The sequence below is a fragment of the Oryctolagus cuniculus genome, chromosome 20 (assembly GCF_051225735.1).
Source record: "Oryctolagus cuniculus isolate XC-2025 breed Fujian yellow rabbit chromosome 20, ASM5122573v1, whole genome shotgun sequence".
Lineage (NCBI taxonomy): Eukaryota > Metazoa > Chordata > Mammalia > Lagomorpha > Leporidae > Oryctolagus > Oryctolagus cuniculus.
The window spans coordinates 41921663-41991370 of NC_142886.1; the positions used below are offsets into that span (position 1 = coordinate 41921663).

General features: G+C 48.2%; 1 protein-coding gene, 3 long non-coding RNA genes, 1 other non-coding gene and 1 pseudogene across 14 annotated transcripts; 2 read left to right on the top strand and 4 right to left on the bottom strand.

Annotated features, from left to right (window-relative positions):
- Window positions 1-391: 391 nt before the first annotated feature.
- LOC103351664 (NADH dehydrogenase [ubiquinone] 1 beta subcomplex subunit 1) lies at window positions 392-7595 on the bottom strand. 9 transcript variants are annotated; one of them, XR_016226867.1, is made up of 5 exons: window positions 7286-7370; window positions 4091-4243; window positions 3776-3812; window positions 1358-1499; window positions 392-499 (listed from the first exon to the last, which is right to left on the bottom strand). It is a non-coding gene; the product is annotated as an NADH dehydrogenase [ubiquinone] 1 beta subcomplex subunit 1 (long non-coding RNA). The 9 variants fall into 9 exon arrangements; XR_007911832.3 differs by lacking the exon at window positions 3776-3812 and adding an exon at window positions 4471-4669; XR_011385018.2 differs by lacking the exon at window positions 3776-3812 and adding an exon at window positions 4471-5044.
- Window positions 7596-7636: 41 nt separating this feature from the next.
- On the top strand, window positions 7637-41586 carry CPSF2 (cleavage and polyadenylation specific factor 2). The gene is made up of 16 exons (XM_017349356.4): window positions 7637-7777; window positions 11624-11682; window positions 15554-15736; window positions 17047-17206; window positions 17288-17393; window positions 18921-19050; window positions 21429-21544; window positions 22704-22891; window positions 23517-23807; window positions 31134-31234; window positions 31532-31732; window positions 33513-33665; window positions 34992-35217; window positions 35833-36132; window positions 37507-37641; window positions 38374-41586. The coding sequence occupies exons 3-16, from the start codon at window positions 15588-15590 to the stop codon at window positions 38464-38466; spliced, it is 2349 nt and encodes a 782-aa protein (XP_017204845.1). The 5' UTR covers window positions 7637-7777; window positions 11624-11682; window positions 15554-15587; the 3' UTR covers window positions 38467-41586.
- Window positions 24486-25178, bottom strand: LOC149120153 (large ribosomal subunit protein uL16-like; annotated as a pseudogene).
- Window positions 25101-25234, bottom strand: LOC127484685 (small nucleolar RNA SNORA70). The gene has a single exon (XR_007911850.1). It is a non-coding gene; the product is annotated as a small nucleolar RNA SNORA70 (small nucleolar RNA).
- Window positions 41587-61452: 19866 nt separating the features above from the next.
- Window positions 61453-65576, top strand: LOC149120154 (uncharacterized). The gene is made up of 3 exons (XR_016226870.1): window positions 61453-61950; window positions 62283-62407; window positions 64606-65576. It is a non-coding gene; the product is annotated as an uncharacterized LOC149120154 (long non-coding RNA).
- A 142-nt stretch (window positions 65577-65718) lies between these two features.
- On the bottom strand, window positions 65719-68580 carry LOC149120155 (uncharacterized). Of its 2 annotated transcripts, none has more exons than XR_016226868.1 (3): window positions 67738-68580; window positions 67412-67520; window positions 65719-66034 (listed from the first exon to the last, which is right to left on the bottom strand). It is a non-coding gene; the product is annotated as an uncharacterized LOC149120155 (long non-coding RNA). The 2 variants fall into 2 exon arrangements; XR_016226869.1 differs by having other exon boundaries at window positions 67306-67520; window positions 67738-67877.
- Window positions 68581-69708: the final 1128 nt, after the last annotated feature.

Genomic DNA, 69708 nt, shown 5'->3' on the forward strand with positions numbered 1-69708 from the left:
CAGCATAGCGCTGGCTGTAGCAGCCATTTGGGGGGGTGAACCAACGGAAGGAAGACCTTTCTTTCTCTCTCACTGTCTAATTCTATGTGTGAAATAAATAAAATTAAAAAAAAATTAAAAAAAGAAAAAGTTCCCTTGAAACATGTGGTTTGAAAATGCTTCTTCTCTGAAAAATATATGAGGAAAACTCTGGCTATTTAACAGTACTGTTGTCCAAAATGAAAAATACAATCAAATGCCACTTACAAATGTAACACCACGGTATACAATCAGGTAGTTAATACCTTTGAGTATGCTTGATACATGATGATTATCTCAGCAAACATAAAAAGCATAAAAACGTTTACCTCAGTAAGAAGTTTAAAAAGAACCACACTTCAGATTCTTCACATCAAATAGTAAACATGTTTTTATTTCTCCTGCATCTCGTAAAACGCCAGCACTCCATAACTCAGTGCAGCCTCACTTCCAGGTAACTTCTTCATTAGGCCTCAATTCCCTGTGTGGAAAGACAGGAAACACTGCAAATAACACCTTTTGGACAGGATGGAAGCGAGTCAGAACATCTTACACTTTACTAAACTATTTTTTAAAAAACATTTGGAAGAGATTTATCATCCTCATCCTAGTCTTGTGATTTTACGTTTTACATGTTCATCACATCATTTCACTCCATCTTCCCCAACTTGAGTAACTTTTAGCCATTTTTCACTCTGTCCTCTCAACAAATCAATCTAGATTTTCTAGATGCCTGCGGCCTCAGTGGATGCTTCTCGCAACCTGACTAGTAAGCCCCGTGCTACGTGGTGACTGTGCAATCTGCTCCATCCTCTTGCCCCTTGAGCCTCCTGCAGCCCAGATGGACAACCCCGGGCAGATAACCTGCACCGCTAACTGCGACTGCTGCCACAGGAGCCATCTCGAGGGACACGACCGGACCGGCGGCTGCCGGCTGCCAGCACTCAGCCAGGCAGTGCTGGTGAGAAGACAGCACTAGGCCACGGGTACGAGCATTTATTTCAGTCGCATCACAGCTCAATAAGACAGTGTGTGGTATGTGTGAGAGCTTTATACAGGCCAGGCTTTGGTCAGCTGGCTTAAAACTTGATGAATTTTTAGAAAATCAGACTTTCAAGTGCTGGAACTGGCCTGTTCATCAACCGGAGACTGCTTATACTCCAGGGGTGTTCATACGGTTTTATCCAAGGATTAATAACAAACTAAAAACTAGTATCACTTGACTCTGAGAACTCAGGGGGGCACAGGCACCCCTTCTGCTTATTTTTGGCACATAGGATATTAAGAATATTCCCCAAAGGTGACCAACTGCTGGTTTACAAAAAATGCACAAACTAACCTTTTAAATAACATACTCTTGTTCCGGAAGGCTGTTAGCTTTTCATCATTCTTTCTGTCTAGATAACATCCAAAGACAAAGCCCACAGGGACAAGTATGTGAACCCAGTGGTCACGCACAATCTGAAGCAAGTTTGCCATGACTGCTTAAAAAAAAAAAAAGAAAAGAAAAAAAGATTGTCAGAACTACCACTGAAAGGCGGAGTTACAGAGATAGAGAGGGGAACACACAGATCTTCCATCTGCTGGTTCACTCCCAAAACAGCCGCAACCACCAGAGCTAGACCAGGACAATTCATCCTGGTTTCCCACATGGGTGCAGGGGCCCCCGGACTTGGGCCATTTCCTGCTACTTTCCCAGGCGCACTAGCAGGGAACAGGATTGAAAGAGAGCAACCAGACTCCAATCGGCACTCATACAAGACGTTGGCATTGCAGGCAGCAGTTCAACACCAGCCCCAAAATACCTTTTATATTGTATTGGGAACAAGAAGATCACCATGCAAGGAGCAGATATTAAAACCATAAAAAGCCTCTTTAAATCAGTTTGGCATCAGAATGTAGTACAGTCCATGAAACCTGCCTGAAGCTCATACAGGCAGCAGTGATTAGTATAAAAATTACACTGCACTAATTTTTTTTAAGATTTATTTTCCACTTTTTAAAAAAGATTTATTTATTTATTTGAAAGGCAGAGTTACAGAGGCAGAGAGAAAGAAAGGTGTCTTCCAGCTGCTGGTTCACTCCCCAAATGGCTGCAACAGCCAGAGTTGCACCAATCCGAAGCCAGGAGCCTGGAGCTTCTTCCAGGTCTCCCATGTAGGTATAGGGGTCCAAGGACTTGGGCCATCTTCTACTGCTTTCCCAGGCCATAGCAGAGAGCTGGATCCGAAGTGGAGCAGTCAGGACTCGAACCAGCATCCATATAGGATGCTGGGACTGCAAGCTGGCAGCTTTACCTACTATGCCACAGTGCCAGCCCCTTATTTATCCATTTGAAGGACAGAATGACACACAGAGACAGAGAGAGAGAAAGGGAAAGATCTTCTATCCACTGGTTCACTCCCCGAATGTTCTCAATAGCCAGAGCTGAACCAGCACCACGCCAGTAGTCCTGGCAAGTAGGTGGTAGGGGCTCAAAGCACTTGGGCCATCATCCTTTGCCTTCCCCGGAGCTTTAGCAGGAACCAGGATGGAAGGCAAAGTAGCTGAGACTGGAACCAGCACTCTGGTTCGGGACGGTATTGTTGCAAGTAGTGGCTTAACTCAAGTACTACGACGTCAGTTCCTAAAGTCTACTTACTAAATTTTATTTATAGCTTACCAATAATTTGATATGATATAGAACAGAGATGTGGAGAGACCATAAAAAACACCACATGGGCTGGTGTTGGGGTGTAGCTGGTAAAGCCACTACCTGCAAATGCTGGCATCCCATTTGGCCATTGGTTCATGTCCTGGCTGCTCTACTTCCGAACCAGCTCCCTGCTAATGGTCTGGGAAAAGCAGTAGAAGAAGGCCCAAGTACTTGGTCCCCTGCCACCCATGTGGGAGACCCAGATAAAGCTCCTGGCTTCAGCCTGGTCCAGCACTGGCCACTGGGTCCATCTGGGGAATGAACCTGTGGATAGATCTCTCTGTCTTTCCCTCTAACTCTTTCAAATAAATTAAACTTAAAAGAATCTTTCCAAATGCAAAAACAAATGCAATGCTATTTTGCCAGAAGTGTAATTCTTTCAGTAAAGCTGTAGTTATTGGAAACTACCTTTTGAAAGGAAACTCAGAGATGTGAGAGGGAGTTTAAAAAGAATCATATCCAGGGCCGGCGCCGTGGCTCAATAGGCTAATCCTCCACCTTGCGGCGCCGGCACACCGGGTTCTAGTCCCGGTCGGGGCGCCGGATTCTGTCCCGGTTGCCCCTCTTCCAGGCCAGCTCTCTGCTGTGGCCAGGGAGTGCAGTGGAGGATGGCCCAGGTGCTTGGGCCCTGCACCCCATGGGAGACCAGGAAAAGCACCTGGCTCCTGGCTCCTGCCATCGGATCAGCGCGGTGCGCCGGCTGCAGCGGCGGCCATTGGAGGGTGAACCAACGGCAAAGGAAGACCTTTCTCTCTCTGTCTCTCTCTCTCACTGTCCACTCTGCCTGTCAAAAAAAAAAAAAAAAAAAGAATCATATCCAGTAACTTCACATTAGCTCTTACATTCAATTAAATGCCTTCACAAAAGATAAGGGAACTTTTACAAAATGCCCACTGGGGACTAAGGCCATAATACCTTTTTTTGATAAGTGAAATAACTAGTATTATCCTCATTTTACACAGGAGAAAACAGCGTAATCCAAGTGGCTACTAAGTGCAGAACGGGAATTCAGATTTGCCCCCAAGCTCTGGCTCCTGGTATTCTATCATGTATTGAACATACATGCGTGGTACTCCAGAGCTTTGCAGTGTACGAGTTTCTAAAAGGCAGAGGAAGAGAACAGAACTAGTGATCAGCATGTGGAAAATCATGTATTTGTGTTCATGCCATGAAAGCAGCTAACTGCCAATTCTCTGTATAAATCTGTAATATACAGAGTAACCAAAAATACACCCCGTGCACGTGAACCTAAGCGAATACTTCACGTCCACTGGCTAAGGAGACCTGACACCCTGAAAACACAGTACTTGGCACCAAACTGTGCCAGGACGGCCCAGGCTGAATTCCTGCCCCTCTGACCCTGCCTCGAACACTTACATGATTCTGAATTCTGGTTTCTCACACTTTGGTCCAACACCCTCGAGGCCAAGTCACTGGGTTAGGAAAGGGCGGTGCAGTCACAGTGACTCTCCTGTATTTCAGAGGTGCAGTATCACACACACCAGGCTCCGGTCCTGCAGTCTCACTGACCTAGAAAACGATGATGTAACTAGGATGTGCTGTTTAAACAGATCACTTACGAGGCAGTCGCTCTGGCGCGCGGTCTCCTGAGGGCAGGAGCTCTCATCTGGCAGCCTTTCCCTTCAGACTGCGCGGCCTCACCACCAGGCAGGCTGGACAGCACCGGAGTTGAACGAATATCCCAGCTAATTTTGACACAAGTGGCTCTTGACATACAAACTGTAAGTGTGACCAACCTTTATTTCTTAGAAGATGGAGGTTCCTTTAGCCTAGCGCCTTTGGTAAGAGATGATAATTGCCCTGAGATCTTTAAGCATGGTTTGTGATTGGTCAAGTGTCAGTGTCCGTTGCTTACTTCTTTTGTAAACTCGGGCCAGTCAGGTAGGGGCTAGCAAGGAATGCTTTCAGTAACAATGTTGCTTTGAAACAGCTCAACTGCAAAATACAAGACAATACAGGCGTCTGTGTTCAGGCGACTTCCGACGAACTTACTGGTCATCCGTTGTCACCTGTCCCTCCTAGGCTTCTCTTTGTGGAGAGGTGTCGAGCCTACCCTCAGCACAGCTGTTAAGATATTGCTTCGTATTTAAGCGACTTGCAGATTCACAGCCCAGGATGGTCTTAAATGAGCCCATGGCTACCTGTGGGCCGTACACCATCACTCCTGGTATTCTTCACACAGGGCCAGAAGCTAAGCAATTGACTATGTCCAGCTCGGCTCTGAGCAGGAGTTGCGACAAGCCCCTGTGGCGTTTGCTCCAGCTAGCTTCTCAGACTCCAGAAGACAGTGGGGGCCACAGATACAGGATTCTGTAAGGTCAGATACCACATGAGCTGGACCCAACGACATGAAGGAAACATGACTCCACCCCGAAGAAGTAAAGGACAAACCCTATGCCCAGAGGCAGGCATTTCTCATCACAACCGTACCAGCAGTATCCAATGGACTTTGGGAACAGTGCACTGAACACCATTTGTCCTCAAAGTTTTACTCCAAGTGGATAACCAGGGTTCAAAGCTTTATGGACGGAAGTGAGCTGGAAGGATCCTATGGAAAATTCCATGGAGGGTAGCGCTCTCCATCCTGGGCCCAGGAGCTTAAGAAAGGGGCAGTGAGCACTGGGGCCAGGCTTCACTGAGGCAAACCTAGGTTTTGGATGACAGAAGAATTGTTGGCAGGAGGGAAAAAGAACCAACTGCTTTAGGGTGTGACAGCCACAGGACTGCTCACAAGAGCTTAGTGCCTGCTTGGCTTGCAGGCATAGCTCCAGTATTCCTGAAAAACGAATCGGGTTTTACCTTGGGGACTTAGAGATCACGGATCCTTTAACGCAAGCATGACCCTGGGTTTTTGCTTTTTGTTTTGCTCACCTCTACTAGGGCTGTCTCTTGCAGCAGTCAGGCACGGTTCTTGTTGCCTCCCATAATCACTTCATTTAATCCTCACAGAGCGCCACACACGTGTTAACTAGTATGTCCCCAGTGCAGTAGGCATTTTTGTTCCAGATGCTTAAATCCAATCTCTTGCCCACTCACAGATGCAGTAAGAAGGTGCAGAGCTGGGACTGGCACCTAAGCAGCCTGGCTCCTTGTCCAAGCTCTCCGCTTCTGCTCTGGTGTCCAACATAGTAAGTACAGACGTGGGGCCGGGGTTGTGGCCGAGCAGATACAGCCATGACCTCCAAGACCAGCATCCAGTTCAAATCCCTACACAGCTCCCCTTCTGATCCAGCTCCTTGCTGGTGCGCCTGGCAAAACAGCAGATGATGGCTCGAGTGCTTGGGCCCCTGCACCCTCGTAGGGGAGCCATGGATGAAGCTCCTGACTCCTGGCTTCTGCCCAGTCCAGCCATGGCCATTGCAACCATTTGATGAGTGAACCAGAAAATGAAGACATTGCTCTCTCTCCCTCTATCTCTGCCTTTCAAATAAATAAATAAATCTTAAAAAAAAAAAAAAAGTATAGAGGCAGATGTTTATCTTAACCTCATTGGTTACCTTTTAAGTTTTTAATCTTATTTTCCTAAAAATTTTTTTAACCCAGTTTTTTTGGCCCTGCTTTTAAAAGAAAACCATCTTGGGGTCCCAGCGCTGTGGCACACTAGGTTAATCCTCCGCCTGCGGCGCCAGCATCCCATATGGGCGCCGGTTCCCGTCCTGGCTGCCCCTCTTCCAGCCCAGCTCTCTGCTGTGGCCCGGGAGGGCAGTGGAGGATGGCCCAAGTGCTTGGGCCTCTGCACCCGTGTGGGAGACCAGGAGAAGCACCTGGCTCCTAATCAGCACAGCTCCGGCTGTAGTGGCCATTTGGGGGGTGAACCAGCAGATGGAAGACCTCTTTCTGTCTCTCCCTTGCACTGTCTTAACTCTACCTCTCAAATAAATACATAAAATCTTAAAAAAAAAAAAAAAAAAAAAAAAACCACCTGGCATCGTTGTCTCTTGTTTTTTAAATCACTTCAAACTCTTGATGCACACATATATATACAAATATACATATACATACAAATATATATATATATATATATATATACACCCTGTGTTTTGCCCAGAAAGTTTCAATTTACCAATGCAAAGTGCTGAGTGCATGGAGGAACTGAGCTCCTGGGGCACGGAAGGACACGCACCTTAGCAACCGAGCACGAACGTGACACACCTAAGGCTTTAAGAAGCAGAAGGGAGCGAGGCAGGCGAGCAGACGGAGCGCTGAGCCTCGGCCGCCCGGGACACACAGGCCAAGCGGCCGTCACGCACTTCCGCGGGCCCCCGCATGCGGTCCCGCCGGTGTCCCCGCGTCCAGCAGCGGGGCGGCCACCGGGCCCCCGCTAAAGACATTTCCCAGTCACGACAGCCGCGGACGAAGCCTGTCGTCCCCTCAAAAGCCCTATCCCCTCTCCTTTTCCGTCACCTTGGCTCGGAGGCGCCGGGAAGGCCCAGGCCACCCGACCGCGAGCACGGACCACCGCCGAGGCTTTCCTAGAACCCGCCGCACCCGCTCCACCCGGCTCGGCGGAACCGCGCCCCCCGGGACCCCCGCACCCGCACCCGCACCCACCTGCGGCGCCGGCGCCCAGCACGACCCACCGCCAAGGGCAGCGACCCGCACAGCCAGCGGCGCCGGCGGAAGCTGCGACCTCGGGACGTGCCATTCGCCGCGCGCGGACGGAGGAGAGGGGTGGCGGCCGGCGACACATACCTCGCCTTCCTTTCTGGGCGTGATTCTTTGTTACTTTTCTAAAGCTTTCGGACACCAACCATAATTTCTGACGGAACTTCGGCCCGAGGTGACGTGATCTGTCGGCGTCGGCGCCACCGCCTTCCCACGGCTTCGACTCCCCCCCTCCCCGGCCCGGGTGGTATCACCCTGGATCTTCCCCCTCGGCTCCGCGCCTCCGGTTTCAAAATGGCGGCCGCCACTGCGGGGCTCTTGCTGGCCGGGCGTCGGGGTTGCAGCTGAGCGAACGTCTGCTTTTGTCCCTCTTGAGCCTGGATCCGACTAGGGGTTGGGCAGGGCCCTAGTGGACGCCGTTGGGGGAGGCCTGACGAGGCAAGTGAGGGCGGGAGAAAGGCATGAGTCTTTGGATGGGGGAGGAGGCGTCCTAAGCGCGCCGGGGCAACAGGGCTGCAGCTAGGACCCGGCTCCTCCGAGGACGAGCTCCCGCGGCTTCCGATGCGGCTGTCCGGTGGTTCCCGGCACAAGGACGGAGGAGCAGCAGCGCCTTGCCTACGGCTGTAGCGCTCCCGGGTCTTCCGCGCCGGCCTGTCGGGTCCGCCGCCGTCCCGCTCGGCTTCCCTCGGTCCTTGGGGCCTCTCGGCGCCGGAGGAGTTCGCCTGACGCCAGCTTTGGCTCCTGGGCCTCGGGGCTCGGGCGCGCGCCGTTCGCAGCCCCTCGGCTCAGGGCCTTCCCGCGGCGTTGGGCCGAAGGGCCACGAGGCCGCCGAGCCTAGGGCGCAGAGCAGGTGTGCTCGCAGACGGCGGTGGCGCGCGGCTCGCCCCGGGCGCCTGCACCTTCGCTGCCGCCTTTCCCGGGACCTCTTTCTCTCTGTTGACAAGGCCCTCAGAAAACGAGGCGTCCGAGGGGCTGTGGCCCCCGCACGTCTGGGCTCCTGTGACCAGGCGACCCTGAGCCAGCCCTCACTTGTGTTCGAGTCCTGTCCCCTGGGATGAAGCCGCCGCTCGCCCTGCACTGACCAGGAAGAGGCGTTGCACTCCATGGCTTACTGTCTCGTTTCTTTCTTTTCTTCTCTCTCTCTCTCTCTCTTTTTTTTTTTTTTTTTTTTTTAAGATTTATTATTTGAGAGAGAGGGAAAGACAGAGGTCTTCCATCCTCTGGTTCACCACCAAATGGCTTTAACAACCGGAGCTGGACCGATCTGAGGCCAGGAGCTTCTTCCGGGTCTCCCACGTGGGTGCAGAGGCCCAAGGACTTGGGCATCTTCCACTGCTTTCCCAGGCCATAGCAGAGAGCTGGATTGGAAGTGGAGCAGCCAGGACACAAACTGGTGCCCTGATGGGCTGCCCCCACTGCAGGAGGAGACTTTACCGTCTGTGCTGCAGCTTCGGCCCCATCTCCGTTTTCTCTTGGATCCTGCACACATCCATAGCCGCCACCAACCTGCCTGGTCCCTACTGAGAGCCCACATAACAGTGATAGAGACCCAGAGTCGCTGTCAGGTCCCCGCCCTGGGGGAGCTTCCAAGTGTGAGGGTTCATCCCTCTCTCAGGACACATTTGTATTTGCTTTGAGCACTGTGCCTGGCATTGGAAATACAAAGGTGATGCCTTTATGCATTCAACAATAGTCCCTTTGTCTCAAAGTAACAATAACCAAGCTCCATGAATTACTCATTGTTTGAACTTGGCCACAAAAGAGTAAAAGAAATTTGCTAAGCTCAGAAGGTCATTTCTGGATTTAGCTCAGGGATGCAGACTTGAGAATATTTGGCGTATTTAGGGAGTGTGTGTGTGCTGTGCCAGGTGGCTGGCAAAGCAAGAGGCAGGTTGAGATCAGCTTGTGCAGGGCCTTGATTTCCAACCAAGGAGTTTAGATTTTTTTCAGCAGTTAGCAGGAAGCCAGTGAGTGCCTCGCACCAGGAGTGGAAGTGAGGTTATTTGCTTTTTAGGATGGTCTCTGGCAGCTATGGAGGTTCAGCCTGGAACAGGAAAACGGGCGAGTAAGTTACAGTCTTCCAGGTAAGGCAATGAGGGCCTCTGTTGAGGTAGGACATTAAAGGATGTCGGACTAGGGTCAAGTGGGATTCAGCTGGTGACCGCCAGCTTCCGCAAGGAGGGACTCGGGGTTTCAGTGTGGGAGACTGACTGGTTGGTGATGCCAGCAAAACACAGCAAAACATGCCCAGGAAACTAGAGTGGGCCCACCCTGCCCCCGAGAAGAGGCAGGAGCCCAGTGGTTACTGCTCAAGCACCCATTGTGGAGGGTAGGCCTGCGCTACTACAGTAGCTGCCTGTAGCTGTTGGGCTTGAGATGTAGTTAGTTCTTGTTGATTTGTTTGAAAGAGTTACAGAGCTGTCTTCCACCTGCTGGTTCACTTCCTGGTTCACTTCCTGGATGACCGTACCAGCCAGGGTTGAACTGGGCTAGAGCCAGGGGTTTCTGAGAGTCTACATGGGTGCAGGGGCCCAAGCTCTTGGGTTGTTAGCAGGGAGCTAGATTGGAAGTGGAGCAGCTGTAAATCAAACCGGAGTCCATATAGGAGGCCAGTGTCACAGGTGGTGGCTTTACCCGCTGTGCCACAATGGCAACCCCAAGATGGTTCCAATGGAGATGTGCCATAAATGTAAAATACACACTAGATTTTGAAGACTTGATATAAAAAACAGAAGAGCAAAATAGCACTAATTTTTAATAATGGATACATGTTAAAATGGTAACATTTTGGTTAAATGGGCTAAATAAAAGACTGAGACTTCATGTTTAACTTCTCAATGTGGCTGTGAAAAAATGTTTAGTTACACTTGTGACGTGCATTGTATTTCTGTGGATGGAGTCTTCTGGTCCAGACTCAACGGTGGGGGATCAGAGGAAGCTGCATTTCAGCTGGAGCGTGAGAGGTGATGGGAGCCGTGGTGTCAGGGCGGCTGCCCAGCAGCCTCCATTGCCCGCTGAGGTGTTTAGGTATTTGTTTTGAAGCAGTAGGAAGTCGGCGGAGTTTTCTGAGCAAGGAGAAATGGGTGTATAGGGCTGGTTCTGAAGACTGATCTGGCAGCAGCATGTGGGTAGGGAGGAAAGACTGGAGGCGAAGACAGCAAGAAGCCCAGATGTGCAGCGGGGAGGCCCTGTGTCGGGATCGTGGTGTTGGGATGGATGGGGGATGATGCGGGAAAACAAGCGGCAGTGGGTCACAGGCCTTACAAGGAGAAGTAAAGGGAAAAATTAAACATGGAGTTTACGGCCTTGGTTACTTATAGCAGTTAATGAGTTGATATCACAGAATAATCAAATGCGTGGGAGCTAAAGAAATTCAGCCCTAAAATAAAATGAGCAAAGTCGAGGGCGCGAAGTGGTCAGATACACAGGGTCCTTTTTTATTGCCCTGTTTGCAGTTTCTTGCTTGTTTGAAAGGCAGGGAGAGAGAGAATTCTGCCTTCTGCTGCTTCCCTCTAATGCCCACAACAGCTGGCTTGGGCCAGGCCGAAGCCAGAAGGAAACTCAGTCCAGATCTCCCATGAGAGTGGCAGGACCCAGACACTTGAGCCATCACCTGATGCCTCCCGAGGTGTGCATTAGCAGGAAGCTGGAACTGGGCACAGGGCCAGGACCCAGGCCCAGGCATTCTGATAGGGAATGTGGTACTCTAATCAGGGTGTTAATTGCTGTGCCAAATGCCTGCCCCTGTAGTGTGTTCTTTCCTGTTCAGTCGTCCACGTCAGAGCTAGAATCACCTGTAGCTGGCATCCTAAGTAAGGGACTTTAAACTGTTTCTTTTTTGCCTGTGGGTCTGGGCCCACAGTCCATCAGTATTTGGCGGCTTTGTGTTTATTAGGGCCTTTCACTCATTTCTGCCCCTCAAAGTGGGCCACGTGGCTCTGTCGCTGGTGCTCTGCCTTTGTATCTTGTGCCTCTGCTCGTGTTACTCCTCTGTTTTGAAGACTTTGCTTCTTCTATCCACGTTCTAAAAGTCAGTATTGAACAATCTTTGGTCCCATTTTGTCTGTGATTCTTAATAGCTTAAAATACTGTTAATTTTAAAATCTTATATCCTAAACTGCATATTTAAGTCCCAAAAAGTATGACAGATTTCTCAAAAGAAACCATGTATTCTATTACTTGCTGCTGCTGGTACTTTAGGGCAGGGCATACTCGTTAGCAATAATAATTATAAACAGAAGTAAATCATACCACATTCATGAGACTTCTTTGTTTATTTTTTAGATTTATTAAGAGCTCTTCTGAATTCATGGTGTTTCATTATAAATCCGACTGAGATATCAGTAAGTAGAGTCTAATGAAGATATTTTGCTATTATGTTATCGGCACTTGTAATAAAATTATCTTTCATCTGTTGAATTCAGTCTACCAAAAAAGTTTAACACAAATTCATTGAGTTCTGTATGCAAGATATTTAGTCTGTAGATCTGAATAGAGAAGCCATTGATATAATTGTGGTACAGGAAATCCTTTGGCAGTTAGAAATTCCCAGGTCCATTCTAAAATTGTATTTCCAAAAAATTTTTCATCAACTGTGAGAGTACTTCAGAAAGTTCATGGAGACTTTGTGGACAAGTGGCCTAGATTTCAAAAATTTTCATGCTGAAACCATCTTCTCTTTGAATTCCATTTTCATGAACTTTCTGATGTACCTTCACAGATTATTAATAATGTCTTTATACTTCTCATGCCTCAACTGAGAAGTCAGTCCGTCTATTTTAAGTTTTAATTTGTTGACGTTATTGAACAGCCGTGGCGTGCAGGGCATGTGCTGGTGTTCTGAATGGCTGAGCCCAGCTCTGTACTGAGCGTGCCTTGTCAAGAGAGGGAGTGCAGGCACTGCTCGTGGTGTGGTGAGGGCACTAAGCTCTAGTGCTCACCTTGCCTCGAGCGTTCGAAAGGCGTCTGCTGACCACCGCTCTGTGGAGGCAGCAGGATATGACTGGTCACAGGAGACTTACGGAGCCCATTCTAGCGCTGGAATCAAAAGCGAAGGGAACAGGCCAGGCAAGTAAATGAATAGCAGTTACAGAGGACATCAGGGTTTTGAAGTGAATACAGTGGTGCTGCAGAGTGTGGAGGGAAGAGGACTTTAGGGTGATCAGAATAACTGAGACAGTGAACCGTGGACAGGGAAAATACACAACCTAGTAGAGATCTTGGTGCAATGTAGACAGAGGAAATTTGAGAAATAGCGCCAGGAGGTACCAAACCTAGTGCTCTCATAGAGGTCATTGACAAACCCCCGCACAACCTAGGAAGTGGGTGTTTCTGTGGCTTCTCAGATTTGGTTGTGCAGAGGGGGGAGGTGAGGAAGTGGAGACAATCGGTGGACAAATACTCATTTTGCTGGGAAGAGGAAACAATGCGGTGATTCTGGGGGGAGGAGGTTTCTCATAAACTGGGAAATTCTAGATGATCTTGGTGTGCTCATTGGCAGTAGGTGACTGGTTCATTTATGATGCAAGGGAAAGGGGCTGGCTGAAGAAACTGAGTCTTTAGAAGGTGAGAGAATGGGACCGGGAGCCCACAGAGGGATTGGCCTTGGCTGGGAACAGGGCCGATTATTCCATGTAGTAGGAGACATGGCAATGATGGAGATGCCGCTAGGATAATAGACGTGGGGTCTGGGAAATGAGGCGTTGTGGTCTGATTCCTTTTATCTTCTGGTAAAAAAATGAGGTGGGATTATTAGCTGACAGCAGGCTGGAGGGATAGTGGGTGATAACTTGAGCAGGGAAGAGAAAGTAGGAGATAGTCTCAAAGATGCAAAGTCAACTACTAAGAAAAGACCCGTGGTAGCTAGTGCCTGCTGGAGATGTCAGCCATGAATTTTAAGAGCAAACGGCATAGCTGCGCAATTTCTGTTTTTCTCCTCTGGCAGCACTCAGTTGCTGGAATAGGCAAAGGGAATGACTGCAGTTAGTGGGGGCTGGATTTTGCCCGGCCAGTGCGCAGAGGAATAGGGGACCAAGGTGTTTGCAGAATGATCCTAAGAGACCTGGGATTGAAGCAAGGCCCTGAGTGGAGGCAGGGAAGGGTCGTGAAGGGTGAAAACGGGCTCAGAGGGTCAGGGATCCCGGGGACGTCAAGGGAGTTTTGCAGTGGGAAAACACAGGAAAAGCAGGGTGGTAGTGAAGACTCGCAGGGGAAATTTCAGAAGTTGTGCAGGCGCTGGTAGTGATGAGTCCAGGAAGTCAGGGACTAAAGGGCCACGGTCAAGTTAATGAGAGGGGCACTGAGCAGCCGCCATGGGCGTGAGTGAGGTCAGGTCAGATCTTCCAGACGTGGAAGGCTAATAGAGAACCCCTGGGTGCCGCGAGCGTTCCTGGGACTGGAATCTTTGAAACAGGAAGTAGCGCAATTGGTTTGAAGCTGCTCGGAGCAAGGAACACTTACTTCCTGCTTTTGAGGTCCAGCGGCTGTAATATTTAAAAAGAAGAAGAAGAAACTACCGCTAGGGAACACCAGGGTCAGTGGAGACAAACAGGTAAACAGAGTTCAAGGGGTTGAAGTTACAAGTGAGTGAAGTGATAGCTCTGGAGAACATACCAGAAGAACTTGGTCGGGGGAGAAGAGGTAGGGGATAGGACCCAGCCAGGAGATGCTATCACTGATAACCGTGTCTGTGATACTGAATGATCTAGGCGTTGTAGACTTGGGGCTGCAACTCAGGTAACAATAATTGGAGATGTGGTTGGTGGGATTATCCCTAGCCCCCACCCCCTGCCACTGTCAGACACCTGTTAAGAAAGGTAATAGTTTAACTCAGTTTGTCAGTGACCTTGGGTAGATAGTGAGACATCAGGTAATTCAGGGAGCGCCTTTCAGGGAACGTTAATTTATTCTGAGGAGCTAAAATCTGAAATGTTGCTATGGAGTTCAACTTTATTAATGAATATTTTTCCTAACATCTGTTTAATAGTGTATAGTTCTAGGTCCTAAATCCTTTTTTTAAAAAGATTTATTTATTTATTTGAAAATGAGAGTTAAAGAGTAAGTGGAGAGAGAGAGAGAGAGAGCGAGCAAGCGAGCGAGAGAGTGCGATCTTCTATCCTCTGGTGTACTTCCCAGATGGCCACAATGGCCAGAGCTGGGCCAAGCTGAAGCTGGGCACCAGGAGCTTCACCCAGGTCTCCCCTGTGGGTAGCAGGGGCCCAAACACTAGGGCCATCATCCACTGCTTTCTCAGGGACAATCGCAGGGAGCTGGATCCAAAGTGGAGCAGCCAAGTCTCAAACTGCTATCCATATGGGATGCCTGTGCTGTAGGTTGCAGCTTTACCCATGTCACAGCGCCAGCCCCGTAAATTCTTTTTTTTCAAGATTTATTTATGTATTTGAAGGGCAGAGTTAAACAGAGGGAGAAAGAGACAGAGAGAGAGAGAGAGATCTTCCATCTGCTGGATCACTACCCAAATAGCTGCAGTAGGCCAGAGCTGGGCCAGGCCAAAGCCAGGAGCTCTTCCAGACCTCCAGTGTAGCTGCAGGGGCCCAAGCACTTGGGCCATCTTCCACTCTCTCCCAGGCACAGGGAGTTGGATCAGAAATGGAGCAGCCAGGTCTGGAACTGGTATCCATATGGGATGCCGGGGTCACAGGTGGTGGGTTTACCCACTCACTGTGCCACAACACCAGCCCCTCCTTCCCCCATAAATCTTTTTTAAAAAAGAAAGATACCAGTTCATTTTGAAGCTGAATTCATTAATTCAGTAAACAGGCATTAAGGAACTTAAATGTGGTAATTTCCGTTCTGGGTCATTTAGACATTATTTAAAATCCTCCAACATTGTCTTTATACACAAATTAAGACTAATGTTTTCGTATAGGCTTTTATAGGTAAGGAAAGGGTAATTGACTTGCCCCAGATTGTATAGGAGTAGATTTAAATGTGTGTTCATGACTCCAAGGCTACTACTTTCCATCAACCACCTCTACACCCCGGGAACCACTGAGGTGCTCATTGTGAACAAGAAGAGCGTACATTCTGCTTGTACCTTTGAGGGTGGCGATGACGCAAATGGCTCTTCAAAATGTGTGCTTTGCGTATTTATAGAATTTCTGTAAACTTATAGCTTGAAATAATTTGTTAATTTGTCTTTAACAGACGTTTGACTGTGCTTTTATGTTTCATCATGTTTTAATTATTTTCAAGGAACCTCTTAGATTATTTTTACTGGACCAGAAGAATGACATCTATTATCAAATTAACTACCCTCTCTGGGGTCCAAGAAGAGTCTGCTCTTTGCTATCTTCTCCAAGTTGATGAGTTCAGATTTTTGCTGGACTGTGGCTGGGATGAACACTTCTCGATGGATATTATAGATTCCTTGAGGAAGTAAGTGACACTGAGGTTTCCAGCCTTGTTTTAAGTCAGCTTCTTTTTTCTACCGTGTACTACCATTTTGATGTTACGGATTTTTGCTTTTTTGCCTAAATTTAGTTTGTTGTAAAAGACAAAATTTTACTTGTACCAAAAAGCTAAACTAGATTTTTAACTTAAAAAGTCTTGATTGACTTACAAGCTTTGTTGAAATTAAACAATCTTCAAGTTAATTATTACTTCATTAATCAGTAGAAATCTTGCTTGCAAATTTTAGGAAAGAGCAAGAGTCCCTAAGAATTTGAGGAGAGGAAAATACCTGCCGCATGGAAGCTTAGCTTGCTTTCAGTGTCTTTTGATGCCAAACTTTGAGACCTTGTTCTCAGAGCAATGACTACGGTGCACACAAGGATCTGAATCTATCAAAAAGAATTGATGGTTCAGTGTTAAGTTTATTGTTAGGGGAAGAGGACTTAAATATTTTCTGAAATGTAGATCTTCAAACAAACAGAAAAACCCAACCCAAACTATCCTCTTTTGTCAATAAGAACATGTTCCCTTGATTAATTGATGTTTTGCTTTAATGAGTATGCTATTGGGCATCATGCTAAAAAGCGGAGGTAAAAATTCATAATTTGTGGTCATTCAGATATCCTTCCATTAACAGTTTCTGAAATTTCAAGCTGAGTTCTAGAACTTAAATTGCTAACAAAGGCAGCCCTTCAAAATGAGCTTCCTTGTGGTGTCTTCTGGTGTTTTTTCCCTTTTTTTCTTTTTTAAATGTGTCTACACATTGTATTTTTCTTTTTAAGATTTATTTATTTATTTGAAAGGCAGTGTTACAGAAAGAGGTAGAGATGGAGGGATCTTCCATCTGCTAGTTCAGTCCCCAAACGGCTGCACCGACCTAGGCTGGGCCAGGCCAAAGCCAGGAACCAGGAGATTCATCTGGGTCTCCCATGTGGGTGCAGGCGCCCAAGCACTCAGGCCATCCTCCACTGCTTTCCCAGGCACAATAGCAGGGACCTGGATTGGAAGTGGAGCAGCCAGTACATGAACTGGCAGCCCTTGTGGGATGCCAGCATTGCACCGCTGCACCACAATGCCAGCCCCCCAAACACTGTATTTTTAGGTGCAACTTACACCGTAATTTTGATAGCTGTGCAAACAGTAGACATTCACAGATTTCATAATTTAAGCTCTTAGTTTTGCTCTTCTACCCCAGTGTAATTTTCCATCCAGAATTAATAAATAATTGTGAGTATCTCCCCTTTCCCCCAAAAACAAGAGCTGAGAAAGTGGTCATTTGGCTTGTACTCTCCTAGGCACGTTCACCAGATCGACGCGGTGCTGCTGTCCCACCCGGATCCTCTGCATCTCGGGGCCCTCCCATATGCTGTGGGCAAGCTGGGGCTGAACTGCGCCATCTACGCCACCATCCCTGTGTATAAAATGGGACAGATGTTCATGTATGATCTCTACCAGGTAACTGGAGCTGCGAAAACGCCGTTTCTTTACACTTCCTTAGTGATCGTTCTTAACCTTTCATTTGTGTTGTTCTTCTAGTCTCGGCACAATACCGAAGATTTTACGCTTTTTACGTTAGATGATGTGGATGCAGCCTTTGACAAAATACAGCAGCTAAAATTCTCTCAGATTGTGAATTTGAAAGGTAAAAGTGTTCTTAGTAGGAAATAATTGAACTAAAGAGGCTTTACCCACAGAAAAACACTGAAGAGAATTCATAGTAAAAGCTGTAGGCGCTATGGTCTGAAGAATTGAACAATTAGCATTTTCTGTCTTGGTATGGAACTCCGAACGTCCCTGTGAATTTTAAAATATTTAAGACTGAATTCTGGTAAAATGTTGACAAGTCTGGCCTTTCATATGTAACTTAGAACTGTCTACTGTGTGGAATGAACAAAAATAACATGGCTACATCCTTCTCACGGAGCTATGATTAGACTTAGGAGACAGCAGTTCAGATGGCTAAATGTAATGATTAAAGTTAGTGTACTAGGGAGGCCCACTAGAAATTACCAAATTCTAGAATTGGGCATTAAAAACTTGTCACTTACTTAGGGGAGTCACATAGTAAGTAGTGGGAATTTTCATAAAAATATCGGCATTAAACAATGGTGCAGTAATGGGTTCTGAAGACTGAGCTTGTGACTTAAGAGGGATCCTCAATAGCTTTGCTTAAACGTGATTTTCTGTGGGGTAAATTCGTTACCATAATGACATTTGAGGTTAGCATATCTCAGATGAAGTTTGAGTGTTGGTTTAATTGTCTGTATGAAATAAATAGTAAAGTGTGTTCATGCCAAATTATTTAATAGTGTACTGATGTCTAGTCCAGTCTCTAGCCTTCTATTTATAAGCACCAATATCTCTACAAGAATATGAAGGGCCTTTAAAAGGTTCATAGACAAATGCAACCACAAGTTTATTTTGGTGCAAAAATATTTTGAAATTGCATATAAAAGGGGTTTTCAAAACATTCATAGAGAATGTGTATTATAAAGAAAACCATGCGTGAATTTCAAATTTGTTTACAACAGAAAAAATTTAATTTTTTAATTCCAATTGTCCATCAGCCTTTGGAAGTACCTTTATATGTAATAAAATGATGAGAGTGTTTGCCCACAGTGAGGGGAGGGCGTAGTCAGGGGATAGGAGAGAGACTTGTTGCCGGCACCGCGGCTCAATAGGCTAATCCTCTGCCTGCGGCGCCGGCACCCTGGGTTCTAGTCCCGGTCGGGGCGCCGGATTCTGTCCCAGCTGCCCCTTCCAGGCCAGCTCTCTGCTGTGGCCCGGGAGTGCAGTGGAGGATGGCCCAGGTGCTTGGGCCCTGCACCCGCATGGGAGACCAGGAGAAGCACCTGGCTCCTGGCTTCAGATCAGCGCGATGTGCCGGCCGCGGTGGCCATTGGAGGGTGAACCAACGGCAAAAAGGAAGACCTTTCTCTCTGTCTCTCTCTCTCACTGTCCACTCTGCCTGTCAAAAAAAAAAAAAAAAAAAAAAAAGATAATAATAATAAAAAATTAAAAAAAAGGAGAGAGACTTGTTTTCAATCTGTTTTTGCTTCTGAATAGTGAGTCTCTGCAAATATTACCCTACTAAGATAGCTTGGGAATGAATAACCTTTCTTCAGAGTTGTGACAGGAAACTGAATATGTCATTATCTTGTTGACACAGGTAAAGGACATGGTTTGTCTATCACACCTCTGCCAGCCGGTCATATGATAGGTGGAACAATATGGAAAATAGTCAAAGATGGAGAGGAGGAGATTGTGTATGCTGTTGACTTCAACCACAAGAGGGAGATGTAGGTATACGAAGGGAAAGGCGATTGGTGTTTCATTCTGGGGGCCAGATTAGAAACAAAGTTGTTTTTATTTTGAAACCAGAAGTTAACAATTGAAAAGCATGGAATAGTGAATGTTCTCGAAATTACTTAGTTGTTTGCCGTGTAAGGGAAAGTTTGGTGTAAGACATAAGTACGATTTACAGAATTTGTGGGTAAGTATCTACTCTGTAAAACAGAGGTCTCCCTGGAGATTATCCCAAGGAGATGAATTTTCATACATCAAATATGCTCTTGACCTGGTACTTAACAGAGCTTTATGTGTTTTGCTGTTGACTTTGTTTTATAAAGTCAGTAATTATAACTAGTTCAAGTCTGTTCCCTTTAAAAGGGGATAGTGATAATTTTACATATTTTATTTGGCACAGCATTACCGTAAAATTTTTTGGGTTCGAGTCTCATACAGGCTTCTGTTAACATCTGTTAATATATTAACTTCATAGCTATGGTCTTGAGATGTTTACATTAAGAAATTTTTGAGACCAATGAATTGAATTTAGACTCTTATGATCATAGATTAATGAGGAAAGCATGGATATTAGAGTAATTAGTGTTAGGTAATTCAGTCATTTTGGGGAAAAATCAATTTGTGTTTTTTTAACCATGTAACAAAATATATTTTAGATAATTAGAATTAAATAGAAAGTGAAGCAAAACTGGTGAGTCTGATCTCTACTTTGGAAAAGATTTTATAATCATAAAAATAATTGTCCAACTTAGAAAGGAAAAGTCTGATAGATTCGATTACATACAGGTTCAACATGTCTGAAACAAATTTAAAACCCAATAATGCAATAATGTAGGGAAAATATGTTCAGCACATTGTCCAAAGACATACATATATAAAACCAGGTGTTAATCAACTAATCAAAAATATACTGTTGTAAATGGTCAGAAGTCAAACTCAAGAAAGAAAAAATTATAATTTTTTTTAACTAGAGACATTAAAATTATTTTTAAATGGTGCTAGCCTTCATGGTGGTATTTAGTGACTTGGTCAGTCTCTCTGGTTGAACCTTTCTGGACAACCATTTAGCTGCACTGTGAATTGCAGCAGATAGATTTCTAGAATGTATTCTGAAGATGCAGCCAGAAATGCAATTGAAGCTTTTTGTAGAAACAGCCTTTGAGAGGTAATTCATAATGGCAAAAAAATCATAAATATCAACAAAGGGAAACAATCAAACAGTACAGACATGATGGAAAGTTTTTAATGATTTAAAATTAGGTTTAGAAAAAACATTTTAACGTCAAGAGGAAAAATCAGGAAATAGAATGGCGCATGTAGGAGCATACATGGGCTATCAACTTTGTAAAATACACGTATGTGAAACGACTTCAGGGAACTCGTGGAAGGGCAGGCACTTGCCTCTCAGTTGTGTCGGCAGTTCTGATGCCACATCCCGGGTCCGAGAGCCTGGGCTGGATTCCTGCTTCCTGCTGACGGCACAGCCTGGGGCAGCACGCTTCCCACATGGAAGACCTAGGTTGTGTTCCACCTGCCTGGCCACAGCCTCACATGCTACCCACATGGAAGACCTAGGTTGTGTTCCACCTCCTGGCTTCGGAGGCCCCGCCCGGCCGCAGCCTCGAAGGCGTTTGGGAAGTGAGCAGTAGATGGGAGCTCGCTCTTTTTGTCTGTCTCTGTTTCAAATAAGTAAAATTAAAAAGCTTCGTGGAAAATGGAATTCAAAGACAATGTACATTTTTCCATGAATTTTTTGCAGACCCCTATCATATGCATAGAAATATTTATATTCTTAGAAAGATAAACACCAATTATTAGTTATCTCTGAGTGATGGTACTCTGGAAGATTTTTATTTTTCTCTATATGCTTTTTTGAAATAAGATATTTCTTGTCAATGAGCAATTATACTTTTGTGGCTAATGGGAGAAAAACCTTATAAAAGAAGTTGTTTATAGATTCTAGCTGCTTAAAGATTCTGCAGCTCCATTTCCTGAGAGCGATCTGTTTTCTTTTCTTATGTAGTAATTTAATTTATTTAGTTGAGAGACAGAGAGCTCTCATGCCCAAATGCCCATAATAGCAGAGCTGGGTTGGACCGAAGCTGGGAGCTAGAACTCAGTCCAGGCCCCTCCCAAGGTCCCAGGTACCTGAGTCATCACTGCTGCCCCCCTGGGTGTGCGTTAGCAGGAAGCTGGGATTGCGCGTGGAGCCCAGACTCCGGCCCTGGAGCTCTGTCTGACACGGGTGTGAGTATTCCAAGTGGCGCCTTTACTGCTATGCCAAATGCCCACCCCTGCTTGTTTGTTAAGTCAGGAGCTATTGTTTATTTGAAATGATATAAAATATTTGTCTTCTTAAACTTTGTTATAGCCACTTAAATGGATGCTCCCTGGAAATGCTAAGCAGACCCTCCCTACTTATCACAGATTCGTTTAATGCTACGTATGTGCAGCCCAGAAGAAAACAGAGAGATGAGCAGCTTCTGAGTACGTGTTACCTAATGTCCTGGTAAAGAGCTGGGGAGGGGTGTGGTGGTGCGGCTAACTGTTCTTCTATGTCACACTTTTGGTTTTAAGAGATTAGGTATTTCTATAGTAGTTTTCAAGAACTAGTATGTGGCCATATCAGTATTTTATAAGGATATTCTTTAACTGGTTTAACTTAACTTTTGTGGGATAGATGTCAAGATCGCTTCTCACTGCCGTTCAGCACATTGCTAGCTCTCAGAGGCACTCACTGGTGTGGGTCTTTATGTAAAGACCTCATAAAAATCTGCTAAAGAAAAGCGAACAGAAGTGAGGGTGCAGCAGTCCGCTAATGCCGAAATCGGGTTTTTACACTCTGTCTGTCTGGGTTCTTGTTGGCACTCCCAGCCCTCACTGCTTGCTTCTGCGTTGACTTGGGCTGCCTGCTTTATGTTCCTTTTTGAGCTGTGGAGATTTTAACAAGGAAAGTGGGGTTTCACTTTGAAACATGTTTGCAGCCCCTGCCCTAATCTACTTCAAAAGTGTAGCTTGTATACCATGTAACTTTAATTTTAAGAAACCTTTTTAATTCTTTGGGTTTTTTTGGTTTGTTTTTGCTAGTTTCATTATACCAAAGATGTTCAAGTAGACTTTTTTTTAGAGCAAGGAATTATATTTATAAAGAATGCTTTTGTTGGAAGGGAGTGTGATCTATACTTTATTCTACAGGTGAAGATACATGTAAAATATTTATTATATGAGTTTGGGTGTGTGTATGTGTAAGTTTTGGAATTAATCATAACCGAGTTTCTTGGGGATGGACAGGTGAGGCTGGGGTGGCCTGGAAATCTCTGCTAGTTACATTTGGCCTTGTCATTTAATTTTCCTGGTGATACAAATGAAACTTTCTACATATATGTGAAAAGGTTAGAAACTACTGATGTATAATTTTTAATGGAAAAAAATTGAATCAATAACGTTTTTTTATTCCTATGGGGGTATATTTAACAGAGGGAAATGTAATTATAATAACCTCAACAAAATTCTTTATTCTGTAGCTGGCCTAGTAATTGCTTATTTATAAATTGTGGTTTTTATAGTATGAAGTGGGAGATAAAGTTGTCTTTAATTCTTTAGCCAAGTGTTGTGTTCCATAGGATTTTACCATCTTCTTTTGTAGCGAATGTCCTGGAAACGCTGCGAGGTGATGGAAATGTGTTAATAGCAGTGGATACTGCAGGCCGGGTTTTGGAGCTTGCTCAGCTCCTTGATCAGATTTGGAGAACTAAAGACGCAGGCTTGGGTGTTTACTCACTGGCACTCCTAAATAATGTCAGTTATAACGTGGTGGAGTTTTCTAAGTCCCAGGTTTGTCTTCATGTTATCATTTGCTATAAACAAGTTTGCTACAGTGATTGGGCTTATGGAGTATGGTATCTTAGTTCAGATTTTTTTTTCTACTGGAGAGACCGATAATGATAGTAATAATAATAATAATAACAATGGTAACTAAACATTAGCCATGTACTGTCTCATGTACTTTATATGTATTATTTCATGTAATCTGTATGTACCCTATGAAGTGGTTAGATTGGGCAAGTTGCTTTTCTTCCTAATGTCTCAGTTTGTAAATGGGAACAAAAATAGAACCTACTCACAGGATAAAATGTTAGAATGTGTTGTTCACTTTGTTTTGAGTAAGGCAGCTATCCCTAGGGGTAGCAATCATTTAGAATGTATACACTGCCTTCTTAAAAGATTTAAGGTGACTTCTAAGTGAAATGTGTAAAACTGGATTTATTGGGATGGGAACTTGAGTGGGCGAACTGACAGAGAGAAGCCGAGAAGGTACGTGTCAGAACGGCACAAAGGTAAGGAGCTAGGTGGGGAAGGACTAAAGCGGGTGCAGCCTGGATTCCTTGACTGTTGCATAATACACTGGGGTGTCCTTGTGCTGTTTTCTAATTATTGTCATCTTTTCTCCTCATATTAGGTAGAATGGATGAGTGACAAATTGATGAGATGTTTTGAAGACAAAAGAAATAATCCATTTCAGTTTCGCCATCTTTCTTTATGCCATGGTCTTTCTGACTTGGCGCGAGTTCCTAGCCCCAAAGTTGTGCTTGCCAGCCAGCCCGACTTGGAGTGTGGATTCTCAAGGGATCTCTTTATTCAGTGGTGTCAGGACCCTAAGAACTCAATCATTCTAACTTACAGAACCACTCCTGGCACCTTAGCGCGTTTCCTAATTGACAATCCTTCTGAAAAAGTTACAGAAATAGAGGTAAGCACTTGTACGCAGACTTTATCCTGAGATTATTTTGGGGATACATTACTTAACAGAGTAAATTAAACCTGAACTTGTTTTGAACTTTTATTGGGAAACAGTAGGGAGCCTCCAAGGAACAGATTTCAGAGCAGCTTTACCAGGAATTTTCATCCTTGACCTTCTCCGTGGTACCTCCGGGTGCCATCCAGAGGCCCTGTATGCACACTGTATTCCCAGTCTTCCCTTGGAGGATTCTGTATGAGCTCTTTGCCTAGTTGAAATCTGTCTGCCAGCAGCCCGCGCGATTAGGTGCCCTTCTTCCCTTTTCACGTCCGATGTCCTTTGGGGTGCAGTGGGAGGGGTGACCTTGGGCATTGCAGCTTCCTTGCTGTTTCCCTTCCTTTGCAGTTCACGATGTCAAACTTGACCAGGTGCTAAGCTCTCCCTTTTTCTTTTTTAAAGATTTTATTTGTTTATTTGAGAGGTAGACTTACAGAGGGAGAGACAGAGAAAAAGGTCTTCCATCGGTGGTTCACTCCTCAAATGGCTGCAACAGCCAGAACTGGGCTGATCTGAAGCTAGGAGCCTCTTCCAGGTCTCCCACAAGGGTGCAGGGGCCCAAGCACTTGGTCCATCTTGTACTGCTTTCCCAGGCCATAGCAGGGAGCTGGATGGGAAGTGGAGCAGCTGAGACTTGAACCAGCGTCCTTAAGGGATGCTGGCACTGCTTCCCACTGCGTCACAGCACCAGTATTCCTCCCTCCCTCCCTCCCTCCCTCCTTTCCTTCCTTCTTTCTTCTTTCTTTTTTTAAACAGCAATCAGGGTTTATTATTGATGATTAAAGAGAGGTTGGGATAGTGGAAACCCTTCTGAGTGAAGGGTTTGCCACCTGTCTAAGGGACCACAGTTGGGGATGTATTTGACTCCATAGTTGTCAGGGAACAACCACTCTCAGCCACCCTGTCTTCAAATTCATCCACATTAAACTTGGTAAAGCCCCACTTCTTTGAGATTGTGGATCTGAGGACATGGACAGAACTGTTGAGTCAGAATGCCTGGGGCAGGAGTAGAAGAACGAAGAGGCCGCAGCACTGTTTGCCTTCTGGTGGCCAGGAAACATGAACTTGGCCCTGCCCAGGGCCTCAACCACATGTTGCTTGTTCTGCAGCTTGGTGCGGATGGACGTGATGACTGGGCCGTGTGAACTCTAGTCACTGTGCCTCGGGGCTTTCCAGAAGCACCGCACATACCTGTCTGCATCCTAGATTAGGGACAGCGCAGGATCAGGCAGGAATGTCCACTGAGAGGGCTGTGTTCAAGGTCCCTCAGAGCAGCCTAAACAAGCAGTAGGCTGCACACGCTGCCAAGGAGCCTGCTGTTTGCAGCCACTGCACACCAGGCCCCCTTCAAGTTGTTTGTCTGGTTTTTTCTTAAGATTTATTCATTTGAAAGAGTTATGGAGAGAGAGGGAGAGACAGAGAGAGAAAGATCTCTATCTGCTGGTTCACGTCCCAGATGGCTGCAGCAGCCAGCGCTGCAGCAGGTGGAAGCCAGGAGCTTCATCCAGGTCTCCCACGTGGGTGCAGGGGGCCAAACACGTGGACCATCTTCCGCTGCTTTCCCAGGCCAACAGCAGGGACCTGGATCAGAAGTGGAGCAGCTGGGAGCACCCACATGGGTAGCCAGCATTGTAGGCAACAGCTAACACCACAACGCCAGCCCCCACATCTTGTTTCTTAATCTTTCTTTCTGCTGCACCGTAGGCATGCATTCCCACTACCATGCTGTCCACACCTGTTGTCCTTCCCTGACCCTTGTTAGGATTGAACAGTCTCCAGACCTCTGGCCAGGCGTCCCGTTCTGATCTCATGGCTGACTTTCTCTGTTACCCCCGGGCCAGAAGTCTTTGATGCCGTCATGACTTTGAGTTCATGATCCTCACTTTTTACTGTCCAGCATTCTTCTGGCTTATAGTCAGTAACATTATAATTATCATCCTAAGTGTAACTTTGCAAACATCTTTAGCCTTCTTTCTATTTATTATACTGACCCAGCAAAGCATTTGTTTATCTGTGCCTGTATCAAGCAGCTTTATGTTACTGGAGTAACAGAGTGGACAGGTTTCCTTCACATTCATGGCCTGGCATCTCGGCACTAGCACTCAACATTCTGTAGGCTGTTCCCTTCCTCATCCTCCAGTACACAATTTCATACTTCTTCTTCTTTTTTTTTTTTTAAGATTTATTTATTTATTTAAAGAGTTACACAGAGAGAGGAGAGGCCTTCCATCCTCTGGTTCACTCCTCAATTGGCCACAATGGCTGGAGCTGTGCCGATCCAAATCCCAGAGCCAGGAACCAGGAGCTTCCACCAGGTCTTCCCACGTGGGTGCAGGAGCCCAAGGACTTGGGCCGTCTTCTACATCTTTCCCAGGCCACAGCAGAGAGCTGGATGGAAGTGGAGCAGCCGAGACTTGAACTGGTGCCCATATGGGATGCCGGCACTGCAGGGGCAGCTTTACCCACTGTGCCACAGCACCAGCCCCAATTTCACAGCTTCTTTCTCCTCACATTATGTTCCGCTCACTCCCAGCCCTCATCTGTGGCACATGACCATGTCTCAAACTTAGCTGAGCAACAGAAGTAGTCAGACAGGAATTTCCGTATCTTTCCATCTCCAAGTATCCTAACCTGGCTCTTCTGCGTTTGCTTCCATCTCTCTCTCCTGTGCCAGGAGCAAGGCAGTTAGCCAGGGGATGCATGTACTCAGTGACCCATCACATCTGTCCATTTTCCATCATTAATTTTAAAGTGCACTGCAGTTGGTCCGGAATGGAATGGTTAGTCGCTGCCAGAGCCGTACACAGTTTTAATGAGTACTTTCTCTTCATTTTGTCTTGGTGGCAGCCATGTTCAGGAATAGTTAGTTTGTTAAGAGCTGAGTGGTAAGGATGTATTTGAGGAATGTAACTAATGTAATACTGGGGTTGGCGCTGTGGCTTAGCGAGTTGAAGCCCTGCCCTGCAGTGCTGGCATCCCATATGGGCACCGGTTCAGGTCCCGGCTGCCCCACTTCTGATCCAGCTCTCTGCTATGGCCTGGGATAGCAGTGGAAGATGGCCCAAGTCCTTGGGCCCCTGCACCCACGTGGGAGACCCAGAAGAAACTCCTGGCTCCTGGCTTCACATTAACTCAGTTCCAGCCATTGTGGTCATTTGAGGAGTGAACCAGTTGATGGAGGACCTCTCTCTCTCTTTCTTCATCTCTACCTCTCTAAACTGTCTTTCAAATAAGTAAAAATAAAATAAAATAAAAAGGAAAGCATAATACTAGTAACCAACATCTGTAATGTATTTACTATAAATAACAGAATTGTTGAGCAAGGATTCAGAGCAAGCATACCAAAGTATTGCAAAAAAAAAAAAAAAAAAAAAAAAAAAAAGCCAGTGTGACCTGAGAATGTCTTTGTCAAGGCAGTAAAAGTCATTAATATTACCTAAAACTTTTTATTAAAAATACTTTTTAAAGATCCGTTTATTTATTTGAAAGGCAGAGTTACAAAGAGAGGGAGAGAGAGAGAGAGATCTTCCATTCGTTGGCTCACTCTCCAAATGGCTGCAACAGCCAGGGCTGGGCCAGGCCAAAGCTAGGAACAAGGAACTTCATCTGGGTCTTTCGTGTGGGTGCAGGGGTCTAACCACCTGGGCTGGCCATCTTCCACTGGTTTGCTAGGTGCATTAGCAGTGAACAAGTGCAGAAGTGGAACAGCCATGACTCAAACCGGCATTCATAGAGGATGCCAGCATCGCAGGCTTAACCCAGTATGCCACGAGGTTGGCCCCTTTATAAGTAATTTGAGAAGATGGAAAGTATGCATGAAGCGCTTATGTTGTGTGGTAAAGTACAATGACTGGCTCCAATTAGAACACTGGTAGAGTTGTTGGAATAGTAAGTTGGATAGCTACTTTTTTCTTGGAACACCATTTCTACTTGAAATAATGACATGGTTATACAGACTTGGCTGTTTGGTAGACATTTCCTGAAAATTAATAAATTGAACCTGTCACTCTTAAGGAAAATGGTTGACAACATTTGTTGCATAAACCTCATAAAATTTTAATGTTCAAGTGAAAATTAGAATTTTGGGAAATCTATACCCATCACTAAAATTGACAGCTTAAATGACTTCTGATGAGATTGGAGGTGATATCTGCAGATGTGATTTTTTTACATACCGTCAACATTTGTAAGTTCTGTCTAACCTGATGAACAAGTATTTTCCAAACAACCGACGCACAATGTTCTATAATAATGCATAATAAATGTAAAAATAATATAACCACACAAGTTAACATTAATATATTTTTACAAAAAATATTTCCCCAAACAAAAAATAGTGGGAGGTGTGGTATTATGTTTTGCAAATCTCTAATATTTAACTCAATGGAATAGATTCTCACATCTGCTTCTGCATTTAGTCTCCTGCAACATGCTGTTTTGGTTAAAATATATGAGGAAAATCCAGCCCCACACACTGTATTCCAGGGCAGAGAAAAATACTTAAGTAATCTTTCCATAGATATTCTTCTTTGATACTATATTAAGACTCAAAATTAAGTGTTTTTTTAAAGATTTATTTTATTTATTTGAAAGACATAGTTACAGAGATAAAGAAATCTTATCTGCTGGCTCCCTCCCCATCTGGCTGCAATGGCCAGGGCTGGGCCAGACCAAAGGCAGGAGCCAAGAGCTTCTTCCCTGTCTCTAACGTGGGTGCAGGGGCTGCTTTTCCCAGGCGCATTAACAGAGAGCTGGATCGGAAGTGGAGTGTCTGGGACTCAAACCGGCGCCCGTAGGGGATGCTAGGATTGCAGGTGGTGGCTTTACCTTCTTCAGCACAACACTGGCCCCCAAAAGTTAATTTCTTAAAAGTTGATTATAGGGGCTGGCGCTGTGGCTCACTTGGTTAATCCTCCGCCTGCGGTGCCAGCATCCCATGTGGGCGCTGGGTTCTAGTCCCGGTTGCTCCTCTTCCAGTCCAGCTCTCTGCTGTGGCCTGGGAAGGCAGTGGAGGATGGCCCAGGTGCTTGGGCCCTGCACCCACATGGGAGACCAGGAGGAAGCACCTGGCTCCTGGCTTCGGATCAGTGCAGCATGCCGGCCGTGGCGACCATTTGGGCGTGAACCAATGGAAGGAAGACCTTTCTCTCTGTCTCTCTCACTGTCTAACTCTGCCCGTCAAATTAAAAAAAAAAAAAAGTTGATTATAATCTGGACTTGAAAGCTATACCAATACATTATTTGTATTCTGTTATATTAAAATTCATTGAGGGGCTGGCACTGTGGCATAGTAGGTAGGGTAGGGGCGCCAGCATCCTCTATGGACACCAGTTCATGTCCTGGCTACTCCTCTTCTGATCCAGCTCTTTGCTAATGGTTTGGGAAAAGCAGTGGAAGATGGCCCAAGTACTTGAGCCCCTACCCCAATGTGGGAAACCCAGAAGAAGCTCCTGGCTTCAGATCTGCCTACCGCCAGCCATTGCAGCCATTTGGGAAGTGAACCAGCAGAAGAAAGACATCTCTCTGGGGCTGGCACTGTGGCACCTGCAGTACTGGCATCCCTTATGGGCACCAGTTCGAGTCCCGGCTGCTCCACTTCCTATGCAGCTCTCTGCTATGGCCTGGGAAAGCAGTAGAAGATGGCCCAAGTCTTGGGCCCCTGAACCCACAAGGGGGACCTGAAGAAGCTCCGGGCTCCTGGCTTTGGATTGGCACACCTTCAGCCATGCAGCCAGTTGGGGGGTGAACTGGCAGGATGGAAGACCTCTCTCTCTCTACCTTTCTGTAACTCAGCCTTTCAAATTATTAAATAAATCTTTAAAAAAGAAAGAAAGAAAGACCTCTAACTGTAACTCTGCCTCTCTAATAAGTAAAATCTTAAAAAAATTCATTGAAACATCTTGTCATTTGAAATTTTTTTTTAAGATTTATTTATTTGAGAGAGTTATAGAAAGAGAGGGAGAGGCAGAGAGAAAAGCTTGCATCCTCTGGTCCACTTCTTAGATGACTGCAACAGCCAGGACTTGGCCGGGCCAAAGCCAGAAGCTGGCAGCTTCATCTGGGTCTGCGCATGGGTGGAAGGAGCCCAAACACTTGGCCCGTCTTCTGCTGCTTTTCCCAGGCCGTCAGCCGGGAGCTAGATTGGAAGTAGAGCAGTCCAAACACGAACCAACGCCCATATGCAATGCTGCTGTTGTAGTTGGTGGGTTTACCCACTATGCCCCAGCGCTGGCTCCACATTTTTGTTTTTAAATGTTAACAAATTGCCTTCTGCTAATTTTCCAAGGCAGTGGATAAAACTATCCTTTTCCCATATAGCAATTAGCGTTTCTGATTTGTACATTTTAAGAGATGTGTTTCATTTTTTGTATTTTGCATTTTTAAAAAATCATTAGCGGCATAGTAGGTAAAGCCACCACCTAAAGTGCTGGCATCCCATATGGGCACTGGTTCAAGTCCCTGCTATTCCCCTTCTGATCCCACTCTCTGTTATGACCTGGGATAGTAATAGAAGAGAGCCCAAGTGCTTGGGCTCCTGCACCCATGTGGGAGACCTGGAAGAAGCTCCTGGCTTCTGGCTTTTGGACTGGCTCAGCCCTGGCTGTTGCAGCCATTTGGGGAGTGAACCAGAGGATGGAAGACACACTCTCTCTCTCTCTCTTTTTCTTTCTCTCTCTGTCTCTTCTTCCCTCTCTGTAACTCTTTCAAATAAATAAATCTTTAAAAAAATCATTAGTAAAAGTATATATCTTTTTATGGTTATTGGTTATTTTCCTTTTTTGTAAATTGCACTTCTCTATTTTTTCCCTTTTGATATGTTGATCATCCATTTCTTAACTAATTTGGAAGAGCTCATAGGAAAAACCAACTTCTGATGGTCATAGTACTGCAAATATTTTTCTTCATTTGTTTTAATTTCACAAGACTTGGAATGTCAATGGGAGATTTTATTTTTTCATGTTGCCACATTTATTATCTTTCCCATTATGGCTTTGGGTTTTACGTCATGTAACCTCACCTACTACAACTTGTAAAAATAATTATCTGTACCTCCTTCTCCTGATTGATTGGTGTTTTTCAAACAGTTTTATGAAAGTTAAAACCATCCAGGGTATGTGAAGCTCAGTTTTAGCACTAATCTAAATAAGATCTGTAATTGCATGTAGTGGAAACGTGATCAATTTCCGAGGGGATTTTGTTTGAAGATAACAAATCTGTGTGGAGACGTGATGTGTCTCATACTCCACGCCGTAATCCCTCCGTGTCTGCTGCTCTCTGCAGTTGCGGAAACGCGTGAAGCTTGAAGGGAAAGAACTTGAAGAATACTTGGAGAAAGAGAAACTAAAGAAGGAAGCTGCTAAAAAGCTTGAGCAATCCAAAGAGTGAGTTATCGCCAAATGACGAGTGTATGTAACCTGCCGTGGGCGCACTTCTGACTTAAATCCTCAGTGGAAGACACTTGGGTATTCTTAGGACCTACATTACTTTTGTTACATTTTGCAAATGGCTAGAATACCAAGTCCTTTCAGTATTAATATTAATATTTTACTACCTGGGAGTTCGTGTTTTACAAAATATCAGTCTGATAATATTGAATGTGTTACAAGAGGAGCTACTGTTGAGTAGTGACGTCGTAAATCTGACCTCGATGTCTCTTTGGGACTCCGCGATCCCCCTAGGGCGGACATAGACTCCAGTGACGAGAGTGACGTGGAGGAGGACATCGACCAGCCGTCGGCTCACAAGATGAAGCACGACCTGATGATGAAGGGGGAGGGCAGTCGGAAAGGAAGTTTCTTCAAACAGGCAAAGAAGTCCTACCCCATGTTCCCTGCTCCCGAGGAGAGAATTAAGTGGGATGAGTATGGCGAAATTATCAAGTACGTGAGCACAGCCGGCTTTTCTTTCTCACCGATGAAGTGCTGGCTGTGGTGTCCTTGCAGCTTTGCGACTCTGCTCTTTCTGGTTACTGTGTGCTCTGTCGATTTCTGAGTACCATGGCTTGAAACCTAGAGAAGCCTTCTGGTTTGAAATGTAAAAGTAGAAAGGTTGTAGAACATCTGGAGAGTCAATATTAAGGGGAAACTGGTGGTTTTATTACTTAGTTGTGTGAAAGGTTTAAAAAGATGACCGAGACCTCTCCTCCCACTCTCCCCCCACTCTTCGTGACTTAACAAAGAGCAACAAGGGGCGTGGCCGGGAGGAAGACCCAGGGTTAGAGGGGACTTTTGGTGGTTGGTGATCGCAGTCAGTCTGGGAAACAGGTCATGGGTCCCCTATGACACGCGTGTTTTAGTTACAAGAGAAATACGCAGCACGTGTGGAACTATGGGAAGTTTACAGAATCTACACCCACCGTTAGAAAAACAACTGAAATCGCGTGTTCTGGTTCCTCATTTGAAAACCACCCTGCTGTGTAAAACCTTCAGCGTTCCTCTTGCTTCCCCAGCGTCACACGTCACAGCATAATGGCAGTGATTTCTCACTCTGGCTTCTCGCTTGCGTTTCTCTGTCCATCATGGTCCTCGCTGTTGGTTCCAGCCCCCTCCGTTTCCTGCTGCTTGTTTTCCTTCGTGCCATGCCTTTGCCCAAGTTTTTCCTTCGGCCCTGTCCAACCTTCCCGTCCCAGGCTTCCAGGCAGCTGAATCTGGCCTTGCAAACCCCTAAACACAGTCAGGTCCCTCTCTGTACTTCCGTTGTATTTCCAGATTGCTACGTCAGCATAGAGTGGACACAGGTTACTCTTGGGTTTAATTAGAAAAATTCCACTGTCTGCTTGGCCCTTTGAGACCACGCTGTACAGCCCAACAACTTGGGCAGCGTTGGTGAGTGTGCTTGTCGTGAGTGTATTTGAAACATGGGGATAAGAATGCGGTGAGGTTGTATTTTTAAGCACTTGGCATGGTAGCTGGTAAGTGTACGAGGTTGCTGCTGTTACTGACATGAGAATGACAGCTGGAGACCCTGGACTTCAGGGGCTGAGAAGCTGCCTTAGCCATCTGGGTGCTGGGGTCCCGGAGAGGAGTCTGAGCAGATCTGGGAGTGGGACGTGGACACTTCACAGCACGGCAGTGTTTAACGCTTCTTTTCAAAGTTGGGATCAGAACTCTCTCTGATACTGGAAGTGGGAGTGGGAAGTTAGCTCTGCTAACTGTGCACTGAAATAAGGATGAAGGGTCAGGAGGGGCCGGTGACGCGGCAGTCAGCCTGCTCGCGGTCGTGCAGGTGAAGTCATCTGCTTTCTCTGGGTGGGACGGAAATCAGTGGGGGTCTTATGGACATCAAAGGAATCGAGTTCTTAAGTAGTGAGATTTGGCAGAGGAAGCCATAGGAATCGAGAAGAGGAATTGTTGAGATGAACGCGGGGCCAGTGTGCGCAGTTCCGTGAGAGCCACTCGGGTCCCCAGTGACCTGGGGGAGCCTTTCATTAGTGCGCAGGCTGTATGCCGAGGAGCACTCTTTCAGGCTACGCAGAACGCAGGCCACACAATCATCTGATCACTGATGTTATGAAACTGCTTTGGCTTTGGATCAAATGCATACTTAAATCTTGAAATACATGAAGAGTCTTGAAAATTATGCCACCTACTAGTTAGTTAGAAATATTATGTAATATTAGCTTGCTTTTTTACTACTTCTAATTAGAGACTTATTATTTAGACCAGAGGATTTCTTAGTGCCAGAACTTCAAGCTACTGAGGAAGAGAAAAGCAAATTAGAATCTGGTCTGACAAATGGAGACGAACCCATGGATCAGGACTTGTCTGATGTTCCTACTAAGTGTATTTCCACAACAGAGTCCATTGAAATAAAGTGAGTACTTCTGGGGTATTTTGAAAACAAATTACAAGAAAACATTGCAAGCACTTGAGTTATATAATTTATATTGTTTGAAAAGTAAAATTTTTGATTCTCTCATAGTAAATTTGTGCTTTTAAAACCCAATTTCTATTTTGTGAAATATGGTAGTATTTTCTCTTTGTTGATGATATTTGAATGTGAGAGTAATTAAATTGGTGGTTGAAGGGGTTAAACATTAAATTATGTACTAAAATGAAGAAATATTATTTCTGGCCTTTTTTGTAAGTCTGGTGGCAAGTGAAAGTAGTGTAACTCAAAGGTTTTTTTTTTTTTAAATTATTATTTGAAAGAGTTACAGAGAGAGGTAGAGACACATAGAGAGAGAGAGAGATCTTCCATCCACTGGTTCACTCCCTAAATGGCCACATCGGTGGGAGCTGAGCCAATCCAGAGCCAGGAGCTTCTTCCAGGTCTCCCACGTGGGTGTAGGGGCCCAAGGACTTGGGCCATGCTCTGCTGCTTTCCCAGGCTACAGCAGAGAGCTGGATCGAAGTTAGAGCAGCTGGGACTTGAACTGGTGCCCAAATGGGATGCCAGTGCTGCAAGCCAGGGCTTTAGCCTGCTGTGCCACAGCGCTGACTCCTCAAAGTTTTAATCTGTGTGAGTACCTGCTTGTTTCAAAAAATATACTCATTGACTCAAACTTGTCTAGTGCCCTAATGTCTAAAAAATAACATTGTAATCTGAAGTAGTTAAGAAATCTTTCTGACCCTTTCTTTTTAGTACTGTTAATGACACCAGTGAATGATCACTTTTTTAAGATTTATTTTACTTATTTGAAAGGCAGAGTTACAGAGAAAGATCTTCCATCCACTGGTTCACTCCCCAAGTGGCCACAGCGGCCGGGGCTGGACCAGGCCAGAGCCAGGAGCTAGGAGCTTTTTCCCAGATCTGCCATGTGGGTGCATTTGAACCATCCTCTGCTGCCTTCCCAGGCCATTAGCAGGGAGCTGGACTGGAAGTGGAGCAGCGGGGACTTGAACCAGTGCCCATATGGGATGCCTGCATCGCAGGGAGTGGCTTTACCTGCTACACCACAAACACGCCTGCCCAGGGAGTGTTTCTTGAAGTCTCAGCACAATGAGTTTATTTTTCCGATATTGTTGTTTACATATATTCTTGGGTATAGCCAAGATCTAACTAATACATATTAACAAAACATGCATGCATTTCTTAAATCTTCTTTTTATTTATTATATGCATTTCCTGATGACAAAAGCCATTAAAAGCACAGTTTTAGAACTAGTCTGTCAGAAAAGTCACCGTGTCTGATTACAGAGCCAGAGTCACCTACATAGACTACGAAGGCCGCTCTGACGGGGATTCCATCAAGAAAATCATTAACCAGATGAAGCCCCGGCAGCTCATCATCGTCCATGGGCCCCCGGAGGCCAGCCAGGACCTGGCCGAGTGCTGCCGCGCGTTTGGCGGGAAGGACATCAAAGTGTACATGCCGAAGCTCCATGAAACCGTGGATGCCACCAGTGAGACACACATCTACCAGGTGAGTGTGGCTGAGGGCCAGAATTCAGACGTTTCAGAAAAACCCACAGACAGCAGGGTTCTGCTCCTGACTACGGCAGACGGAGCCAGGCGCAGGAAACGAGAGTAGTCCAGAGAGACGGACTCTTACCCGGCGGTGGGGGATGGTTCCGCTTAAGGCAGCAGTGACGTCCGGATCTAGAAGGGGGCTCTACTTACCAGCGGGAAACAGTATTCTGGGCAGAAGCAGGAGGAAGCAGCGGGCCAGAGTACAGCGGTGGGAGACTGCAGGGAGTGTTCCAGAAGGGGCAGGAGGCCACGGAGCGCCGGAGGGCGAGACTCGCGTGTCTCTCGGAATCGTCTGGGGAGCTCTGGGGGTCGCAGGGACTCCGTGCGCCTGTTATACCACCCACACTGGAGGTGAGGCCTTGGCATTGTCATTTGTGAAAGTAAACCAAACCTGATTCCGAGGTGCAGTCAGGGAAGCAGAGTAGCCCTAAGGTCCTGTTGGATCAGTGCCCATCGCGTGGCATCAGGTGGAAGACCCGCAGGCGTCAGGGAATGATAATAGTGGTTTGTATTTAACTCGTTAACTTGTACTCTGGATTTCTCTTCCCTCTCCTCTTTGCCTGTCCAGGTGAGGTTAAAAGACTCCCTCGTCAGCTCCCTTCAGTTTTGTAAGGCCAAAGACGCGGAGTTGGCCTGGATAGACGGTGTGCTGGACATGAGAGTCTCCAAGGTGGACACGGGAGTTATTTTGGAAGAAGGGGAGCTGAAGGACGACGGAGAGGACGCTGAGATGCAGGTGGACGCCCCTTCCGACTCGAGCGTGATCGCGCAGCAGAAGGCCATGAAGAGCCTGTTCGGGGATGACGAGAAGGAGGCGGGGGAGGAGAGTGAGATCATCCCCACTTTGGAGCCCCTGCCGCCGCACGAGGTAGAGAACAGGCTGCCCTGCCCTTCCTCACTCGCGTGGCGCTGGTGTCGCGGCCTGTGTTTAACCTCTCAGAGTATGTGGCACATGTGGGCCCACTGGGTTTTAGAGAACATTACTCAAGACGTGTGTGTGTGTGTGTGTGTGCGCGCACGCACACGTGTGTGAGTTCTATATGGCAAAGGAATGACGACATTTTACAGGAAACATTTGGTGAGTCTTTAGTATGAACTTTTTTTTTTTTTTAAGATTTATTATTTTGTTTGAAAGTGAGAGAGAGGGAGAGACAGAGAGAGCTTCCACCCACTGGTTCACTGCACAGATGGCCGCAGCGGCCGGCACTGAGTCAGGTCGAAGCCAGGAGCCGGGAGCTTCATCTGGGTCTCCCGTGTGGGAGGGGCCCAAACACTTAGAGCATCCTCCGCTGCTTTCCCAGGCACGTTAGCATGGAGCTGGAGCAGATGTGGAGCAGCCGGGACTTGAACCAGCACCCGTTTAGGATGCTGGCATCGCAGGTGGCGACTTTACTTGCTACATCACAATGCCGGCCCCTAGTATGAACTTGTGAATTACGCAGTCTGCCAGGTGTAGGACTGCCCTTTGCCAGGGTTGTTTCCCAGAGCATCATACTCTGGCACTCCGTTTTGTGTGTTTTCAATTCAGTTCAGATCACTTAGTAAGTATAGCTGTAATCCTCGCCTAGTATTTACCTGTTTTCAAGAGTTATCTATTTAATTAGGGAAGATTCTAGGTACTTAAACTCAGAACGGTATTAAAGCTCCAAGTCCCGCATGCATGACAAGTGATGCCTTTAGCCCTGCTGTAGAATTGAGAGAACAGAGAGCTTCTTTGAGTGCTGCTCTTGAAACTGGGAGGAGGAATTAGAGGGTGTTTTCTTTGTGTGCAGAAGCTAGCGCTCTTCAAAGCCGTTTCAAAGCAGGAGAGTTCGCAAGGACCACTTGCCCTTCTGATTCTGAAAGATGTGGCTTTCGTGGCGTTCCCTCTGAGGGAGGACAGAGCCCACAGAGAATTCGCCTTGCGTGAGCACAAGCTGGGGCCTGGGAGGAGTGCTCGGGTCAGTGCTGCCTGCTGGCACTCCTGGACCCTCAGGCAAGTGGGGGAGTGGAGCCCCTCCCATCACCTCAGTCCTCTGCTGTTGGGAGGCATGACTGATGGCAGTGATTGCAAAACTTTCCCAAAATGGGAAGAGCTTTGTAGTGCTAAATAATGAGGTAGCATCAGATAGCTGCCCGGAATCGATGTACAGTCTCGAAATGATCTGTCAGAGGGCCTCGGGGAGACACAGACTGCTTTTGGCACAACTGTGTGTCTGATGTTTTAGTTGAACTTGCTCCTTCCTCTTTGGCCTTACCCAAGGTTCCAGGACATCAGTCAGTTTTCATGAATGAACCAAGGCTCTCAGACTTCAAGCAAGTCCTTTTACGGGAGGGAATTCAAGCGGAGTTTGTCGGAGGTGTACTTGTTTGCAACAACCAAGTAGCAGTCCGAAGAGTAAGTTTGTTTTTAATTTTGATAAGGGCTGAATTGATCAGGTGCTTCTGATGTTTTCTCATTTTGAATTCCATAATCATCGATGGATACTTTTATAAAACTGAAGATCAGTCATTTATATTTATCATGATGACTTTGAAAAGGCTTATAAAAATGACTTTGAGGTGATACACAATTTTGTGATAATTTTTCTTATTTGATTCCTGGCGTTTCTTCTTTCTCTGTAAAATTCATGACTTGAAGGCCGGCGCCGTGGCTCAATAGGCTAATCCTCCACCTTGCGGCGCCGGCACACCGGGTTCTAGTCCCGGTCGGGGCGCCGGATTCTGTCCCGGTTGCCCCTCTTCCAGACCAGCTCTCTGCTATGGCCAGGGAGTGCAGTGGAGGATGGCCCAAGTGCTTGGGCCCTGCACCCCATGGGAGACCAGGAAAAGCACCTGGATCCTGGCTCCTGCCATCGGATCAGCGCGGTGCGCCGGCTGCAGCGGCGGCCATTGGAGGGTGAACCAACGGCAAAAGGAAGACCTTTCTCTCTCTGTCTCTCTATCTCACTGTCCACTCTGCCTGTCAAAAAAAAAAAAAAAAAAAAAATTCATGACTTGAATACTGTGAATCAGAGCGGCCTGTTTCCTGACCAGTCATGAAGCCAGCCGCTAGGTGTACTTGGATTATTGTGTCTCTGGGTTAATGAATAGGAAATGTACTAAATAACTTTTTTCATAAACTTTGTAGACGGAAACTGGACGCATTGGACTAGAAGGCTGCCTTTGTCAAGACTTCTATAGGATAAGAGACCTTTTGTACGAACAGTACGCCATCGTGTGAAGGACGTGTGCCGAGAAGCGTCTGCCTGGCCTTCCCCAGAGAAAGGCTTCTGTCTACTCCAAGCTGTGGCTGCTTTGTTTTGTGACGTACGGAGAGAATCTGCCAGGAAAACGGAACGCGGATTAAATTTTTTCAAAAATGTAAATAGAGCTCACTTTGTTAATGCTCAGCGGGGCACTCTCCCTTTCGGCTTTCAGAGCGCTGAAGTCCTGGACAGGTCCGAGAACCGAAGGCGACAGCTTCCCGCACACCTCCCTTATCTGGAAGGGTATTTTACTTGAATAAAACAATGCAGCTTAGCCAACCAGTTCATGGCCTTAGAGAAACACGTTTGCATGAATTCTTGCGAACTGTTTCTTGTATCTTCTGGAATGAAAAGTGAGACTTACTTATAAAAGATGTGCTACAGAAAAAGAAAAAGAAAAAAAAAACACCAAAACTGATAAAACAGTTTTTTGAAGCTTAGGCATTTAGAAAACACAGAATCTATGTTACAACTCTGAATTCCGAGATGCAGGCTTTGCACATGGAGTCTCTGTATTTCCGGTCATTTACTCTCACGTGAGGTTGTACACATTTTGTGTAGAAATCAATTTTTACTTCTCCCATTTCTTGTTTCATCAAGATCTTGTCACTCAGTTTGAATTACAACACTCTTGTTTGGCTATGCATATGTAATACATAATTCAAAATACCTGCCTGGTGTGAGACTGCTCAGTGCTCTGTTTCAAGGAAACAAATGTTGCACCTCACTTTTGTAAGGTGGTGGTGTACCTGAACTACGAAGCGTAGATGCTTCCATCTTTGGCTTGCTCTCTCCCAGGGTTACCCGAGTAGCGGCTGGATTTTACACACGTTACTCAGAATAACGCTCATAGTGAGTTGGAAAAGGACTTCCTTTCTGTGTTGCTGACTTTCCTGGTGAACTATAAACCACTGTTTCTCGAGTGAAAACCGAAAACCTGCAGTTTTCACCGAAACCTAAGCAGTGCGAAAACTGGGTCACCCTATTGTCATCTCATGATGCTTTCCTTTGTAGGAAGCAGTTTAATCACGGCAGACTTTCATGCTTATTTCTAAATGACGTAACCCTGCTCTTCACGCTCTGTGTTGTTAGCAGCAGTGACTGGTCTTGCCTAACTTTATGGGGCTGTGTACATCATACCAGCTGGTGTCAGATTAGAATTAATATGTCACTATTTCAAATGCTTAGTGTAGAGTATAATGCTAATGCAGGGTTCCAGCCTTCTGATACAGAAAACCAGATGCACAAAACAATGTTGATGATGAATAGAGAGTATGGTTTCTTTTTAGTGCATTAAAAATTTGTCACTTAAAAAAAACTCTTATTGCTGAATCAGGTGAGCCTATAATACTGTTTATATCCAGGGAGAGAAGCTCTGCATTTGTTTCATGGTTTAAAGCATCTAATCATACATCTCACATCATAATACTGTTCTTCAAAAAGTGTCTCTTGGCTAGCCTTTTTATTGTCCTATGAACAGGTGTTAAATTTTGAAGTACTGCTTGAAGATGACTGTGTTAAATAATGTCATTGAAAGAGCAATACTTTTACCTGTTTCCAATTGGCAAGTTTACTAAAATTTCTAGGACTTGTTTAGCCTCAGTTACTTAGGAAAAATACATAAGTGACTGAGATAAATCAGGAACTCGGAGAAATTTCTAGACCTTTATTAGTTAGAAGAATAAATACAACTTGGACTATTAGCATCTGCAAATAATTTGATTAAAAATAAATTATTATTTGTTGCATCAGGATTATAAATGTCAAATATTGGGGTCATGACCCAGTAGGTGGCCTGAAAGAGAGGAAGTCAATTTTCTGAGGAGAGCCATTTGCCTCTTTTTTTTTTTTTTTTTTTTTTTTTACTTTGAGATACAATTCACATAGTGTACAGTTGGCTGGCATTGGTGTACACAGAGTTGTGCAACCATCGCCGCTGTCTAATGCCAGAACCTCATCATCCCACAGAAAGGAACACCATACCCATCACGACCGTCGCCTCACTGAGAGTCATGGCGATTTATACTTTTTTCTATGAGTCTTAGAGTTTTACCTAAGGGCAGGGTCCAACTTCATTCTTTCGTGTGTGGATACCCAGTTATCCCAGCACCGTTTGTTGTGAGGAGTGCTTCTTCAAGGAATTGTCTTGCCGCCCTTGTTGAGAATTGTTCTCCATAAATGTGCGAGTTTGCTCCTGGGCTCTCGTTCTCCTCATGGATCCGTATCTCTGTCGTAGTACCACACTGTCTTGACTACTTTGTAGTGGTAAAGCCTTTGAAATCAGGAAGTGAGAGTTCCCCAACTGTGTTTTCTCTTGAGCTTGTTTGGGGTCCTTGCATTTCTGCATGAGTTTTACCAATGTCTTCCCAAAAGGCCCATTCACATTTAATAGGAAAAAAAACAAAAAGTTAAGATTTACGACTTAAAATCTTAAAATGTTATGGCTAACAGGGGCTAAAAAACCATCTGGTTCCAGCCACTGACTTTGGCATTGAACGAATGGGCCTGTGAAAGGGAGAGGGTTTGCCTGAGAGCCACGTGGCTGGTTCAGGGCAGGGCTGGGCTGGGACTGAGCCCCGGGGAAGCCAGTGTTGTCTACACTGCTGGCTGTGTGGCTTCCGATCGCTTCACCCAGCACAGTAAGTTCAGTTCATCTAAGAATGATGAGTAGCCACGCTGAGGGTACTCACGGGCTGAGACAGACTGATATCTCATCCCATAGACAGGAGAGGTGGGAGGGGAAAGAGGAGACGTCCCCTGCAGTTGCCTTTGGCTGTAAGGTTCTAGTTTTATCCCAAGGTTACCGTCCTTCCAAATATCAGTTAACTGATATCGCTCAAGACAAAGGATGCCGACAGTGTTAGTGGTTCAGTGATGTGACCGAGAGTCTGTTCCAGGGGTGACGATGGGGTGAGTGGCATTAACGTGGAAATGAAGATGCAGCAGGGCCTTCGGAGATGCCCACTTGGGAATATCGCTCCCCCACCCCCACCTCTTCTTTTGCTTATCGTTTATCTGTTATCTGTTTCAGCTGTGTTTATGGGAAAATACCCAAAATTAAAAAATAAATATGAAAGCCCTGGACTTTGCTGGAAGTGAAGCTATCCAATTTGCTTTTCCTGCTTCTATTTCTCTTCTCTCCCTACCACCACATTTGCACACAGCTCTGTGTGTGTGTGTGTGTGTGTGTGTGTGTGTGTTTTCCGTTGGCGTTTTTCACTCATTGCTAGGGCCCATTTTAATTTAGCTCTTTTGAAGTCAAAATGTGATGCCCAAGGGCAAAATAGAACTTTGAGAGTTTTCACTGGAGTTGAGACCCAAACGCGTGTCCTTTTTTTGTGAAATTGTTAATGGATTCCATGGATCTTTTTCCAGTTTTTGATACTGAGTAAACATCTCAAGCGGATATACAAAGGATTTATGAGGGCTTACTACATTGTTTTCTGAGCTTGTGTTGACTATAATGCTTAATATCCAGTTTATGATATGTATTTTTTTTCTAACACGGGTTTTTTTTTTTTTTTTTTTTTTTTTTTTTTTTGACAGGCAGAGTGGACAGTGAGAGAGAGAGACAGAGAGAAAGGTCTTCCTTTGCCGTTGGTTCACCCTCCAATGGCCGCCGCTGCAGCCGGCGCACCGCGCTGATCCTGGCAGGAGCCAGGAGCCAGGTGCTTTTCCTGGTCTCCCATGGGGTGCAGGGCCCAAGCACCTGGGCCATCCTCCACTGCACTCCCTGGCCATAGCAGAGAGCTGGCCTGGAAGAGGGGCAACCGGGACAGAATCCGGCGCCCCAACCGGGACTAGAACCCGGTGTGCCGGCGCCGCAAGGTGGAGGATTAGCCTATTGAGCCACGGCGCCGGCTTGGGGTTTTTTTTTAAGTACTAATTGATCATTTAGAAGTAGCAAAGTCCTTCAAAGTTCAAAGCACTGTGGGAAGGGTGCTGTGTTGCCCTTGCTTCAAATATTTTCCGAATTCTATTTTTCTTCAGCTCCTTTTGCCAAGCTTGTTAGAAACGTACATTGTTTTAGAAACAGTTGTAGTCTTGGCTTATCATGGTGTGGTGTTACTACTTGACTGTAAATGTCCAAAAGAAGAAAGTGATTTAGAAGAAAATAAACTTTTCTCTTAGCGTAGTCATTGCCGTCCTAGGCAGTTTCTTCTTATCTTGAAAGGAGCTGTCGGGAGCGGGCATCAGCTTTGTTGTTAGGCTGCCGTGCCTGTGTTGATTCCCAGCCCTGGCTCCGGACTCCGTCAGGGAAGCAGCGGGGTGGGTCCAAGTCGCTGGGTTCCTGCCTCCTCTGTGGGAGGCCTGGATAGAGTTCTCAGCTCCTGGCTGTGGCTCCATCCTGGCCTGGGACCACTGTGGTGTTTGGGGAGTGAACCAGCAGATGGGAATTCTGTCTTGTTCTTTCTGTTTATTTGCCCTTCAAATAAATAAATTGTAAAAAAAAAAAAATTTTTTTAACAAAATGATCTGTTCAATACCAAACTGTGAATAAAAGTCGTGGAATGCATACCAGAACTTAAAAAGGTGCTATGATTTCCAGCTTTGGGGCCATCATGGTGGTATAGCAGATGAAGCTGCCGCCTGCAGTGCTGGCATCCGTACGGGCGCTGGTTTGAGACCCAGCTGCTTTCTTCCAGTCCAGCTCTGCTATGGCCTGGGAAAGCAGTAGAAGATGGCCAAGTCCTTGGGCCCCTGCACCCGCATGGGAGATACAGAGGAAGCTCCTGGCTCCTGGCTTAGGATAGGCACAGCTCCGGCCGTTGCAGCCAATTCAGGAGTGAACCATCAGATGGAAGACCTCTCTCTCTCTCTCTCTCTCTCTCTCTCTCTCTTTGACTTTCAAGTAAAATAAATATTTTTTTAAATTTCAGCTTTATCTACTGGGCATGGCACTTAAGTATCAAAGTGTGTAAATGTCTAGAGGTTGTTTAAGACCTTTCATTTATAAGAGAAAAAGAATTACTATCCCATATGTCTACAATTTACATTCTCAAAGTTTTTTGTTCTCATATATTGTATATGATTCTATCTACCCCTGCAAGATAAGTTTGCAGGGAGAAAAAAGTATATTCACTGAGAATTTGGAATGTTGAACTTCTTAAATTATTAAGCAGAATTTTATATCTGTATTGCTGCCATTAGGAAAAACTTGCACATTCATTTCAATTATTCTTTTGTATACTTTGTACCTAAGGTGATGAAACCATTAAATACAGATTTTTCTAGTAGTACAGAAGCCATTATAATAAATTCCTAATAGCTGAAGGGCTACTTGTATTTGTCTTTTCTTTTTTTAACTTCTTGTGTTGATATAATTTCAATCCTACATAAGTTAGGAGATAGGTAAAAGGCCCTATGTGTCCTGCCCCTAGATCCCACTGTTGTTGATAACTTTGTCATTATCTTCCAATCTACTTATCAAACTTGAGCCATCTCAGAGTAAGTTGCAGTTATGGTGGCCTATTAGTCCTAAACAATTCAGTGTGTATCTCTTATTTTAATGTTTATTTATTTGAGAGACAGCAGGGAGAGAGAGAGCATTCACATCGCTGGTTTTCAGTGGTTTGTTCTCCGAATGCCTACAATGGCCAATGCTGGGCCAGAGCCAGGGGCTGAGATCATAATCCAGGTTTCCCATGTGAGTCGCAAGCACCCAATTACCTGAGCCATCAGCACTGCCCTTTCAGGTTCCATGTTGAGGGGAAGCTGGAGTCAGGAGCTACAGTTAGGAATCAGAACCAAGCACTCCGGGGTGGGACCCAGGCACCTTGGCTGCCAGGCTAAACACCTGCTCCCAGTGTGTGTGTGTTTAGAGTAAGGGCACGTTCCCGCATCACCTCAGGGTTTCCATCAAAATCAGGAGGCCAACACTGATAGAATCCACCATTTAATGCTACAAGCCCTACTTAAATGTCGCCAGTTACTCCAAATGTCCATGTCCTTAGAGTTGTCTCCTGGGGCTGGCGTTGTGGCTCAATGGGTTATGCCACCACCTGCAATGCTGGCATCCCATAGGAGTGCTGATTTGAGTTCTGGCTGCTCCTCTTTGAATGCAGCTCCCTGCTAATGCAACTGGGAAAGCAATGGAAGATGGCCCAAGTGCTTGGGCCCCTATCCCTCAACATGGAAGACCTGGATTGAGTTCCAGGCTTCTGGCTTTGGCTTGATCCAGCCCCTGGCCATTAGGTCCATTTGGGGAGTGAACCAGCAGATGGAATCTCTCTCTCTCTGCCTTTCAAATAATTAAATAAATCTTTAAAAAATCTCTCCTTTTTGTCCAGGGCCCAATCCCGGATGCATATGTTGAGCTGTGCTTTCTGCTTGGTCTCCCTCAGTCTCGAGCAGTTCCCTGGGGTTCCCTTTTCTGTGACCCTGACATTTTTGAAGAGTGCAGACCAGTGAATTTGTAAAATGACTCTCACTTTGGGTTTGTCCAGTGCTTCCTAATGATTCGATTCAGGTTACGAATTTTTGGCAGAAATACCAGAGAAGTGATTCTGGCTTCCTATTTTGTATGGAGAAGCTCATAGTGTCAATTTTTCCCATGACTGGGGAATGCTAATTTTTAACTTGGTTATGATGTCTTCAACATTTCTTCACTGTGAATAAGTATTTTCCCACTTTTTTGGGTACTAATTTAACAATACACAGCATGATATCCGTTGTGAACTGATTACTTATTAATGGGGACTATGCATTTTGTAGGGAGTTGCTTTGAGAGTGTATCAGTACCCTGTTCTTTCTCAGATGTGTGTCTACTGCTTTTAGCATCGTTGGTGACTCGTATCTGAATCATGTATTGCCAGATGGTGATTTTCTGATACCACCATTGCTTCTACCTTGAATTGTCATTCTATGGGATAGCATTTCCCCATTTATTTACTCAGTATTTAAATCGGTTTGGAACATGGATTTCTGTTTTATAATCTGTAAAATATCAGGATTTATTTGGACAGTGCTGTCGTCCCAGTTTTGGCTGGTGAGAACATTTTCTACCTGGCTCCTGTGTCCTTTTGACATCCCCTCATTCTTTGAGTTCTTGACTTCCTGGTACCTTAGAATGTTCCAGGCTCATCTGTTCCTATCCTGCTCCTAGGATCAGCCATTTCTCCAGAGTGCTGGCTCATTTTAACAGAGAGTGGTATTTAGAACCGAGATCTGGGGGCTGGGCTGTGCTCATCGCCACTGTGCTGCCGTTGCTGCTAGGTTGTCAGTGTGCAGATTTGGAAACAGGTGCACGTGTGCTTGGTCCTCATTCAGCCATGTGTACATATTAAAAGCCACAAGGTCACACTGATCGCCAGTTCCATTTCTCCCAGGGGGTTACCTCCCTCCTTCCACATTGGTAACTCCTTGATTCTACATTTAAAAACTGGGCTCTGCTACTCCTTAATGTGTTTGTGTGTGTGTCCCCTCTTCCTGTGATTAACCAGTCTCCTGATCATGGGGCTTTGCCCCTTTGCTCCAGGCTCCCTATACGCTGCGTCTACCAGGGCTGAGTTTCTTCACTTTGCTCATCCCATGGTGGCCCTTGCCAATTGAACCCCATAGTGGGTATCTTTTTAAATGTTTGGTTTTATTCATTTGAAAAGCAGAGAGAGAGAAAGACAGAGAGAGAGAGACAGAGACAGAGATCACTGTTGGCTCACTCCCCAGATGCCCACACAGCCGAGGAGGTTAAAGGTTGGATCCAGCTGAAGCCAGCAGCCAGGAACTCCTCCAGGTCTCCCATCACCTGTTGCCTCCGCGGGAATGCATTAGCAGGAAGCTGGAACTGAGCAGAGCTAGGCCTCCAGCCCATGCACTCTGATCCAGGAGGGAGGCCTCCCAAGTGACGTCTTCCTACCTTGCAGACACTCCTCTCCCCGCTTCAATACTCCTTCAATACTCCTCTCCTCGTTGTATTGAGAGGCAGAAGGAGCTCTCAGCTGGCTCACTCCCCAGGTGCCTGCCTGGAGCTAAAGCCGGCATCTGGGAACTCTGTCCGTTCTCCCCACGTGGGTGGCAGGAACCCAATTACTTGAGCCATGGCTGCTGCCTCCTGAGTTGTGCATTGGCAGGAAGCTGGAGTCAGACATCAGACTGAGGTGCTTTGATGTGGAGTGCACGCCTCTTAACTGCTGGGCTAAATGCTGTTCCCTCCCCCAGCAGTGGGCGTTTTAGGGAGGAAACCTGGGGCTGAGACAGCAATGCCAGAACAACTGCCCCAGTGCCCCTGCAGGCTTCTGCTTGGAATGGTTCTGGACGGTCCGAAGTTCGGTCTTGTTTTGCTAGAATGTTCTCCTCTTTATTTTTGACCCTCTAATTAAACCTGGTACATAATGTTCAAGTAAGGGTCAGAAAAAATAGGGACCCCAGTGCAGGGAACTAGTGGCGGCACGGATGGAAAGCAGGCGCAATAAACCGAGTGTTGAGGGCAGTCACGGGCATGGCCAGTTCTGCACAGGGGCCGTCTCAGTCCAAGATGTTCCTCAGGCCAGAGCGATTAGGCAATCAAAGATCTTAAGTAAGGTGCTGATATCATTTTATAACTGTGCTTGCAGAACACGTCGCCTGTCAGTTCATTGTTCGCCTCATCCGCCCCCTTCACTCTCAAGTTTAAGGAGTGTCAGGTCCAAGTTCACTGTATTGAGTGCTGAGGTGTTCTTTTATTAAACAGTCAGTTCTTCTTCAATCTTAACAGATTGGAGTGGGAGGAATAATATCATGCCCCTGGACAAATGATTCCTGGGTAAGCTCAGGATGGAGTCCAATTATGTAACACAAGTGGGCAACCTGCACAATAATTATTAGAACTTACTCGTACCTTGGGAAAATGGATTCTATGACCATAATTATTTCCATTTTAGAGATTTGGTTCACCTAATGGAAATAACTGCTCAAGTGCCCTTTCACTAGAAAAGCGACTGGAGCTGCCAGCAACAGTGTCTGCCGCCGAGGATTTTCTATGTACCAAATGCCATCCAGAGTACTTCACGTGTATTGTCGCATTTAATCACCGTGGCTGTGGGCAGTGTGGGCGCCGTTCTCAGCCCAGAGGATGGAGGAGGGAACTGAGGACCGATTGTCTTCAATCCTTGGTTCTCACACTCACACTGGGCACAACGTACAAAGCCATGACGCAATCCAGCCCTAGTCTGGCTGTGGTGAGATGCCAGCTTCCTGGTTGGAGAGTTGGGCGCCTTGATGGCAGTCTCACCAGGTTAGAAACAGACAGGGAGAGGATCTGGAACGAGAAGGTGGAAGGGTGGATGCTGCAGGCAAACGTAGCAAGTACCTTCTCTGCGGGCGTAGTGGTTAAGAGCTCAGCTCCTGGGATCAAGAGCCTTGAATGCCAAGGCCACTGCTTTCTGCAGGGCCGGGCCGCCTCCCTTGTATGCCAGCACTTGGAGCACCTGAGGTTGACAGTCTTCACCATGCGTGGCCGCATGGGGATCGCATGTTGAGACAATGTTGAGCACTGGGAGTGCCCAGCACACAGGAAGCAGCCGAGGGCGTGATGACGGTGGTATTAATACCCCTTCCACATACCCCATTGCCACCCCACCTGTACCGCCACCTCTGCTCAAGCAGCAAAGGAAATTCGCCTTGGCAGATCTAAGCAGGATCCAAAGCTCACGCAGCCGATCACCAATGAATGGGGGATTAAAATCTAAGTGCTCTAATATTTTTCCTTTTAGCTTCCAGAGAAGATTTTTTAAAAAGTTTTTAATTGTTATTTATGTTATCTGAAAGACAGAGAGACAAGGTGTGGGGAGCAACTGGGAGCAACTCGGACTAGACTAAGTTACTGGAATTAGGACTTATTCTATGCATCTGCTCTCCCACAATATGGCGCTGAGAAGGGAGTAACAACTTCTACCAGCTGCCTCCAGTTCAACCAATAAACTGTAGGACCTGCTCCTGATTGGAGGAGAGCAGCGTACTCGGCGTGTGGGTAGCAGAGTTGGGATTGGTGGAAGAGGACTATAAAGGAGGAGAGAGACAACATGCACCAGGAACATCTAAGGGGAACATCTATCTGAAGGAACACCTGTGCAGCCCCCGAGAGAGCCGGCCGGCGGTGTGCCGCTCCCCCGCGGAAGTGGGGAAGGTGGCAGGGGGAACCGCCCTTCCACGGAGGTGGAAGGGACGGTAGCCAACCCGGGAAGAACCAGCAGCAAACCCGGGGAGGGCCGAGCAGACGAAAGAACAGCGCAGAGTCCTGTGTCGTTCCTCCACGAAGAGGGGGAGCGACACAAGGGAGAAAGAGGTGTTGTCCATCTGTTGGTTTGCTCCCCTAATGCCCGCAGCAGCCGGGACTGGGCTGGGTAAAAGTCAAGAACCCAGAATTCAGTCTGGATATCCCACGTTAGTGCCAGGGACCCAAGTACTTGGGCCGTGCACCTGCTGCCTCCCAGGCTGTGCATCAGCAGGAAGCTGAAATCAGGAGTGAAACTGGGACTGAAACCTGAGATGGGAGGTAGGTGTCCCTAGCAGCCACTTAGCCACTGCATCAAACGCCTGCCCTTAGTCAAGAATCTTTTGAAGTCACTTTCAATGCATTACTCGCGATTTCCTCTAGGTAATGGCAGAATTGATAGCACCTGACCCAGTATAGCTCGAAGACAATTTTATCTATAAACATTTCTAAGACAGTTTAAATGCAGCAGACTTTGGTTTGATCAATGTGATAACGCATTCATCTTAGAGATTCTGAGTCTTCTCTCATCCCTACTGCTGGTTTTCTGCTATTCCCCACGGAATCACAGAAAGCAAGCTGCTCTTGATCAAAAATAAGAAAAATCCACAGGCTGCATGAAAAGCATGCAATATGTTTACCCAGGAGTGCTTATAAGTGGGTTCCAAAAAGTCATCTAGCAGGTTTTTTTTTTTTAAGTTTTTAAAAATTATTTGAAAGGCAGAGTTAGATAAAAGGAACATGAGACAGAGAGACAGAGAGAATCAGAGAGACAGAGAGAGAACTTCAATCTGCTGGTTCAGTCTCCAAATGGCTACAACAGCCGGGACTGGGTCAGGCTGAAACCAGGAGCTGGGAGCTTCATCCAGGTCTCCCATGTGAGTGGCAGGGGCCCAAACCCTTGGGCCATCTTTTGCTGCTTTCCCAGGCATATTAGCAGGGAGCTGGATTGGAAGTGGAGCAGCAGGGCTGGCACCACAGCACAACAGGTTAAAACACTGGCCTGAAGTGTCGGCATCCCATATGGGCGCCAGTTCTAGTCCCAGCTGCTCCACTCCCGATCCAGCTCTCTGCTGTGGGAAAGCAGCAGAAGATGGCCCAAGTCCTTGGGCCCCTGCACCCACATGGGAGACCTGGAAGAAGCTCCTGGCTCCTGACTTTGGTTCAGCTCAGCTCCAGCCATTGCAGCCATTTGGGGAGTGAACCAGTGGATGGAAGACCTCTCTCTCTGTAACTCTGTCTTTCAAATAAATAAAATAAATCTTAAAAAAAAAAAAAAAGTGGAGCAGCTAGGACTCAAACTGGCATCCACGTGGGATTCTAGTGTCAGGCAGAGGATTCACTTGCTACACCAAACGCTGGCCCCATCTGAAATTTCTCATGCAGTCTTTGTGGGTAAGAGGGAGGGCTGGGGGTTGGGTTAGGATTTACTCAGGCGGGTTTCCAGCTCTTGCACAGCTACAGGGATTCTTCACACAGTTCGTGGGAAAATGGACTTAAAAGATAAGTATATTTTGGTTTTAAAAAAATTAAAATCCATGCATACAAGCGGTCTTTAGATATTTCTCATGGAATGGATGTTATGCGAGAATTGTGCATGGATTTCAAACCTTTTTATATGAAAATAAATTTATTTTAATTCCATTTCCCAGCAGCCTTTGGAAGTCTGCTTCTGTTTCTGAGGTTGCTTGTTGATGGATCTGTGCTGGTCTGAATTTACAGATTCTTGGGGACGGCGCTGTGGCTCATTTGGTTAATCCTCCGCCTGCAGCGCCGGCATCCCATATGGGTGCCGGGTTCTAGTCCTGGTTGCTCCTCTTCCAGGCCAGCTCTCTGCTGTGGCCCAGGAGGGCAGTGGAGGATGGCCCAAGTGCTTGGGCCCTGCACCCGCATGGGAGACCAGGAGGAAGCACCTGGCTCCTGACTTTGGATCGGCGCAGTGTCAGCTGTAGCAGCCATTTGGGGAGTGAAGCAACAGAAGGAAGACCTTTCTGTCTCTCTCTGTCTATAACTCTACCTGTCAAATAAATAATTAAAAAAAAGAATTTACTGATGTGAATGGAAGGGGAGAGGGAGTGGGAAAGGGGAGGCTTGTGGGTGGGAGGGACGGTATGGGGGGGAAGCCATTGTAATCCATAAGTCGTACTTTGGAAATTTATATTCATTAAATAAAAGTTAAAAAAAAAAAGAATTTACAGATTCTGTCTTCCTCTCACCTGACTTGACATTGTTGTCTATCTCCTGCTCGAGGCTATTGGTGGCAGCATAAGATGCTTGGCAAACAACCTGTCTCTGGACAAAGTAGCTCTCCTACGAGAACACAGAACCGGGGCCTAAGGGGGTTTTGGCAAGTTTGGACAGTGGGCTAAATCTAAGACAATCGGATTTGACCCATCTTTCTAAACCAGTGGCATGGGTAAGGCCTAGGATTCCAAGATTAAAGAAAGCATTTTATTGGGATATGGTATAAGCTGAGGATAAAGATGGCTGCCAAAAATAAGGTGCTGGCTCAGGCGCACATGACAATTAGACTGATGGACTCTGTAATTACTGATATCTGGTCACTCTCTCAAGTGCCTGCAATGGCTGGGGCTGCACCGGGGCCAGAGCCAGGAGCCAGGAACCCAACGACCGGAGCCCTCACTGCTGCCTCTCAGGACCTACGTCAGCGGGGAGCTGGAGTCGGGAGCCAGAGCCGGGACTGAACTCAGGCCACTCCGGTATGGCACAGGTGCAGCCTAACCGCCAAGCTGGACACCAGCTCCTGGAGCAAATTTTTTAAAAGCATTCTTAAGAAATGTCACTCTCCTCATTCCCTTGGTGTTGGTAATTATTTAAGAATAAGTCCGTTCACAGTGGAAAAAAAGCAGGGCTGTAGTGGCAATCGCATGAGATTGACCATCAGGTGCCAGCCTCCAGCAGACATCCCAAGAAACACCAAAGCTTAATTCTGGGCGAGTTCTTCATCCCTCGGCTGGTTCTCTGAGATGCGAAGCTGATAGTAACGTGGCGAAGTCCAGCGTTCTGGAAAGATGCCCTTGCACCGGCAGGTCCACGGACATCAATGACGGACAGCAGACACACTGAAAGCCACAGTGATAGCCCTCGCTATCCACCTGTCAATACGCCAGGCCCCGTACTTCCGCTTAGCTCCCTGCCTGGGATACTCTTCTAAGCATGCCACACTTGCCCTCCATTGATTTGGTTTGACCCCCAGAGGGCCTGTGCTGGATCCGATACGCTGTCCCCACTTCCCAGACAAGGAAGTGAAGACCCAGAGAGAGCCTGAGACCTTCTCCGGGTGCTACTAAGCAGAGCTACCTTCTGGAAATGAGTTCCAGAAATCCACACTCTTGGACGACAATGGATTAAAGACAGCAAAGGGCGACCCGGACCATGGAGCGCCCTATTGTGAAAGCAAACAGGTGTTCCGGAAACAGTGTTACGGATTGAAAGGCGGGATGCGCAGATGTTCCCGCAAGGCGGCAAGGGTGCTGACTGTCTCTCCGAGAAGGAAACCTCCGTGCTTCTCTGTCCAGGGCTTAGGCTGAGCCTCCTCACCACCGTTTCTGAAGGGGAACAGCGGTGGTGCCGGGGAAAGCCGGCGTCTAGCGTGGCGTCGTGGCCGGGCTGCTCCGTTCTGAACGCGATCACGGCGTGACGCTGCCTCGCCCCGTCCGCCTGTGCACCTGCTGCCGCCAGAGCTGCTCCAGACACTTAACATTCTGACAGCTCCACCTTTGAAGTACAGCAGGGGAGGATGAGTGTCAAGTGCAAGTTCAGAAACCGGGGAACTGACGGCCTCTGCAAGGAGAGCTGTACGAGGTGAACAGCAGGGCTCACTGTGACTTCCTCTCCGATTCCCTTTCCAACTGCAAAGGCGCCAACATAGCTAAGGGGCATGGGGAACCTGGCTTTGGGCTCCCTCTGGGATCACCAGTGGGCTGGGCACCTTACCACTACTTTGCTTGCAACAGCAAACCCAATTAACACTGAACATTCCTGAGCTGATCATGGTGTCCACACTGCAGGATATTTAGTATTTATTAAAAAAAAATTTTTTAAAGAACTAGCTCATTTTTATTTACTTCTCTCTCTCTCTATCTCTCTCCCTCTTTCTCTAATTTGAAGGGCAAAGAGAGAGACAGATACTCTGAGAGAGATTTTCCATTGCTGGTTCACTCCCCAAATGCCCACAATAGCTGGGGCTGTGCCAGGGCAAAGCCAGGATCCCAGAACCAGGTCTGGGTATTTCACATGAGTGACAAGGACCTCAACCACCTGGGCTACCACTGCTGCCTCCCGGGGTGCACACCAGCAGGAAGTCAGGGGTTGCAAGCAAAGTGGGGGCCGAAACCCAGGCACTCCAGTATGAGATGAGGGCTCCCCAGGTCTGTCTCAACTGCTGCCCTAAAAGCCACCCCCAAAATTATTTTTAATGTGCACAGGTTGACGACTATGTTCTGATCCAGCAAGATGCTCATGTTTTATTAAAATGACAGTAAGTTACACAGTAATTTATAAGGCAGCATTCCTTTTTTTTTTTTTTTTTTTTTTTTTTTTTTGACAGGCAGAGTGGACAGTGAGAGAGAGAGACAGAGAGAAAGGTCTTCCTTTTTGCCGTTGGTTCACCCTCCAATGGCCGCCGCGGCTGGCGCGCTGCGGCCGGCGCACCGCGCTGATCCGATGGCAGGAGCCAGGTGCTTCTCCTGGTCTCCCATGGGGTGCAGGGCCCAAGCACCTGGGCCATCCTCCACTGCACTCCCTGGCCACAGCAGAGAGCTGGCCTGGAAGAGGGGCAACCGGGACAGAATCCGGCGCCCCGACCGGGACTAGAACCCGGTGTGCCGGCGCCGCTAGGCGGAGGATTAGCCTAGTGAGCCGCGGCGCCGGCCAGCATTCCATTTTTTAGAAGTGTAAAGGAGGTAAAGTTTTCCAGGTGTTCAGTCGATGATTTCCACTAATTCTTTATTATTTTTTTTTGATGAAAGTGTATTGAGTGAGAGAAAAGGAAAATCTCCGACTCACTGGAGACCAGCAGCTGGGAGTCTTGCCCCGCGATGCTGGTCTCCTTTTGTGCTGTCTCCTCCTGTTTGGCTGGACCTCTCTTTGATGCAGCTATTCCATGCTAGCTTGACTCCCTTTAAAGATAAAGAATCTGACCTCCAAGCCTGCTGCGTTGGACAAAACTATAAAGGCCCCTTTCATTATTTTTTTTTTTCCTTATTTCAGCCAGCTGTGTCCCCATGGCTGGAGTGACATAGGCTCCCACACCTAACGCATGACTGCCGGCTAACTGCCCATCCGAAATATGGCTCTCCTGCTCAGGGGTGGAGGCAGTAGGTGCACTGCCCCTACCACTGAGGCCGAGTTCCGCCCTTTAGTGTCAGGACTGAGGTGCTGGGCAGGGGTGAGGAGGGGCGCGTGACGGGGAAGGGCAGCAGCTCCCTGTCTCAGCGCCAGCCAGGCCCTGATCAGACGCTGGGAAGGAGGGAGAGAGTGAGCATCCCCATCGCCATCACCAACACAAGGCGCGGGACTTGCTCTGTCTGTAGAAGAAGGAAAAAGAAAAGCTGCGGGGGTGGGGTCAGTCTGAGACTGCGTCCTATCATTTTTTTAAAGATTTATTTTATTTATTTGAAAGACAGAGTTACAGAGAGAGGTAGAGACAAAGAGAGAGGTCTTCCATCTGCTGGTTCACTCCCCAGATGGCCGCAACAGCCAGAGCTGGGCTGATCCAAAGCCAGGAGCCAGGAGCTTCCTCTGGGTCTCCCATGCAGGTGCAGGGGCCCAAGGACTTGGGTCATCTTCTACTGCTTTCCCAGGTCACAGCAGAGAGCTGGATCAGAAGAGGAGCAGCTGGGACTAGAACTGGTGCCCACAGGGGATACAGACGCTTCAGGCCAGGGCTTTAACCCACTTCATCACAGAACCGGCCCATGAGACTGCATCGTATTAACAGTGACTAACCCCAGAGCTTTATATAAACACAACATCAGTTTGCCATTGTTTTATAACCTTACATTGCACTTTACATAGTTTAACTCAATTGAAGCTCCTGGCTCCTGGCTTCAGATTGGCCCAGCTTCGGCCACTGCGGCCATTTGGGAAGTGAACCAGCAGGTGGAAGACCTTTCTGTCTCTCCTTCTGTCTGTAATTCTGCCTCTCAAACAAACAAAATCTTAAAAAAAAAAAAAATGGTTTCAGATGCACCATGTTGTCAACATGGCGGCAGAGGAGGTCAAGGAGAGGAAGCAGGGCAGGCCGGCTGAGGACAGGCACCGGGCCTTGGCGCCAGACAGACTCGCTGACAGGTGGGACAGAGGTCAGCCGAGCAGGCCCAGGCAGAGTGTGAAAGAGAGCACGTTGGCCGGCGCCGCGGCTCACTAGGCTAATCCTCCGCCTTGTGGCGCCGGCACACCGGGTTCTAGTCCCAGTCGGGGTGCCGGATTCTGTCCCAGTTGCCCCTCTTCCAGGCCAGCTCTCTGCTGTGGCCAGGGAGTACAGTGGAGGATGGCCCAAGTGCTTGGGCCCTGCACCTGTGTGTGTGCACCTGTGTGGGAGACCTGGAGAAGCACCTGGCTCCTGGCTTCGGATCAGCGCGGTGCGCCGGCCACAGCGCTCCAGCCGTGGCGGCCATTGGAAGGTGAACCAACGGCAAAGGAAGACCTTTCTCTCTGTCTCTTTCTCTCACTATCCATTCTGCCTGTCAAAAAAAAAAAAAAAAAAAAAAAAAAAAAAAAGAGAGAGAGCACGTGGCCTCGGCCTCTTGGGGGACATTCCTCCTGCGTGAGTGTGGCAGAGACTGTGGCTAAAAGAGACACAGCAGCGGAAGCCTCTGTCCCCATGAAATATTGGCAGAGACTCTGTTTGCGAGACAAGGCAGGAGGGAGGCGGGGGGTAGCAGTGGTCAGAGCTCAGCCGAGTTGTTGGAAAGACGCTAAGGTGGGATGAGAGTCTGCTAATGCTTGATTTGGAAAAGTCTTGAAATGTATTCATTTATTTAATTTATCTGAAAGGCAGATGGGAAGAGGAGAGGAACAGCGGTCTTCTGTCTGCTGGTTCGCTCCTCAAATGCCTGCAACAGCTAGCATTAGACCAGCCTGGGTCTCCCGTATGGGTGACAGGGACCCGATTACTTGAGCCATCCCCTGCTCCCTCCCAGAGGGTGCATTAGCAGGGATCTGGAATGGGGGATGAGCTGGGGCTGGACCCCAGGCACTCTGGTGTGGGGTGTGCCGATCCCAAGTGGCATTTCAACCGCTGCACCAAACATCAACCCTGAATCCCGGCACTGGAATGTCAGTGGTTGCGTATAGGAAGGCAGGGGAAGGCAGGACACGGTGGCAGGGCGAAGCCTCCGTTGTGATCTCGTGAGCCCTTCTCTCTCTCCCTTGGTGCTCATCTCATTCTCCGCTTCTCCCCGTCTCTGAAGGGCCTTACTGCTCGGACCTCGTCTCTTTGAGTGAATCTCAAGGAACCCCCCACCCCGCTGTCCCCAGCACATCCCGGCTGCTCCAGATCCTGCAGAGGTGGGAATTCCTGACCAATGCTTCTGGGAGCTGCTTTCCCCTGTACTTTGTTCCTGCAGGTTTAAAATTTTATTTGCTTATTTAGAAAGTGATAGATTGTTCAACTTAAACTCTTAATATAAAAATGCACCTTTCGGCTGGCGCCGCGGCTCACTAGGCTAATCCTCTGTCTGCGGTGCCAGCACCCTGGGTTCTAGTCCCAGTCGGGGCACAAGATTCTGTCCCGGTTGCCCCTCTTCCAGGCCAGCTCTCTGCTGTGGCCAGGGAGTGCAGTGGAGGATGGCCCAAGTGCTTGGGCCCTGCACCCCATGGGAGACCAGGAGAAGCACTGGCTCCTGCCATCGGATTAGCGTGGTGCGCCGGCCACGGCGGCCATTGGAGGGTGAACCAACGGCAAAGGAAGACCTTTCTCTCTGTCTCTCTCTCTCACTGTCCACTCAGCCTGTCAAAAAAAAAAAAAAAAAAAACCACATTTTGTAAAGTGTTTTTTTTCCTTATGTATTTGAGAGGAAGAGAGACAGATGGAACTCCTATCCACTGGTTCACTCCCCAAATGCCCGAACCGGCAGCTGCTGGGCTAGGGCTGAAGCCAGGAGCCAGGCACACGACCCAGCTCTCCCACGGGGCTGGCAGGCACCCAGGCCAAGGCTACACAGGAGCAGGAATGTGGGGCTGGGAGAGAGCTGGGACTCAAACCCGGGTGTTCTGGTATCAGATCCAAGAGTCCCACACGCTTGTTCCGTCCTCCCCTAAGAGCTGTATCCCTGTTAAATGTCTGTCTCCTCGTCCGTTGTCTCTGCCAGGTGATTACTGGGGTCTTTGTAGGTCTCCCGAGTTAGCATTGACTATTTTTTTTTCCCCAGACTATTGTATCATCTTAAAAAGCATTTTAGTGTTCAAAATAACAAGATAACAGGATAGATCTTGTGAAGACCTGATACAGACAGGCAGCAAGAGGGAGATAGCTGAGGTCACAGCCCTTCCTTCCACCCCACCCACTCCGCCCAGACCCCCTTTATGTGCTAAGGAAAAGCGCTATTTCTGCAAAAGCACAGCCCAGAGCTGGCACTGGCTACAAGTATCCAGCACGGGCATTGACCAAGTCCTGCGATGGCCAACAGCTAATTACAGTAACATTATAATGCAGTTACTGTGGCCCACACGCAGCTGATGCCATGACACTTTTTTTTTTTTTGACAGGCAGAGTGGACAGTGAGAGAGAGAGAGAGAGAAAGGTCTTCCTTTGCCATTGGTTCACCCTCCAATGGCTGCTGCAGCCGGCGCACCGTGCTGATCTGAAGGCAGGAGCCAGGTGCTTCTCCAGGTCTCCCATGGGGTGCAGGGCCCAAGCACTTGGGCCATCCTCCACTGCACTCCCTGGCCACAGCAGAGAGCTGGCCTGGAAGAGGGGCAACCGGGACAGAATGCTGTACCCCAACCAGGACTAGAACCCGGTGTGCCGGTGCTGCAAGGCGGAGGATTAGCCTAGTGAGCCACGGCACCGGCCATGACACTTCTAAGGCTTCCAAGAAAGGCCTGAAAATGGCAGGTACTCAAACCCCGCCCCAAACCCGCCCCCTATGAATATTCAATTCCTCCGCCCTCTTGGGATCATATAAAGAGCTGCCCGGCTCTCGCTGAGCGCAGACCACTGTCCAGTGTGGGCGCTCAAATTCTGCTCTTCCCTGTCCCTCGCCCGTGCCTCGTCCTTGAATTCTTTCTTGTGTCGGAGTTAAGAACCTGGACCCAGCCATCTGATGACATAAGAGTGCTTCCCTTTTTTGAAGAGCTAATGGGGGGGGGGAACAGAATACATTTTTATGCATATAGAAACAGCTCCATCAGCAGGAGAATGTATACCTTGCATCGATTTTGCTTGCCAACGTGAAATCTAACAGCTGCTATGTGATAGGTCACAGGGTCATGGATGATTAGGTCTGTGTGCCAGAAACAAAAAATATTAAGAGGCTCCACAATCCCCGCCTACCAGGCCGCCTCCGGGCCCAGGGGCTTGGCGTGATAATGAAGACAGGGAATAGAGCTGCAGACTCTTTCAGGGTGGAGCATATGTAGGATGCCCCTCCCAAAGGGCGGAGACCCGTGCACAGGAGAAAGGAGTGGATCCTGGGGGGGGGGGGCGGTGAGGGAGGAGAGGGCCCCTGGGCCCCTGCAGGCTGAGTTTTCTGCTCTTTAAAGTTTTGGGAATTCAAGGGGAGAGGAAAGGACGGAGGGTGCAAGGGAGGGAGTGCCCGAGTCTGAAAGTCGGAGTGAAGTGCCCGGCAGCTGCTGGTTGGCGCTGTAAGAGATGCAGCACGGATCGCACAAAACAAGCAAGAGAGACGTTAATCCCGTTGTTGGCAGTTTTCAAGAGACTAAAGCAAAGAAGGAAAGAAAAGAATAAAGGATGCAAATTGCTTTCTTGCTTTCCGGTTTGATGCTTCGTTTGAATGTGAGAACTGAGGTGGGTGCCACACAGCAGCACGGGGGTGCATATTTTTTAAACAAAGACTGAATTTTTTTAAAGTTCACTTATTTTTGTTTGTTTGAAAGCCAGAAGGAGAGCGAGTTCATCTTCCATCTGAGGGTTCACTGTCCAAGCATTGGCAGCAGCCGCCAGGGCTGGGCCAGGCTGAAGCCAGGAGCCAGAGCTCCATCCAGGTCTCCCACGTGGGTGCAGGGACCCAGCACTTGAGCTGTCTGCCGCTGCCTCCCCGGGGGAGCCTTAGCAGGAAGGCAGATCAGAAGCAGAGCTTGGACTTGATCGCGGGGACTCTGATAGCAGAGGCAGGCATCCCAAAATGTCGCTCCCCGTCTTCGTGGAGGAACGACACAGGACCCTGCGCTGTTCTTTTGTCTGCTCGGCCCTCCCCGGGTTTGCTGCTGGTTCTTCCCGGGTTGGCTACTATCCCTTCCACCTCCGTGGAAGGGCAGTTCCCCCTGGCCACTTTCCCCACTTCCGCGGGGGAGCGGCACACCGCCGGCCGGCTCTCTCGGGGGCTGCACAGGTGTTCCTTCAGATAGATGTTCCTGGTGCATGTTGTCTCTCTCCTCTATAGTCCTCTTCCACCAATCCCAACTCTGCTACCCACACGCCGAGTACGCTGCTCTCCTCCAATCAGGAGCAAGATCAGCTCCTGCAGCTCAGTCAATCAAATTGGCGAGAGGCAGCTGAGTAGAAGCTGTTTTCTCCTCTCCCAGCGCCATATTGTGGGAGAGCAGATGCATAGAATAAGTCTTAATTCCAGTAACTTAGTCTAGTCCGAGTTGCTCCCAGTTGCTCCCCACACCAAAAGGCAGCTTTACCCACTGCACCACGAGGCCCACTCCAGGGTGTATTTTTGTTTGTAATATTAGGGAAGTTAATTCTATAGAGTGCTTTCTAATTTTCAAAGTGCACTGGTAATCTGCTCACTGAAGATCTTGGATGTGGGGTGGGGGGACCTCAGGGCAGGGATCATGCAGTTGGGAAGGACAGTTAGGTGGGGGAGGGGTCTCCCAGGCCCAGGCCTCGCCCCCCCCACCCCCCAAGTCCCCCCATGGCTGTTCCTGCTCTCACCCCTGCCCTCGGGCTTCCCTTCCTTGCCAGCCCTGCTGCCTGGAGAGCTGACTGCCTGCTCGCCGAGTCCCCTGCAGCCAGTGTCCCATGGGGGCACGAGGCAGGGTCTTGCCCAGCAGAGTCCCCTACACAACCAGGCGAGTCTCCCATTTCCTGTCTCACCCTCCACCCCCGGGGAGCTGGGTCAGGTGGTGGGAGACCTTTGGGGTTTGCTGTCACTTCCTCATTTTCCATGTGACCTTGAGTAAGTCCTCTACACCAAGGTCAAGGGCTCTATTACCCATTGTAACACCTTGGAAACTGGGAAGTCTTAAAATCTTTCACTGGTAGCATATAAAATAAAGACGCATCACCGAGTTGATGAAAACGCATCATGGATTGACCTCTTGGGGCTACTGTGTGGGCTCACAATCGCAGGAGTGTGACAGAGAAAGAATTGAGCTGTTACTCCGGTCCCCAGGGCCCCACCACGAGGCTGTGTCCTGGGAATCAGGCAAACACCCGTGACCTACTTGAAGTCAGTTCTCAGAAGCACCCGGGGACCCGAGCTCGCAACGACTCTGCCCCAGACGTCTGGGCCCCAGGCTGAGTCCCCGGTGCGGGACTTGGGGTCTCCCTGCATGGGCTCGTCCTGCATCAGGCCTCCTCTAGGAAGTTCTCTTCTGGAGGAGGGGTGCGGGTCCGGGGTTGAGATGAGGCAGGTGCAGGTGTGGGGAAGGGAGAATAGGGGGAGATGCTTCTGTCCTGGGGAGAAGCTCCGTGCCCCGCGCTCCCAAGCGGGCCCAGGATGCAGAGCTGCACAGGCACTGGGCACCCAGGGCTTGGAAATGGGTCTGAAACTCAGGCCTTCTCCGGGCGCCTTGGCATGGAGGACGCGGACCTTGAAGGAGTGGACAAGGTGGGGCCTCAGGAAACGGATCCCCAGCTCAGTGAAGTCGCCCATGGGCTGCACTCTGACCTGGGCGGGGCCCATTCTGACTTCTGGGAGGCAGCTGCTGGGGATGTTAGCCCTGGGGCTCAGAAGCAAGGCTACAAAGCCAGCCGTTTCTGTGCCTCAGTTTCCCCATGGAAGTGACACTGTTACCTGCTGCAGGTTATTGAGCAGACAGCAATGCTGGTGAGCCCTCAGCAGACGCCAACCATTGCTGGTGAGACCTTGGTAGACGCCAACTATTCCTCCGGCAAGGAAGTGAGTAGTTCCTTTTCTCTGTCTGATGGGTTTGCATCGTCACCTCCAGAAGTAAACTTACTTGTATCATTTCCCTGTCCTTGGGAGGAAGCTCTGTTTTTTTCAGGATTTGCTTATTCATTTGAAAGGCAGAGTGACAGAGAGAGGGAGGGAGAGGCCCTACAGTGGCCACAGTAGTAGGAGTCAAAAACAGAGAAGAGATACCAAGGCCCTAACGGGAAAGCAGACTTGATGATGATGGTGATGATGGTGATGATGGTGATGCCACCGCCAGCATAAGGCCTGGTTGGATTCATATCCAAAAAAACTCAGCCGGAACAAAGAGGAACTTTTTCTTATCTATCTTTTTTGTTTCTTTGTCGCCCATATATGGTTACACACAGTTTGGCGGTTCTAATGCTACATGGTGGCTATAGGAACTGATACAGTACTGCAGGTGTTTAACTAGTTTTCTCTAATACACCTAATGCTTCACTCACACACGTGCTGAGCCCTAGATAAGGCCAGGGTCAGCACCCTTGCCCTGTGCTAATAAGCAGAAGCTGGAACAGTACAGGCAGGCAGGTAATGACCACATTCCGGCGACAGCAGCACTGAGCCAGGCCAAAGGCAGGAGCTCCGTCGGGGTCTCTCCCGTGGGTGGCAGGGCCCCAGGTTCTTGGGCCTCCCAGTCACATGAGTCGGGAGCCAGATCAGAAGCAGAGTAGGCGGGACTTGAACCTACTGCTCCACAATGCACTGCTGCAGGGAGGGAGCTCTGCTGCTCCTAAAATTCTTACTACCTCTCAGCCACACCCACTCTCCGTCCATCGCTCACTCAGCCCTGCGTTCTGTCTCTCTGGAGGTGGCCATTTGATCTGCCCCAACAGTGAAGAGTCCCCAATAGATCTGCTGTCCTCAGACCCCTGCCTTCAGTTCAGACCACGGTATCGCGACGACATGGGTAACTCAGTGAGCTGGCAGGTCACCGGGTCCGGTACCGTCATTTCCAGGTGAGGAAACAGGGGCCGGGCAGGGAAGGTGGCCTGCCCCGAGCAGCCAGCAGACTTGCAATCCAAGTGCCACAGTGACTGGCAGGGCAGGGACTCACCCAGGTCCCCTCACTCTTCCCTTGTCTGTAGAGCGAGGCATGGCGGGAATGACCCTGGGGGAGGAGGAGGCGGGGGGCAGGGCTAAGCTGGCCGGAGGGCACCTCCTCGCGTGCGGGCGCCTCCTCGCGTGGCTCCTGGGCCAGCTCAGAACCACTCTTCCCCTGCCAACCCTGTCTGAACATCCGAGCAGCAAGTGCGCGCGCTCAGCTAAAGGTGGCACCAATCCTTTGCAGATGGGCGCCGCTGAGCCCCTGGCTGGAAGGCTGCCCTAATCCTGCTCTCTCCTGCGCTAATTCCCTGCAAATAATCTCCCCAGGCTGGCCTTAGCCTACTTCTCCGGGGCTGCGAGGCACACGAGGTAAGCCACTCGGCTTAACAGCAGTGTGCAGAGCCTCGAAACCCAGAAACCCAAGCGTGTCACTCGCTGGAGCCACCCAGAGGGCTGGGGGCTGGCGCTGTCCTTTCCCAGGCCGGGCACTGCTGGGCTGAGTCCCTTTCCGGGCCACCGGGCTGTGGGATGTGAGTTCTGACACTGCACCATGAAACTGCTGCAGCTGCAGCCGGCCGTGGCAAAGATTAGGCCCCACTGCAAGGCGTTAATTGTTAATGAGGCCTGCTCCTGTGCTGAGCCCGGCTGCTCTCCTGGGCTGCCCTCCTGAAATGACAGGTGGAGCAGGCTTGTGCGTCGCCACCAGCAAAGGGTTAACTGGGAACAGGCACAGTGGGGCCCATTTCCACTCAGCTCCCACACACCCCAGCAAGGGTTAGGGAGTGGGTGAGGGGCTGCACCCGTAGGAGATGCTTCAGTGCCTCTGAGGCCGGCAGGTGTGAACAGGTTGCAGGAGGCTCACACACGTTAACTGTCTTAACCCTTGGTGGTAGGTTCTGCTGTTATATATGGGGAAATATATGTATGTTTATATATGGGGAAGCTGAGGCACGGAGCTTACTTGTTGTGCTCACACTGTCAGCAGGCGGACAGAGCTGGGGTTTGAACCCACGCTCTCTGCCTCCAAAGCACCACATGATCCGATCACTGTTGAAGGCCTGCCCCTCCCCCATCCCAGCACTTAGAGATGGACAGGAGAGCAGTGGCCTGTCCCCCATATGCAGCCATCATGCTGTCAGCGCCTGAACTGCAAGGCAGAAGGGCAGTGGTGCCCAACGAAGTCCCCACAGAGCTCCGAGACATCAGAAACAGGAGACAGAATTTAATATGCAGCGGAGTGCCCTTCAAAAGGTTCATGGGAAATGGAAGTAGACGATAAATTTATTCTGGTGCGAAAAGAAATTGAAGTCCACGCATCGTTTTTCATAATGCACATTTTTCATGATTTAAAGAGAACTTGTGCTAGATTTAACAAAGAAATTTTGCATCAAAATAAACCTACCCTTTAATTCCTTTTGCCTGTGAACTTTTGGAAGTACACACACAAGGGTGGATAGTTTAGCCTTATGTATTTGCTCATTTGTTGTCTATATTTCACATTAAAATGTGCAGTCTATGAAAATAGGAATTTTGTCTTCCGCCTCTGGGTCCCTCCCACTTACAAGAGCACCTGCCATGTAGCAAGGGCTCAGTACCTATTTGCTGTTGATAAATGGACATAAATTCTTAGCTTGTTCTCCCGCTGAGAGGTGAGGCTAATCCCCCTCCCTGTGCACCTGGGCTTGCCTTTAACAACTTGCTTGACTTATGGAATATGTAGAAGGAGCCTTCCAGGTTGCACCTGGGTTTCTTGCAACTCTTATCCCTGGAGTGCTTCCTCTTGGTCTTCCTCTTGTTGCTTTGAGCAGCCCAAGGCACACAAAGAGGGCTGTGCATCCCTTCAGCCAACAGCTCCAGCTCAGCTTCCCAGCCTCAGCTGCTGGCCCCCAGAGTTAGCTCATCAGTATTGTGTGGCCCAGATGAGAATTCAGAGAACTACAGCCACGGCCAGTGTGGGGTTGTGACTATGAGAGCCCGAGTGAGACCCACCCAGCCAAGGCCATCACTCCAAAGGACCACAGGAGACAGGAGCAGAGGTTCTGGCGTGATGAAGGGGAGGGGCCACATGCCTGTGTTAAAGCAATATGTGTGTTCTGGACTCATTCATGTGAAGTCACGTACGTGTGTGTGTGTGCGCGCGCAACAGGCAGAGAGAGAGAAGGAAGACACAAGTCTGTAGACAATCTGGTTAGCTGCAGAAAAAAGCCCTAAGAATTTCCAGACAGCATTAGATCAAACAAGGGAGGTTTGCAAGCATGCAGCATGGGAGATCGAGGCGCTAAAATGTATTTGTGTTTTTATATGCTAGCAACAGACCATTGGAAATGGACATTTTAAATAAAATACGCCATTTAGGATTGTACCAAAACCATGAAATACTTAGTGATCAATGATGTGAAAGGTTTGTAAGCTGAAAACTGTGAAACATTGATAATTCAAGATAACTCAAATAAATGAAATACACTGTTTGGGCTGGTGCTGTGACCTAGTGAGCTAAGCCTCTGCTGTGGTGCCAACATCACATATGGGCACTGGTTCTAGTCCCGGTTGTTCCTCTTCCGATCCAGCTCTCTGCTGTGACCTGGAAAAGCAGTGGAGGATGGCCCAAGTGCTTGGGTCCCTGCACCTGCGTGGGAGACCCAGAGGAAGCTCCTGGCTCCTGGCTTCGGATCGGCTCAGCTCCAGCCGCAGCAGCCATTTGGGGAGTGAACCAGTGGATGAAGGACCTTTCTGTCTGTCTCTCCCTCTGTCTGTCTGTAACTCTACCTCTCAAATAAATAAAATCTTTTTAAAAAATATATACTTTTTTCATGGATTGGAAGACTCAAGATTGTCAGGTGCCAGTTCTCCCCACATTGGCCTCCAGATTCAATGCGATCCCAACCAAGATCCCAACAGACTTCCCTGGAGAAATGTTGAGCTGATTCTAGTATTTTCATAGAAAAGGAAAAGGGCCTCAACATCGGCCAAAACCAACTTGACCAAGAAGAACTTTAGTAGGACTCCTGCTGGCTGAGGTGCAGACATCCTGCTCACCCAGAGTTAGGAACACACGTGGTCCTTGTGAAAGGATAGACTGAAAGACCAGTATAGCAGAGAAGAGGACCCAGAGATGGGCCCACAGTCACAACTGCTTTTTGACACGGTGCCACCACAATCTGGGGGGAAAACACAGTGTTTCTGACAATGTGCTGATGCCATTGGACATCTGTATGCACAGAGGAACACCTACCCTGGCCATCCCAGAAATTCACTTAAAGGAATCTTTGACCCACTGGGGAGGCTCAAATCATAACACTTCTAGAAAATGGAGAACATCTTTGATACCTTGGATTAGGTAAATATTTCTTAGGACACAAAAAGCATGAATCATAAAAGAAAAAAAAAACAATAAAATGAACTTCACCAAAATGTAAAACTCCTTTTGAAAGATACCAAAATAGAAAGATAAACCAGACGCTGGCAAAAAATATTTGCCTAACAAATATCTGATATAGGACCAGTACAAAGAATAAAGAACTCTCCGAAGCCAATAATAAGAAAACACACAGTCCATTAAAAATGCAGAAAGGGATCTGAAGAGACTCCTTACCAAGGAGATACACAAATATCAAATAATAACCTGAAAAGTCAATCCTCAGCAGCATTTGCAATTGGCCAAATGCCAGTGAAAGCCATAAGGAGTGTCCAGACCTACCTACGAGGAGGGCTCGGGCTCTGAGACCCTGACAGCGTCCAGCGCCGCGAGGACGTGGAGCAACTAGAACCCTCACATGGAAATGAAAAGTGGTACAACTGCTTGGACGACAGCCTGGCTCCTTCTTCCACGTGTGCCTGGGTGAGTCAACCATTCAACTCCTGGGTCTCGCCCCAAAGGAAATGACACATGTCCACAGAAAACCTGATGCGAACGTTCATAGCAACTTCATCACCCTCAATGAGAAACAACCGACAGGTCCATCAACCGGAGAGTCAATCAGTACATCCGGCCGCTTCCTGAAACGAAATACCGTTGAGCAGTCAGTAGGAGAAGGCGCCCCACACCAGGTGCGGTCATGGCTGACCGGCAGCCACCTGAGCGACTCCATTTATTCTGCAGTAGGCAAAGCTGCGGGGCGGGGGAGCAGGCCAGCTGTTGCCAGGGGCCGGAGCTGGGCGGGGCACACAGCACCTTGTTGGTGTGGAGGAAAAACCTTCTACATCCCGGCGTGGGAGTGGCTCTGCACCTGTCTCATGTTGCCAAAATTCACAGATCCGCGCACTTTATGAGGGTGACTACAACTGCAGGTATACCTCAGTGCACCAGGGAACCCGGCTTCCAGACTCCCAGGCTGAGCAGCGCCCCAAGCTGCGCCAGGCACTGGCCAGCCAGGAAGGGGCCCTGAGTGATAAGCAGAGAGGGACTAACACAGGCGGCTACCTAGGGGCTGGGGCCTGCAGATGGGGCTGGCAGTGTCTGGCATTTTGTTTCCAGAGTGGCAGGCTCCACGAAGGAGTCCAGGAGTTAGAGATCAAAAGGAATGACAGATGCCTCCAAGGACCAACCCTGTCACTCCAGCCAAGGCCATGTCCTTGACTCCTCAAAGCAGGTCTTAAGGTGGTGTCCAGATGCTGTGCCAAGATCCAGAACCATTTAGTCTGAAGGGTTAAAAACCACAGAGGGGCCAGTGCTGTGGCTTTACCAAAGTCGTGCCTGCAGTGCTGGCATCCCATGTGGGCGCCGGTTCAAGTCCCGGCTGCTCCACTTCCGATCCAGCTCTCTGCTATGGCCTGGGAAAGCAGTGGAAGATGGCCCAGGTCCTTGGGCCCCTGCACCCATGTGGGAGACCCAGAAGAAGCTCCTGGCTCCTGGCTTCGGATTGGTGCAGCTCCGGCCGTTGCAGCCATCTGAGGAGTGAACCAGCAGATGGAAGACCTCTCTCTCTCTGCTTCCCTTTCTCTCTTTCTGTAACTGACTTTCAAATAATAAATAAATCTTAAAAAAAAAAAAAAACCTGCAGAGACGCGCACACGCATGCCCATGGGCCACACACATTCGCTCGCATTGGGGCAGGGAGCCCTGGGCTTGGCTGGCCCTCCCTCCACGCGCACCGAGCTCCCCGCATTGGGCCTTTGGGCCTTGTACACCTGTCGCAGGAACGGTTTGCGGCTCTGGAGCAGCCCTGAGGAGGAACGGGAAGGAGGCATCGGAGAACAGCGTGGGCGTAAGGAGGAAGCAGAGACGCCAAACTGCGGGGTCAAGGTCGTGAGAGCCCCCCTCCCCTTACCTTGCTCCAAGAAGCTCAGGCTCAAGGCAGCCCAGGCTCCTCCCCCTCTGCCCTCCACGTCCCCTTCCAGGGATAGCTGGACCCTTCTAGGTCTCTTCTCACTCACCCTCGGCACAGCCTGATCTGCCAGCAACCCAGGGCCTCAGCCTGCCAGCGCCCACGCGCCTGCCAGTCAACACCTGCAGCCTTTTCTTCTCAAACAGGGACAAGCACAGCTGCGGGGAAAACAGGGACCCTCGTTCAGGGCCAACAGAGCTGGGGGGGGGGTGCCGGGGAGAAGGCGGCAGGGGGCCCCCTGGGTGCACAGCCACAACCATTGTCCAGGCTCCTCTCTGTCCTCCCACAGAGAGCCTGGACAGCCAGACCCCTCCCTTCCCATCCCCCTTTGCAACGAAAGTTGGAGCCAAGGGGACCAGGAAGACGAGGAGCTACCTGTGGGCAAGGTGTTCTTCCTGAACAGAAGGAGACGCACAGCCGGAAACCCTTTCTTCCCCAGGCAGATGCTGTCAGGTCTGTACGTGATGGCAGGGCTGCTGCAGCCATCTTGTGACCGTCGGAACGAGCCCAGGACTCAGGCTGAGCAGAAAGTTGAACAAGAGTCTGGTTCCCTGAGGACATCCTTTAGCTCCGACCTGGAACTTGCCCTCCCGTGGATTTTCTAATCACGGGAAATAACGAAGCCCCTTCTTCTTTAGCTCCTACAACTTGGGTGTTTGGTTCTGCACAGCTGAAAAGTATTTTGACACACAGAGAAGGAAAGGCGTGTTTGCCTGATTCCCTGGGGTGTGGGACCGTGCCAGGAGCACTGCAGAAGACAATACCACGTTATCTGTGTTTAGCGGCGGCTCGGAGCACAGCTAGCCACAAGACACGGGACTCGAAGAAGCTGTGACTTTAAAAACAGAACAAAAGAGAGCGTTTGCTTACAGCTGAGCAGAAAAGCAAAACACGGCACGTGCATGCGATGGGCTGTGACTCGGAAAGGAGAGGACCTGGCACCTGCTGTGTGTGCGGAGGCTTGTGGTGAGCACTGAAGTGGAATAAGCCAGACGCAGAAGGGCGAGGTGAGGAGATTCCTCTTACGTGAGGAGAGGGGAGGAGGCGGGGGGAGCCCGGGTTTGACTGGTGCAGACTTCCGCTTAGGATGATGGGAAAGTTCTCGAGATGGCTGATGGAGACGGATGTGAGCTGTACGCTTTAAAATGTTCAATTCTAGGCTAGCTGTGTGCAGGGCCAGCACTGTGGCTAGCGGGCAAAGCCACTGTGTGCAGCACTGGCATCTCATATGGACACCAGTTCGAGTCCTGGCTGCTCCACTTCTGATCCAGGTTCCTGCTAATGGTCTAGGAAAGCAGCAGAACATGGCCCAAGTACTTGGGCCTCTGCTACCCATGTGGGAGACCCGGAAGAAATCCCTGGCTCCTGGCTTCAGTCTGGCCCAGTCCTGGTCATTGCATCCATCTAGGGAGTGAGCCAGTGGCTGGAAGACCTCTTGCTCTGGCTCTCCCTCCCTCTGAATTTCTTTTCTTTTCTTTTTCTTTCTTTCTTTTTTTTTTTTTTTTAACAGGCAGAGTGGACAGTGAGAGAGAGAGAGACAGAGAGAAAGGTCTTCCTTTTGCCGTTGGTTCACCCTCCAATGGCCGCCGCGGCTGGCGCACTGCCGCCAGCACACTGCGCTAATCCGATGGCAGGAGCCAGGTACTTATCCTGGTCTCCCATGGGGTGCAGGGCCCAAGGACTTGGGCCATCCTCCACTGCACTCCCTGGCCACAGCAGAGAGCTGGCCTGGAAGAGGGGCAACCGGGACAGAATCCGGCGCCCCGACCGGGACTAGAACCTGGTGTGCCAGCGCCGCAAGGCGGAGGATTAGCCTACTGAGCCGCGGCACCGGCCAATAACTCTGAATTTCAAGCAGATAAGTCTTACACTGTAAAGGCCTCCCACGGATGTTCTCGGGGCATTTGCTCTGTGCGGGCACTCTCAGGGGTGCGGCACCTCTGAGCTCTCCTGGACTTCCGTTCACACAGGGCAGGCCGGTGAGAAACAGGAAGATGGATGAGCAAGGCAGGTGTAGCTTAGCGCCGGGTGCCGTGAAGGTGGCACACAGGGTGGTGTGCTTGTCGTGTGTGTGCAGGGGGAGGGGCGCTAGGGAAGCTTTCACTGAGGGGTCACATTTGCACCGCACCAAGAGGGAGCCGAGCAAGTAGTGCTCACCACCAGGTGAAGACCCTGGGAAGGACCTTCCAGACAGAGGCAGCAGGAAGTGCAAAGTCCCTGTGGCAGGAAAGAGCTGGGGACATCTGAGACAGGGGCTACACTTGAGCTCTATACGCAATGGGAGATGGCAGAAGCTCAGGCCACAGACACGTGTCCGCATGCTCCTTCGAGTGTAGGAGGCATGAG

Excerpts from the sequence above, each read along its gene's own strand:
- CPSF2 (XM_017349356.4), top strand. The coding sequence starts at position 15,588 with ATGACATCTATTATCAAATTAACTACCCTCTCTGGGGTCCAAGAAGAG. Across the intron at positions 22,892-23,516 it reads TGGAGTTTTCTAAGTCCCAG|GTAGAATGGATGAGTGACAA; the intron begins GTTTGTCTTCAT and ends TCCTCATATTAG. Across the intron at positions 35,218-35,832 it reads GTGAGACACACATCTACCAG|GTGAGGTTAAAAGACTCCCT; the intron begins GTGAGTGTGGCT and ends TTGCCTGTCCAG.